The following is a 62720-nucleotide window of genomic DNA, read 5'->3' as shown; positions in this document are numbered from 1 at the left end:
GTGAGCCAGAAGTAGGAAAAAAAATGAGAAAGGGTTGCTTTCACTTCTATGTTTGAAGTAAATGAAACTGTACAATGATGCACAGAAAAAAATATATAATTTTTATTAAAAATTATATAATTAAATATATTTATCTGTTAAAGATTATAAATTTTAATAAAAATTATTATATATCTATGTATTTTATCTTGTATGATATTATATAAATTTAAAAATTATAAAAAATTTATATTTTTATTATTATATTTGGTGCAATTGATGACTGCGGATTATTGTTTTTGATATTTGGCGTAAGAGTTAGTATTGTCATGTGTGGTGATATTTATTCTTTTAATATTATAAAAATAATTATTGCATTTGCATGCATGTGAGATATTCTTTGCTGCTGCAGTAAAAAGAATGCAAAAAAAAATTAATTTTAAAAATATATTATTTTATTATTAGTTGTTGAATTATTTAATAAATATAAAATGATAGATAAAAATATTTTTAATTTTTAATTTAATAATTCTATATATTTTTAATAATAATAGCATTTAATTTTTTTATTATTTTAAAATATATTTATTAAATAAAAATACTATTAATTTATTATTATTTTGATAATTATATATTATAAAGTAATAGAATTTAGTAATTTAGTTATACATTAATAAAATTTAATGACGAAGTGGTTTTAAAAAATGTAAGAAAGATAAATGTAGTAAATTTTAAATGTTAAAAAGGTAAAAGAATAAATTACTGAAAATAATAGAAAATAAATAAAAATTTACTTTCAGTCAGAACTAAAAAGTATTGTTTTTAGGGAAAAAAAATATGTATCAGTATAACGTTAAAAATATATTAATAATAACCTTCTTTAACTATTTTATCAAAAAAAATATTTGTATTAAATAAAATAAAAAATTATAACAAATACAATGTTGATCAAACTTATCCTTTGTATTTATTGTGAGGTCTGAATTGGTGGGCAGCACACACCAATTGTGGAATATTAAATTAATTTTGAATGAGAAGTTAATATTATGTATTTTATTTGTCCAAGTTGCACCCACCAATTTAGAATGCTTCCATCACTTCTCAGTATTTACTTATTTATTTGTATTCACAACATTGTGTGTATGGTATAATTTTTTATTTTGCATCATCTTATTTTCTTTGCTGTCTCAATTGGTCAATTATTTATACTCCTGTCTCTTTCAATTTCCTCATTTTTCTTCATTTTTACCCCTTTTTTCAACAAATGAAATGGAAAAGTCTGCATGCATTGTTAATCTAATTCAATGGATTGCCCCAAGAAGACGCACCTTAACGAAGAAGCTACATGTAGAACCACTCACATCTGCAATCACAGTTCTGCAATCTTTTGGATATTCACACATGATTTATTGTTTCTTAATTTCTACTTTATTGCTTTTTATTTGTTGGAATAACAATTTATTCTTTTCAACAATTTAAAAATTTGAGTGAAATTTCTGAAAATATCATACACAGTGTAAAAAATATTTCTATTAATTGACGCGTATAATCTTTAAAATACTTTTTAATTTTAAAGATTTGTTATTGCATTTTTTTAGAAACCAAAGAGTGAAATTATAAAATTGGCGAGATTTTGTATACTGCTTAAGTTTTATTAAATTAAAATAAATTATAAATTTAAAAAGAATGAATATTTTTATGATCAATAATAAAATTTTATTATGATAAATATAATTAAACTACTGAGATAAAAATTTTAATTTTAGTTTCAGTGCAAAGTTTTAGTTCCTCGGTCAATACATTCAATTGAGTATAATTTGTGTCAATGAAAAAAAACTATATTATTAATTATTAATACTAATATATTGTAAATATAATTTTATAATAATTATTATATAAATCAATTATTCTTAATCATGTGGCATTTTATAATTAGATAACAGTGTAAAATATTAGTATTAATTTTGTTATTCAAAAATCTTTCTTAATGTTGAATTAATTATTAATATTAGTATTGATTTTGTTAATTTCAGTTTTTAAGATTGTGTTTAATCATTTGTAAACAATAATTTTTTTATATAGAATATGATATTTATTATAGTTTTAAAATTTTAAAATAATATCTTTTTAATAAAAATCATCATATTTAATTTTTTATTTTTAATTATAAGAATTAAAATTAATATAAGGTATACCAATCATTGTAATGTAAGTAATAAAAAGAAAGACACCTTGATTCCACTCTGCCAAGACGATGGCAAGAACCGGATACCAAAAAAATATATGAAAACATGGGATTAGGCTAAAATGAAAGCCAAGTAGAAAATGAGCATAATAACTATGTGTATGGTGAGTGAAATGTGCAGTTGTGCACCAACAGAAAACTTTAGCAACAGAAGCAGAAACAAGCGAAATTAGATTCAACATTGCTGCGATGGAAAGCCACAGTGGAAGGCTACATTCTTGGTGAAGTGGTTTGATGAGTGTTAGTGAAAATATGCACAAAGAAAATGCCAAAGTGACCAACCATGATGCAACTCTTCCCATGGTTTCTTGTGCTCTTGACTGTTTCATTGATATTGTGCTATCCTCCTCCATCTACACTACAACACCCCACATTAGTTAGTGTTTGTTGTGTGTATTAAAGAGCACTTTTATGTGAATTGTTATGTGTTTCTGGATTTATACTAGAAAGAAAAAGTTAATGGTTCTCCTGATTCCCTATCATACAATCCGGCATTGTGACTGACACATGCCTCTAGATGACATACAATTTTGAAACATCTTTCTTTTGCATTTGTAATTCTCCTCCATTTTATAAAACTTTTTTAAAAGATTTGAAGTTATATTTGGGCCAATAATTTTAAAATTTTGAAGAATATAAAATTGTGTGAGATGATTAAAAAAAGAATTAAGTATAAAATAAATTATGAATAACAATTAAAAAATTAAATATAATAGATGAAATTTTAAATTCTTTATAAAAATGTCATTTAATTTATAAAATTTATTTATTTAAAATTATAAAATATTTTTAAAATAGTTTTTTACTATTCAAATTCACATAATCTAATAATTAAAATTATTCTACTCAAATATATTTTTAATAATAGTTTTTATAAAACATTTATTAAATTTTGTTCACCAGTCTTTAATAAATAGAAGTAAAAATTTAATAAAATTAACAAAAGTAAATATTGGTAATCAAATTATGTATAAAATAATTAAATAAAATTAACTTGTTATATTATAATATTATGTAATTTAAAAAAATAATTAAATAAGAGTACGTGATGATAAAAAATCAGCATCAGCTGTGTTTTTTTTTTCCTGGAGTTAGAAGTCAACAACTTAGCCACTTCATTTGATTTAATGATTCTCGAACTTCAAGGTTCTCCTTCTCTGGATCTGCAGGCTCCTCCCTGTCATGGATATTCTGCTTTTGATTATGGTTTTTACTGCCATTGAATTTCCCATATTAACTGGGAAATATAATACATCCACACATAAAATGCTGATTTAGGCTTAACAAGATTCCACAAAATTTACAGAAAATAACAACAAATGTATGACTTTGTCAATAATAATCAATCATTGTGAACAAATGAGTTGAGTGTGTGTCGAATTGAACTTAATCTTAATGATGTTAAAAGAAAGAAAAGCATGATAACTTACAGAGATGATTATTCGCGATTTCGTCGTCCCCAACACTATAATGCTAACATAGTTCATAGCACATTAACACACCTTTTGTAGGATTAATATATTCCAAAAGGCAACTTCTCTTACTATATATATTATGTAAGATAAAGTTTTGAATGATAATAGTATGACAGGTATAAATCTATTAGTTATGAATGATAATCAATAATTGTTTGATTATATTTTCCTGAGGATAATATTTGACTGATTAATCATTTAATTAATTTATTGAAATATTCACATTAAGATAGCTCAAACAAATTTATAAAAGCAAATCCGGTAAGAGAATCATTTATAGTAATATTTAGTGGCATAATTCATGCTATCAAAATCTTATTGTTTTTACATTATTTTATTTTAAAGTTTTAATTTATCCAATATTTTGTGTCGAAGACAGTTTTCAGGGCGGATAACAGTGGTTTACAGTGATTCTCATGATTTATTTATTTTTATTTCCCTGAAAATGGATCATCTGCAATAACATTTTTACTGCATTTAATCTCATTCATTTAAATTATATGAATATAATATTAAACTGAATTTATATGTTTTAATGATTAGATTTAAAATCATACACCTCTGCAGTAAACATACACTTGACAGGATCTTAATTCCTGTTCCCTTCGCCCCTTTTCTTTCATGTTTTTTAACTTCATTTTGATCGAATACTCTTATTATTTTTGTCTCTTTGAATTGATTGGTGTTTGTGATTATGATGTGCAGGTTTGTGTTTTGTTTGTATGTGCGCATTAGTAGATATATGAAGTATACAATATTTTCAAGCACAAGTTTATCACAAAAGTTAAAACTAATACAAGCCAGCCAGTTAAAAATAAATGAGAAAAGAAATATTACATTATTGTGTTCTCCACCCTCTTCTTCTTTATCAGTTTTCTGCTCTGCTTCTGAACTCAATTATCTGTTTCTTAGGGTTTCTATGTGAAGGGTGTGTTCTCCTTTGCTCTCCTTTTTATTTAAATTTTACACACCTATCTGATTTTATTTTCAGATTTTTTAGATTTGTTATTATATATTTTACTGAAATAAAATTAAAATAAACATGTCGAATAAATTATATACTTATGCAGCATAAGTATATAATCAATCAATTAATTCTTAACCTAATTATTGTATAAATCTTAATCGATCAAAAGTAACACAAATGAAATTACAAAAAAATTCTCAATTGGAAATGGAGATTTCAAAGAATTTCTTGTATTTATAGTTGCTTAAATCTAAAATTTAGATTATTGGATTTGAATTTGAATTAACAATTAAATCTGATGGGTATCCTATCATGCTTCGTGTTTGTAACGGGCTCTTGGGTTGACACGAGTAGTGTAATTTCAAGTTAAAATTAGCAGCCATTGCAAGTTTTGAATTATTAACATGAATTGAGTAAGTCACATTACTTATTTTGCAATCATAACTTACATTTTTAAAAAATTTAAAAATATAAGCCTACGTAATATATACAATATATATTATATTAAAAACAACCCACACACACACTTGCAAGTGCTGATATTGTGTTCACTCTGACTTATATTTAAAAAAAAATATTAAAAACGTAATATACTTACTGGTTTTTTGTTAAAAAAAAAAAAGACTAATCACGTAACTAATTAAAAACTTACGCTGAATGGGTAATAATTTTCTGAAATTACTCTATCCGTGTAAAAAGCGAGCATATCCATAGAAATTAAACCTATCGTGTCCCCTGAAATTCATAAATCATCCTTAAAAATTTGCACAAATAGATTGACAAGATAGAAACACCTCCGGTAATTGGTAAGTACTAAGTAGTGTATGATGGCAGATTTATACAAATCATTAGAAGAGATGGAAAAGTTGCACATCTATTGTGTAAGTGTGGCATTGGGGAGTATGCAAGAGTTCTTCCCTCATCATGAAGAAGCTTTGTTCCCAAGTAACAGGCCTGATGGCTTAAAGCTACCATAATCAACATGTTCTTACAAGCTTTGGTCTCCACATCCTAACAAACCAATTACCTTCTCCAGCCTTCAAATCCATGGTACGTTTCTTGTTTTTCATTTCAGGATCATGGGAAATTTGCACTGTTGCCACACTCTTCAAGGGCAATTGTGGACTCGCACTGGATGAAGATTCTACTATTCCATTCACCATTTCCAAGACTTCACTCATCTTTGGGCGATTCTTTGGGTTCTTGACCAAGCATCTATTGGCTATCACAGCAAGTCTCTGAGCTGATTTGATGACTTGTTTCTTTTCAAGTCTTGGATCCAATATTAGTTGAAATTTCTTTCCGTCTGATAAGTATGGCCTAATCCACTCCAACAACTTCTGCTCACCCCTCGGGCGATTTCGATCTAAAGGGCGCCTACCAGTAATGAGTTCATAAAGGAAGACACCATAGCTCCATACATCATTCTTTGATGTGAGGCGTCCAGTTTGAATATATTCAGGAGCTGCATATCCCAGTGTTCCAACAACCTGACAAACATAATAGCCATATGAACACTATGTAATATATTGAATCATTGGATTCCCCTTATTAATGGTTAGCTGTTTATGTTTGAACGATACAAAGAGTACCAAAGAGAGGGGGTGATTTAACCATCTGTATAGCCATGTTGACATAATATTGATAAAATGAAAGGTGGGATTCGGATTGAGTAAATTTTCATGTTCAAGATATCCAACTTTTGACATCCATTTAACTTTCAAGATTGTTATCAAAGGACACCAAGTGAGCTTCTTATGATTTCCTTTACTAAATCATGATTCAATTTATTATATTACATAGTTGACATCGGCCTAATTTGTATAAGCTTCTAAACCCAGTCTTTATAGAAAAAGAAAATCAGTATAGAAAATGAATAAAAATTTCTCTCATGAGCTAAAATTAACTTGTACTCTTTTTTGAGAAATTAAATGAGAGAGCTTCTGATAAATAGAAAAACACGAGTTGATTTTAATTTATGGGAAGAATTTGATTTATTTTACTACTTAATTTTTTACTCCTGCACGTACTTATTAATATAAGTTTATCTAAAGTGAGTCATGATCATTTATTCAGTCCTATTAGATTATCAGAAGTTTTACAGACAACTAAAGATTCAGGTCCCTATTCTTATGTTGAATTTCTTCCCTTCCTCGCACAAGGAATCACTTGAAAAGATTGAAGGTGTCAAGAGTGTTTTGGACTTTGACAAAAGGTTACCTCTCTGCGTATGTTTAAGAATATCTATTTACAAAATTGTGGATTAATAAACATAATCGTACCGCTGTTGAGACATGAGTCAGTCCATCTGATGGTCCCAACCTTGCCAACCCAAAGTCTGATAGCTTTGCATTCCACTGTTCATCCAAAAGGATATTTGAAGACTTGAAATCTCTGAAAATTATCTGTATGGTACACACAGTTAGTAAGACATTAATCAACTGCACCGCAACCAGAATATTAATTATTGTTAAAAGTATTCAAATTTAGCTCCTCCAGGTTTCTTTTTTTGGGTAAATTACTTCGTCCTCTCCGTTATTTTAAAACAAAACTACTCCTTTTCGCCAAAGAGATTAGGAAGTGTTACAATTTACTCTAATTAGCCTCTTAAGAATACTTTTCCTCTTTTTGTGGCTCTTAGCATAATCATAAGCTAGTTTTGAACCGTCTCTATTGAATTTGGGATTCAGAAGATGAAATAAAGATTTTTTAGTGAAGTTCCAAAGCCATTAAGAGGGGTGTTCAAAACATCATTTTGCCTTTTAAGTCCTAAAATCAATGATAGGATGCTCAAAGTAATTGTCAGCTAAACTGAAAGTTGCATGGAGAGGAAAAATGTCATAGGAGGCTTAGTCATAGTTGTTCACCATTGCTAAGAGGTTCATTTACATTACACTAGATCAAGTTTAACACATTTTCATCTATTAGCAGGGGAAGTGTAATTTTCAAAATTAAAGATGAGATTATAATGTCGGTAAGGATAGTGCACCCTTTTCCTTTTGGGATGTGGATGTATCAATGTGCAGAAAACAAGTTTCAAGACAAGACTTAATAAATTGAATAGGAATCTATCAAAGTAATGATACACAATTATACCTGAAAATCCATTTCCTCATGCAGGTATGTTAACCCACGAGCCGCATCTTGGGCTATTTTTAATCTCCTACTCCATGGGAGAGGAGTCTCTGATCGATGCGACAAATGGTGCTCCACGCTTCTGTTTGCCATGTATTCATAGATCAGAAGCCTCTGAATTCCTCTTTCATCATCATCAGCACAGTATCCCACTAGTTTCACAAGATTGGGATGCTCAACAATGCCCAGTACATTCACTTCTGTCACCCATTCCCTATGCCCCTGCAAGCCAAAAGTAAAGCAACCAAAAATTAATATCACATAACTCCTACCTTGCGTAGAAATCAAATCATCGCACTTGACAACAAATAACTTTTAAGCCTCAAGTAAGGTTCACAAAATGTAACCATTTGAAAGTTTTAAACCCAGAGGTATATTATTCTAACTTTTGACCATGTCTACATGAAGCAATTAATTCAAAATGTTTAGTTTTATAATATACGCATCGCAAGTTTAATAATGGTATTACTAAAACACACAACATATATTCTTTCACTAAGATAACTCCTGATTTTTCAGAAGCAAGTTTGTAAAACTTTGAAGAGGAAAAACAGAAATAAAACCTTACCTGCATTCCTTTTTTATTAAGCTGTTTAACTGCAACTTCAATTCTTCTGGAGGGTTCCTCCACACTTCTAATGGATCCCAGGTAGACACACCCAAACCCACCCTCTCCAATCATAACAGAGCGACTGAAATTTTTTGTCGCTGTTTTCAATTCAGGTACAGTAAAGACTCTAAGGTTACTGGGTCTTTGGGACAAACTTGGAATTGCACTTCTCCTAAGGGATTCAGTGCTGCCACTGTCAGAGATATCCAGAGAATTAAAGTCAGAACCAGATCCTCTAACCTCAGCCTCGACATGTCGGGAATTGTCTGATCGACCCGATGTTGACTGCAAGCCTTTTGGCTCATCTTTCTTCTCTCCATAGTAGAATGAAAAACACATCATTGCTGCTGACTGAACTTCATTTTCAGAAGGGATAAGGAAAGTTAAGAAATGTGTAGAACCATTGAAAAGCAACACTATCTAAAGTGAAAGTCATACATGATGAACACTTCTCTAATTAAATTCAGAAAGAAAAGGGCACCCGCTTGCATCACTTAACCATATCATCAAACAACTTCAGAAGCAGCCTAGGACTGGATCCCCATGTTGAAATTTTACATGACAACATCATTTTGTATCTCTCTCTTGATAGACATTGAGTTCACTTCTGAATATACAGATTATTTAATCACTTATTTCATAAGTTCTTTTTAAAGGATGAGTTATACCATAATTTTGACTATAAAGTTTATTAGAATAAACTGGGAAAAAACTTATTATGATAAGTTACACAAAAATAAACTTATTGAAATAAAGTGAAAGTCATAAGCTGTTTCTATAGATTGTCTATGAGTTCTTCCAAACAAGTCTTAAATAAATGAAACCCTCTAAAAATTATAAAGAGATAAATACAAAACTTTAACATGACCTTTTATGTCATATGAGAGAATCCTCTGCCCCTAATTCCCTGTCAACAACTCCAGTTTCAGACAATCCAACTATAAATGTTTCAATTAATTTTTTTCTTTAGCAACAACAGCTAAAGAAGTCAACCACATTCAGACAACGAATCCTGACCTAGGAAGTCGATTTTAAGCAACAAAAAGCTAAAAAATGCCAACAGAAACAAAGTTTTGCATTTTGGGAAATAAGAGCAGGAAGTGTCCAAATTGGCCACTCATGCTGCAATCAGAAAGAGGAAAAGCCCAGAAACATTTACACATCTTCAGGGACATCTGGGATCAATTGCACCCTTTATTTATATAAAAAGAAAAATGAAAAAAGGAGAGTTTTGAGGTTGAAACTCACCTCCAGTGATGATCTAACAAGATTCAGATGCTGCAAATCACTATTAGGACAATATTATGAACAAAACCACCCCTTAACCCATTGCCTCCAAAAGTGGAGACTTTTGAGAATGAAGAGAAAGGCTCAAGTGAGGAAGAAGAAAGAGAAGTCCCCACACGGCAGCTGCTAGCGTGGTCACATTAGTTTACCAACCAATGTAAAGTACTAAAAGAGTAGCAAGAGCCAAAAAATCAACCTTCATTGATTTCATTAAGATATTAAAAAAAAGTGCAATGTTAGTAGTGTGTTAGTAGTGTGAAAAGGGTACTCTGGATTTGTCCAAATAAGCATTACTGCCGTAAGAGACGGAAGACACAGCTTGTGTTAAGGTTAATGTTGAGGGGCCAATGTTCATCAAAGTCAAGGTCGCACCATCGGTTTATTGGTAGTTAATATATGTATATAGTAATTTTATAAGAAATAACAATATATTAATAATTGATTATTCAATTTATGAAAGCAAATCTTTCTTTAATTAATTGAAGGATTGTGAAGTGCAAAACTATATACAAATTTTGGACATAATCAAATCACTTATATATTTCGTCACACGTACATTTTTAATGCTTGTTTGGAGCGACGGGGAAGAAGTTTTGGCTGTTTTCCGTCCATTGGCTAAAAAGGTAAAAGGATTGAAAAGTAACAAATGCATTGCATCTTAGAAACTGAAACTTCCTCCACGTTTCCGACACTGACCCAACCTCCTCCGTTAGTGCTCGAGTCTTGAGTGCTTGGCTTAATTACAAGGTAAAATCGATCAGGGTTTTGCACCATTCTGATAAAATACTACATGGGGTAGCTTTAAAGAAAATCTTGTGGCAAGCTCATAGTTCAATTAATTGCTTTTGTGTTAAAGCCCACCTACCTTTGAAGATTTGACACTTTCAAAATTATAATATGGTAAAAAAATGTAATACTTCATTTTTTAACAAATAATTATAATTATATTTTCTTTTATAAAATATATAACCCTTTACCTAAGTCAATCAACTAGAGCGTAAGAATGAAGCTGAATTGATATTCCTTAAATGCAGAGGTCATCATTAATGTCAAAGTGACAATTCAAAGTATTTGGGGAATGAATTTATGAGGTGTTAATGTGTAGACGGAGAATCAATAGCCTTGGCGTTACTAATTTAATCTTGTTATTGCGTAAGGCGGCCAAGAGGTCTAGCTAAATGGTGCTGATTACCTGTAATTTATTTAGATAGGGATAATATTTAAGATAATTTTTATAAAATTAATTTAAATTTATTATTCATATAAATTGTTAATTTATGTAAAATAAAATAGAATCTATTATATAAATGGTCATATAAAATTTATTAAATCGATATTTAATTAAATTATTTATCTAAACATATTCTAAGATGTAATTAAGTTAGGCTTGGACTACTATTCACAGTGGACGCATGTGTAGTCAAATTGGAAGGTATAGTACTCAATCAAAACATTTTTATTTGACCTAGGAATATAATAATTTGGGGCCAATGGTTCGCAGATTTTAAAAGGAAGAATGTTTTTAAATTAAAGATGTGGTCACAAAAATATATATTAATTTGTCTAAAATTTTAAATAAAACAATAATAAAATGTTATTGCAGTGTTTTTTAGAAGCTAAAAATATAATTTCTAAACAAATTTAATTATAAATTTAACATTTTAAAGCTTAAATAAATGAATCCTTTATTTATTTGTTAGTCAAATAACTGACTTGCACATTTTGAACAAATATAATAGAATAATTATAACATAAGCGATAATTCACTTATTCCAAAATGTAAAGTCTTAAACTATAGTCACCAATACTCCAAGCCATCCATTTTAAACATATGACTATGAATCAAACCCCAACCCAACCCAAGCCCACCACAAAAAAAATATATCGATTTTCTATACCACATTTTTTCTCCAAGACAGAGTGAAAAAAGTCCTTTCTATTTTATCTTTACATAAATATCTGTTCTTTATTTAACATAATATACAATTAAAATTCAATTTAAATACATCTAATCACGTATTATTATATAAGTAAAAAATATTAATTTTTATAACAATTATTATCAAATTTATTTTTACGGTATATCTTAATTAATTAAGTGCAAATATTTGTATGTTAACAGTGCATTAAACTTAAGCTTGTATAACTATTACCACGAGTTCGAAATTTAAAATGTAGTTGAATTAAAAATGAGTAAAAATAACTTAAGTTACAATGATCATATTTAATTTAAATCGGATTTAAAAAAAAATACATACATATGGACAAAGGATATTTGCGGAAAACCGAGCAAGGATAAGGATACAGAGTGTAACAAAAAATAAAAAAAGAATCGTGGTTCGTTGATAGTAACACTTGTAATGTAAACCTTACCAATTAGAATAGTAGCACAGTACACATAACACAGTTTGCACCGCAACAAGTAAAAAAAAAAAAGAAAAAAAGCAATGCAATATGAAACCGGCGTTTCGAAACGCGGTCTGCTACTGCTACGCATTCTCTCGCTCTTTGACCTTAAACCCTAACCCTCTCATCATCGTTTCGGCATTTCGGAGACTCGAAACGTTTCGCGTTTCGTGCTTCTCTTCGTCAATGGCGGTGCCTCCGTCGTCGCTGGAGAAGCAGTTCGACGCGTTTAGGACTCAGCTGGAAGAATCTGGAACATTGCGCGACCGAATTCGAAGTGTTGTTTCGGAGATCGAATCCACCACAAGACTCATGTACGCTAGCCTTCTTCTCGTTCACCAGTCTCGCCCCACTCCCGGTGCTCTTCCTCTTCCTTTGACCTTAACCACACTAATTTTCCTTTTTCTTAATGCTTCAGTTTATTGTAGCAAGGTGCAAAGTTTTTTTTTCCCCTAGTTATCTCATGTGTATATGGTTTTTCAAATTTGAATAGAGATTTTGGAGAAGGCAAAGTCTCAGATTAATGTGTTAAAGGAACAGTATAAGCAACTTGCTGAAATTCTTGGAGGATGCCCTGGGCAATACTATAGGTAATTCAAGTTCAGCGGAGTTTCTGTGCTGTTTACTGTACTATTTCGGTGGTGTTTTAGTGTTTGTAACTTGTCCACATAATGTTCTGGTAGGTTTCATGGTGATTGGAAGAGTGAGACACAGTCTGTAGTTTCGATGCTTACTTTTATGCATTGGCTTGAAACAGGAAGCCTTCTTGAGCACAAAGAAGCTGAGGAGAAACTCGGGTGTATGTCTCTATGTACTTCTTGTGTTATTGACATGTTGATAAATGTTTTTATTCTTTTGTTCTTTAGGGCATGTATGCATGCATATGTTGAATTTAAGTCTTTAGTCATTGCTAATTTGAATACATTATGAAGTCCCAACCTTCTAATCTGGGCTTCAAACTGCTGTCTTTTGTAAAATAAGCTTCTGCATGCAATGCCGATAGAGTCTTGTTGATAGGAGAAGTATTGAAGGACCTTGCCATGCACCACATTGTGATCTAAGACTATGTCTTAGCAGGCTTAAGGGGAAATAAAAGGAACCTCATGCACAAGGGCAGAACATGGCAGTCAATAGCTGTACAGCTTTCACATGGTTGTTCTGAAGAACACCATATGATGTGTGGATGAATGTTGCTTTATAGAAGAAACAGCCATTGTTATTTTTGGCATAACAGATGTCCTGCAGAAATTTTCAATTGTTAGTTGCTACAATTCTAGCATTTGGTGTTGAGATATTCTTAATCTAAATGAAGGATGCACTACATATATAATTTATTATATTGGTACTTGTAAGTTATAAAAATATGAACCTTGATTTTTCCATTGGTAGTTATCAACTCCATATTTTAAAGTTTATCCTACATGTTAGAAGATCCAAATGCTAGCATTCAATTAAAGATCATATAAATGAAATATCTACGAATTCATGCATTCTTTTACATTTAAGAGTCTGGCCTCATGTTCCATTGGCATGGAGTTTTACCTTCTAAATTGGAGAACTATGGTTTGGAACATCTTTTGGATGGTTAGATTTTCTCACCTTTTTCAATGTCTTTTTACATTATAAGAGGAGTGGGTTCAGGCTTATGATTGTAAAAAATAGTTTATGTCTATCTTCTATATGCATCATACTCATTCATGTCTTTTGTGACTCAAAATAAGTGGCAACGAAATGAACTCTTTTTTTATTCCCTTTTTTTCCCCCCATAATGTCAACTTCTACTTCCTGCTCATTCCGTGTTATTATGAGATGTATAAGTTTATGCTTATTGTTAACAACTTCGCAGTGAATAGGTCAGAGTTTGGTCTAGATGTTGAAGACTACCTAATAGGTGAGTCTTCTAATTATATACTTGCATTGTTTCTGTGTAATGATCATTTCTTGAGATGAATATGATCCTCTTGGGCTTTAATTCCCCTTCCCCCCCTCTTTTGAGGCTAGCTTCTTTCAAGGAGTAGTGACCAATTTACATATAATTATTATCATTGAAGAACATGGATGTAGCAGTTTTTGTTATAGGTCTAGTTTTTGTCAACCACAGATGATTGCCCAGCCTATTAAGATTTCACAGTTTTGCTGTATATTGTGGATCATTGATATTGCTACATTGTCGTGCAGGTGTTTGTTTTATGTCTAATGAATTGGTAAGAACGCTTCCTGTTAACTGTTGCATATCAACTTGTGCAAAACAGATTATCAAACTTTTGTTATTCTTTAAGGAAAAGACATCATGACAGTTTTACGGTATTTTGCAATACATTTTGACTTTGCAGCCAAGGTATGTGGTGAATCAAGTGACAGCTGGGGACTATGATTGTCCAAGGAAAGTCTTGAAGTTCTTAACAGATCTCCATGCTGCATTCCGCATGCTTAATCTTCGCAATGATTTTTTGCGAAAGAAGTTTGATGGTATATTATTACTTGCACCTTGTAGTGTACATTATTTCTTTTCTTTCCTATTGCCGCTGCATTGCCGTCATTAAATAATGGGTTACTGGCATTGCAGTCTCAATGTCGTGACAAATTTTTATCATTTTAAAGAAAGATTGGTCTAATAACTATAACGAGTAACAGTATTAACATCACAGACTTGTCTTCCTTCAATAGCATCTAACATCCACCCACTTACCCAGAAAAGAGTGCTAATAAGCATGTATAGCAGCTGAGGATTCCTTTCGTGACCCCCCAACCCAATATACGAAAGGCATTTGCTCAGTTTGCATATATATTCTGTTTTCGTAAAGGAGTTGTATTAATTCATATCACCTGTTTGGATGGTATCTTTTCACCATGGGCAGGCATGAAGTATGATCTACGAAAAGTAGAAGAAGTTTACTATGATGTTAAGATTCGAGGTTTGACACCCAATGGTGAGTCAGTTGGAGATAAAGAAATCGAAGGACAATCTTAAGTTGTGATAGCCGTAGACCCAAAGCGAGAATTTCAGTACATGGAGCTTTTTTGACTTCTCAACAACTATTCCCCTAAAAAATTCGGTAGACTTGGCTTTCCGTTTGCTGGTAACTAGAATTATGTTTCCAATGGTTGATGAAAGGAAATTAAGATACATGAGTACGGTATACAACTGTTAATGTGGTACTGACTCTTTCGAAGACATTGTGAGAACTGAAAACACTGTATTTCCTATGTTCTAAATGTAAAATATACGTTGAAGTTTATTAATGCTTGTGATTGGTTGAACAGGGGTTTTCAGTTCCATCCACAACAGACTAGTTGATTCTTTTTTGGCTAACTTTGAACTGAATGAAGTGGTAATTTCCTTGTAATGAAATGATGGTAAAGAGTAGTGATAAAGGGGTATCTATACACTGAGGTATTCAACATTTAACAAATATTTGTTTTTATTAGATACAAGTTGCTTACAATCTTATCCAAATTAAAATGATTAGTTTAAACCTGACATGATGAATCCGCCTTCTATTACTCTTTTTATGTTACCTCGTTTTTATTAATCAGGGTTGTTTTTAACAATTTTGAGGAATTTAAGTGTACATCTGGGAGTGTCCTAGAGGGAAAGAAAAGTGTGGATACATTTGTATTCTTAAATTAAGAGTACTATGTGATATTTACAAAATAAGTAAAAGGTTAAAACATCGAGTTTATATTGATCTATCACTAATTTTTTTACTTTGAAAATATTAAATTTTAAAATATTAGAAATGAAATACTTATCCTATTCATTTCTCTTTAAGACTCAACTCTCAAATAGTTCCAAAAAGGTCGAATTCCAAGTCTAAACACTAACGATTCCAATGACAACTGGCAGGACAAGTATTCTTAAAATCATTGAGAATACCTGTGAGGAGGTTATTTTTCACATACGATCTTACATGTACATTATTTTATCATGGAAACATCATAGAAAACAAGCTGCTACTTTTTTTAAGGCATTGATAATGCAAACATTGAATGAAACAGGAAACAATGTCAATTTCTTTCTCTCTGCAAGCAAACGAAACTGTTACTACAATCAACAAAGTCACAAACGACCTGTACAAGCACATAAAAATAACACACCACTAGAATTTATAACTTGGCAACGCAAACAAAGAGCCCTGTTATCCGCCAGCAATTCGTCTTAACCATATGCAACATAACCTTGAGCTATATTATAATAAGTGATTAAGCTTAATTACTAGCCAGCACGAACATAGAGCCCTATTATTTAGAGCAACCCATAGATAACATCATCATGCGCAACCTATGCATGCTATCCACAGCATGTTGCTCTCATGCATGGACTATTACATGTTTGAACTTGCCATCTTCGTTTCTATTCTCATCTTCTTGAGTAGTTCCATCCCCGCTGTTGTAGTTTTCTTTAGGCTTGGCATGGTGGCTTACCCTTTCAACATTGCTTTTTGGAAAATTGGTATTGATTTTTCCATTTTCAATGCTTTCTATCACTTTTCCCCTTCCAACGCGGTTTCTCTGCTCTTCGCCATATATCCCGCCTACCCCTGAGGCCCTTAACCCCCCAAAGAGAAAAGTCACCACTATAGTTGCCAGAAAAAGTGTTGAGTTTCATCCTCAAGCACTTTAGCTTCTGTGTGGCATACACTAATAGAGAGAAGTGACTTTATACACTATGGTGTCAATTATATTAAATGTTTGTGGGTTTGTTAAGATGTGAAAAGGGAAGGTGGGTTTTCACATAATTTCACTATGATTTTATTTTTCAAACTCATGCAATGACAATCGAGGCAAATCTTGTTAAACGATAAGCATGCAGTAAGATAATGGTATTATACTAACTTTTAATAAACGGAAATTTTTTATACAAGGTCTCCTGATTGATTTGAATTTTCCCTATGAGGATCAAATAAGATAATGGAAACCTACTTCTTAAAAAAAAATTATGTTTTTCTCTGTTTAGTGTTCTAAAATGGCTGTGGTATGCATAAGATTTTTTTTTAATTTTTTTTTATAATATGCTCTTAAAGTAGCAATGCAATTGCAAGAGTTGGATAATGCTTTCATTTTAAAAGACAAAGCTGTAACATGAAAGAGTATTCAAATTCATTATTAAATTATAGATGGAAATGGTTTAAATATCAATAATAATATTTTTACACTCACTTTCATTTATATTTTATTTATACTTTACTATTTCATCTTTATTTTCTCTTTCTTCCTGTTTTTTCTTTGCTCTTTTTCTCTCTCTTTTTTACTTTCATTTCACACCCCCATGAAGAGTTGTGAAAATATCATTGATCATCTTTAACGATCATTTTTCTTTCTTTAAACAGAGATATTGTAAAGGGTGAGGAAAAGACTGAATCACCGATGACCAAAACACATCACATCACATCACATTTTAACAACAAAGTAACCATTTCTTGTACCATACATTTTCATACAACACAAATTATTAGACGAGAGGATTCGGAAAGGGGGAGACACCTGTCTGGCAGTTTTACTTTGTCAATAAAACGAGGGTAAAACAACGTGCATGTGGATAGACCAAGCATAAATTCTTATGAACACCGTAGTTTAAGTATGAATAATGTTGATAAAGCAGCACATCTTATTTACCAAAATACTATGAAATCTGAATTCCAAAATGATATACTATCTTTTATTGCCTACAATTCTGTCCTCCGTTAGGACATTCAGGACAACTTAGATCACACTCTGAAACATTATTTAAACTATTAGAATTTAGAGGTGGAATAAGATTTAAAAACCTACGAATATATGATTTTTTTTTTTCGAGAGCGGTTATTATTATTTAGCCCAAGAAGATTTGGTTCAGTCACTAAAGTGTATAAAACCAAGGTTCCCGTAGACTCAACCGACACTAAACTAAATTTTAAATTTTACACACGGTTCTGACCTAATCAAATTCCCACAGAAGAGTACAGAGGGGCATTGCTTCCCAAGAGGAAGCATGGAGAGGAATTAATAGAGGGATGTGTGTGGGGCACTTAGGAAGATGTGGGAACAAAATGATAAAGTGGGTTGGAGCACCACCTCATGTGAACAGAGAAATGCACGTGGAAGGGGAACAACGCAAGTCAAATCAAATGATTTTTACGGAAAAAATGAATGGTAAATTGCAAGCATCTCAGTGCCTTGAGGTCTCTGTCACCGAGCAGTTCCTTATGGTTATTACTTTTCACTCTTTATACACACACACTTCATAACAATAAGATACACCAAGCCATAGCCCAAACCTCTTGTGCACCATCAACCTTATTATTAGCGCGTTTGAATTCACGTTTAAATGTGCCTGAACGTTAACCATTAACGTTACTAGTTGTAACTTTTGTGTTGGATCCAAGTTTACTTCAACACACAATATGTCTCAATTTAAATAACAGCCTCATCTAGCCTCGAAGACTCTCTCTTATCACTCTAGTTATGTTAACTGTCATATCACCACATGCACAGATATGATCTAATAGCTAGCTATTTATGCAGCGAATAACAAGAATGTTCTCCAGGACTCAATATAAGAAAGAAACGAAGACCCTCTTTTCAAGTTAAAAAATATAGCAGTTGCTAGAAGAGAAGAGTAAATTAGTGTGAAATCAGAGATCAAGAAGCACTAATTTAGTTATAACCTGATCAAATGTTCTGAAAATTGAAGTTGACTTTCATTTGTGACAGTTTGTTATTCTTCATTTTTTCATGGTTTGGTTATTTTGGTTAAATAACATTAAAAAGAACTAATTTTTATGGGGAAAAAAAGCGCAATTGTCCATGTATGAGAATCTGAGAAAATGGTCACGAGGTAGGACTATACCAAATTGAATAAATTCCATTTCTATTACAAATTAATTTCACCTGATCCACCGAAGGGCTTTTCGAAAACAGACACTTTACATGGTCCCTCTAATATCTGGAAAACTGTCGCAGTTTATTGCAAAAGATGTCTTAAACTAGACATGCTATTCCTTTCAAACAACCAAGCACGACCCACATTTGTCTTTAAAATGGACATAACCCTGCTCTCTGTGGTATCTCTGAGCATTTGTCTAAAGAAGAACAGACCAGGAAAAAGGGGACCTCAAGCCGCTCCACAACTATTTCAGTAGAAGTGCTGAAATTTGTCTTCAAAGAAAATTAAATTTCCATCTCCCTTTTAATTTTATAATTATACAATGAAAACTAAGATATTAAAGTTGTTACTACTGCTATGGTTTTTCCATTTTTTTTCTTATTTTATACTTTGGCTACACTTGGTTGTATTATGTCAACCTTCATCTCAAGCAAAATTCATGGTGCTACAATGTGATAAGATCCATAAAGGGTTGAAACTAGAAAATGAAACCACTAAAAATCAATATCCTGGTTAAGATTTCCAAAGATCAGTGAATTTTTTTTATGATGAGAAACCGAATGAAAGGAATCAAGTCAAAGGTCACATCTATCGAGAGCCAAAGATTCCAGCGTAAAGAACTGACAGGGTGACTCCCACTCTCTGGTCTGCACGGTACGTGTTTTCTTGCACCCCTTGCATAATACATAGTTCATTTTGCTTGAGTTATATTATTTTTACAAGTATTTTATAACTTCTGTACTTCAAGTTTTATTACATTGTTTTCTTTTCTTATCGTATCTTTTTTAATTGTTAGAGAAAGTTATATATTTAATGTGTGTTTAGTTAGTTTAATTATTTTTAAAAAAATAATCATTTACTTCTTATCAACTTCTTAAAAAAAACTTTTTTAAAAAATGACTAACTATACTAAAATAATCATTACCAAATATAACATGAAGTTTTTTATTTATTTACTTTCTTGAGAATTTTTTAAGGAACTGTAAGTGATTATTTTTCTCTGTGTATAGATATGCTAGAGGGCTGAATAAGTAACTTTTTTGTAAGGATAGTACCCTCCTTCTTCCATGCAAAATAATGTAAGGCATGCACAAATTCAAGATTAATATTATTTAACACATCAATACAGGCTTAGAAAAGCATAGACAGACACCAACATTTTATGTAGAAAGTTACTGGTTAACAGTTCATCCCCCATGGCTCATAAAAACATGACAAATTAAGTAATTCCACTTCCCTGACAAACCTTAAACCTCATAGTTGCAGTATCCAAGGTACAATGAGATCGATCTTCTATCTGACCATTTCTCTCATTCTCTGCCATTAAAGCAAGAACGGTTCAATAGCTTTAACATTAACAGTACAAAACTTTCAACAATTACTGCTCAATATCAGAAACCTCTCAGAATAAAGTGTTAGTAATGTAAATATGATTTTTCTAATATAGGTCTTTAGACATATGATAAGAAATTTATTAATAAATAATTTTTTATTAAAAAGTATTGTGTTTAATATTATTAATTCATTAAATTTATAATTTTTAATAAAAAATATTATATATGTGTTTTCATTATATATTATTAGACACAGGTTATAAAAACTATATAAATATTGATATCATTAAATAATATTAGTAACACACTCAAATATATATATTTTTAGCTAGAAATATGTTAGAGGCTTCTCATGTTTATTTTTCCATGATTAAAGGTAAAAGACATGAGAATAACTACATTAGAATTTATAGTTATTTACATAAATTTATTTTGTGTATTTATCTCTTCTCTTGTAACATAAAAATGAAAAAGAAAAAAGAAATTCAATAGAAATAAATGGGTTTGCACTTCACCCAAGAAACTTATCCCACCCCTCATTCATATCTTATCTTTTCCTCCTTAAGTTGTGGGGTCTGAACTTTAACTTCGAAAGGTCATTCATCAAGCACCGGCCTTCAAGATTTACAGAGAAAGACACCGCCCTTACATCATGGAAAAAGATAATAATTTACAAAATCATTGAATTACAGTCTTGACTTGTATTTTACATAACCTTTAAAAATCTGTTTAAGCTCTACACTCTAATATTGTGGCTGGATATAGGTTTCTGAAGTGCAATTGTGAGTTGGAGGCTCTAAATGTTAAAGTTGGAATAATGTTGCATGTGCTGCAAACAACTTTGGAGGGATTAGCAGTTTAATAAAAAAAATCAAAAGAAATTTGATGATAAATAATATATCAGAATTTTTTTTAAATTAAATTTAACAGTGCTATATGACCTATATAACCAACCTTATTTATTATTGCAATAAATAACTCTAGTTATGCTTTTCAAAATGAAATTTACGATGAATATTTTCTTTTATTTTTATCAAACAACTTTGAGATATTTTTAATTACTCATATACCTGACTATTTTTTAAGAATATATATATATATATATATATATATATATATATATATATATATATTCACGAGGTAGCTACTCATTTAAAAGTAATTTTGAATAATATAATTGTAATAATATTTATTTTATCAAGATAATTTTTTATATATATAATTTTAAACATAATTACTTTATTTCAAATTCACTTTTGACTCAATTTAATTTTATAAAATATTTTTAAAATTTAATTTATAGACTCTAAAGCAAACTCATATTAATAAGAAACTCTCCTTATAAACACATGTATCAAACGTGAATGGCAAAAAAATGAATAAAAAAAATTCTAATTAATCATAGATAAATATTAATTAATAGACACTAGTTGATGAATTAAAAAAATTTATTTAAACATATTTTATGCATTTTTATTGTATTTTAATATATTTTTAATATAAATTTTATTTAATGATTCATTAATTAATGTTTTACAGCATAGTTATCATAACCCTTAATTATATATACAACTCCAACTATATTATTTTCTAATCCCACTTGCTTGTCGGTAGAATTGTGCATGAAGGTGCATTGTGCTAAAGAAGCTGACGAGTAAGGTCAACTAAGTACTTTTGTTTTGTTCAGAACTATATAAATATATTTTATAATAGATAATTTTATTTAAGTCAAGAAATTTATAATATGGTCAAACTAATCACGAATATACATATAATATAATATAAAAATCAAACTAAAAATATTATTAAAGGAGAATTAAGCATCTTCTAGTTAGGTAAGTATTGATACATTTAAAATTATATTATTCATCCAATAGTGTTTTGTTTCTCTGCATGACATTAACCATTTTATCATATACTATTCTTCTCTTTTTACAACTTTTTTTTTATTGTATGAAAATTTGTACAAAGTAAACAAATACTAATATATATAAGACATTGATGTATCCGCGATAATTGTATGGGCAAAATCTTCGACGTATCGTGTGTTCATTGAATGCTCCACAGCATTGGTACTTCCCATGCCGCAATTATATAAACCTTTTCATTTTCCGTGTACATGTACTTTTTCTCCCTTTTCCTCTCTCTCTATTTCAGCTGTGTTATCCAAAAAATATGAAGGGTAAGTTTCTAAGGGCATGTCTTAACAAGTGGAAGAAAATGGGTAGTGGAGTAATCCATTGTGGTGGCTACGGTTCCTGTCATTGCTGTGAAATGTGGTCTTGCATGCATGAGAGGGACTCAATTCCCAATGATGTCCCAAAGGGTCACTTGGTTGTATACGTAGGAGAAAACCATAAGAGATATGTCATCAACATCGCATTACTCAATCACCCACTTTTCAAGGCCTTGCTGGATCAAGCTCAAGATGAATACGATTTCATTGCACATTCAAAACTCTATATTCCTTGCAATGAACATCTTTTCCTCACTGTCCTTCGCTCTGCAACCTCTCCATACAAGGAACGTGTGTTTTTGCGCCTATGAAAAGTCGTCTTTGGGTCATACTGTTAAAAGTATATGGGGTTATATTAATTAGTATGATGTAGCTCACTAATGTAAATCAATTCAGGAACTGGTTTCCTGTTTTGTTTTGTTTTTTTTTTGCCTTATGAGGGAACATGAAGAGTTTGTAGATTGAGCAAAGGGAATTCAGTTTTCCAATAAGAAGGTACTCACCTTAGTGTAGACACACGATTAGTGGATTAGCGACTAAATGCTTGGTATGAACGACACAAGAGAAATGATATTCCTACAACAAAATTATGTAATTTTATTTTCAAATCAGAGAGTTAAAAAGAGAAGAAAAAGAAAGCAACCATTAGATGAGTGATGTGATGGAAAGAAATGAAGATAAATTTGTTATTATAAAAGTTTGTTGTGAGAATAATATATCTCAATATACAAATGCCAACTAAAATATAGTTAAAACAATGTTTTAATGTTCCGGGCGGGGGTAGAAAATATTGTAGCAATGGATTCTGGATCTACTAGAAGAACTTTATTGCGTGATATTGCATAACGTTCATGTCAACATATAATTGAGATATGAAGGGTAAAACGAGTTAATTTTGATTATTCAATTATAAATAATGGTTGAGATTGGTTTTTATTAAAAATAATTTTAACTATCTATACAAAATCAAATGGTCAATTATCATTAGCAATTTTATCGAAGTAGAATATCAAGTAGTGTGAGAATGACAGTATGCCTAACAGTTTGATATTTGTAATTTCAAAGTGAATAAACCCTCGTCTCTTTTTTGGTCTGAATAAACTCTCGTCTTAATCTCCAAGGAAATGTATTGATTATTTTAGTCTCTTAACTTTTTTAACACCAAATAATAATTCATCGCTTACGCAGATTCACTTGCTGCCTAACTGTATTCATTGCAAAAATCTGTTTGGCTCAAAGCAGGAAAATGTTGCTTTAAGAAAGAATCTCGCAATGTTTATTGTTCTATTGAAACGTCCTTTGGTGGGAAAGAAAATAGACCCTTAACACTTGATGCTAGTGGACCATAGTTATCTGGAGTTGCTTGTGGTGTTAAGTGACATCCACGGACAAGAATTTTGTCTTCTTGCACAACAAAACCTGTAGTTCTACAGATGATAGCTCACGTGAAGAGTTTGGAGCAGAACCATTGGGCCTGAAGATATTTGCATGATTGACCAACAGATTTTCTACTGGGAGTCATCTAAGTCCATGTCAGGAAAACTGTGTTTTACTAATCCGGTTCTGCTTCAAACACTTTCGGACATTAACTATAGCATATAGCGACTCCTACGCAGGCTGTTCTGCCTCAAGGCATTGGGAGTTCAGGACTTTGTTGGGTGATCCATGCTGCATGGATTAGACTGGCCTTCATTAAGGCATATTATCAAGGAAGTAGACTTCCAATTCCTTACCGTTAAGATACTATAACAAAATGTTAAAATATTATATTAAATAACATGTTTTACTCCTTAAAATTGTTAGCATTAAATATTTTAATTCTTGAAATTTTAGTTTTGATATTTTAAATCATTCATCGATTCATCATTTTTTTTATTCTTTTTTAACATCATCTTTAAAACTCATTATAAAAAATCACAATAACACTTCATTTTTTTCTCAAATCTTCTACAGCTTTTTTTGTCTTTACTATCAAATTTATTTTTACAATTTATTTGAAATAGTCACACAAATTTTAACTTTATAATTTCAATAACAAAATATAAAAATAAAAAATGCCAAAAAAAAAAAGAATGAAGACAGAACATGTTTTGTCGACAATAGAATTAAGATTGAGAGGAATGAAAATAATTAAAAAAGTCATGAAAAAAAGCCTTCCTAATTACATAAGAATTTTTAGCATTGTATTGACCAAAAGAAGAAAATAGAGATTAACAATGAAAAATGATGTTATAATAATTTTCAAAAATAATAATTTCTAACATTGATAATTTTATGCACTAAAATACTCGACACAAACAATTTTTAAGACTAAAATAAATAAAAAAAACATATTCCACATCATATATAATATTATTTTTTCTATAGAATGAATTATATATGTTACTTAACATCACATTTCAAGATCCTATTATTATATTTTAACAATGTATGATTTTAAGAACTAAATTGATTGATAAAAAAATATTAAAAATATTTTAAAATCTCAAAGAATAAATTGCCTAACATTAACAATATTAAGAACTAAATTAGGAATTTACTCATTATTAAGGTGTACGGATTATTCAAAACCTCCATTTTAGTCGTGTTTTGGAAACCTTCTCCTAACGATCTTAGAGACTAAATTAGGAATTCACTTATGCATTCAACATTTCTCAATTCCTTGTGTAGGCTAGCTGGCCTCATTAAATGATGCAGTTCCCTTTAACTTTGGAATAGGAGAAGTAATCAGCTAGAAGAATAACACGCTGGATCACCTGATGTAGCATTGGAATGCTCATGAATAGGTTGCATTACCATAATATTAGTTTCTATGAAGAATAATGGTCATATGACTGAAAGACAAATCCAGCTTTGTATTTTATGCTTGTATCTAATTTAATGAGTGAGGCTTTGAGGTGATGATTGTTCAGGTGTGCATAGTCTGAAAGAATCAAGCGATAGAAAAGATGGCACGTGAAATACATTGAAGCAACAATGAGATACCACAAGATCTCTTCTAATAATTTCTATGAGAATTCTCATAGAGCATATAACCCTTTCAATACAATCAAACACATGACATTTGGGATTTTTTTTTCTCTCTTAGTTTTTTTGAGACTAAAAAGAAAGAAAAATGGCAAGTTAACAATAATAACTGTCAGAAAGCATGCGGAATAAAGGAGTATCCTAAAGTTTTGTAATGAGGGACTGATGTTGGAGGTTTATTGATAAGTCATTCACAGAACTAACAAACTCACAAGCTAAATGGAGGTTTATTGATTTCTCATCCACAGAAATACCATCAATGCAACCAAAAATATTTATAAACAAGTAAGAGGCAGTGCAGTCCACAATGCTCACCAACTTCCTAGAAATCCACTGCAACTAAACATGGCCCTACCAGCTGCTTGTCAGAAGTAGAAGTGTTTTTTTATACCCAACAGTTGAGATTAATATCAATATGCAAGGGATGAAAAATCCATTTGCAGGTGCAACTCAAACAGATAACACATGATACCCCGTCGCAAACAGTTATGGAAGATAGACCATTCTTGGCAAGGGATCTAGTAAGTGCATTTGTATAACCACCAAAAACTGACTAACATGCAAAGGATTAAGAATTAGTCACTTCCCCTCCCTCACAATGGTCCTCTTGAAAGTCGGTCCTAAAGCTACCAGGTTCTCTAGGAACCTAGCTGATCCCTTTGCTACATGAAATAGACTACCTGCCCTAGTTTCTGACTCTATTCCTAACCAATGTAGGATATATTAACACATCTTCCTCACCTTAAGGACTGGACATCTGGACTAGACATCTGCATGAGTGGACCCAATAGGATTGGACTGGACATTTGTAGGTAGTCCAATGTTCAAATTGAATAGGCTCTGATACCATATTAAGAAACTTGAGCTCAATTCACTTCTAAAAACTAACTCATAAGAGGAGGACTGCCCTAACCTTTACAAGGAGTATTCTATCTCTGTTCCGAACCAATGTGGGACATCTTAACATTTATAAACCATGTAAAACTAGAATACTGCTTTCACTTATTTTTCATGCAGAATGGCATGAAAAATAACCTAAATTGATATTGATGGGATTGTTATCAGAAATAGCAGAGAAGAGGAACCTTCCAGAGAATTTTTGTTTTATAAGGATAGCCATAACCTCAATTTATGCTGCCCTAGGGAAACCACCCTCAAAAGACAGTTTACGTTAATCCTTGAAACTTGTACATCTCCAATATGATTTTGCATTTTATTGATTTCAAGCCCAACAACAGTCGAAAAATGTTATACTCAGTTATCTCTTCCAGAAATAAGAATAGTTTTACCATTCATTATATTTCAATCAAGATGCATTTGCACACTGTACATCAGTAACCTGCTTCAGTTGATCGCTATTCAGCTAACAAAACATCTATACATAAAAAACAGAATTTCTCAATGCTAGTTAAAGAGAGAAAAATATCATCATCATCAAACATAAAACGTCAGGTATTTACTCTGACTACTTAACATCAATCTTGCAGCAACGCTCTTCAACAATTAATTTCAACACTTGGAATGCCCCTCAGAAACAGAGCCCTAATTTTGTTATCAGCTTAAATTTTCCTCCCATTCAAACCTTGTCAAAATTTTATGACCTACATGGTGCAAAACTAGTTTTATGAACTTCCTACAAGATGATTTTATACACACAGCAAATATAAAGCCTTGTCTAGCAAAAGATGTCAGTAATCATACAAAACAAACAAAAAGTTAATATTGCCTGAATGACCTTCTCAGGGACTCTCTAAAAGGAAAAACAATGCATAATTGACACTAATAAATTTCCCCGTTCTTGCAGATTAAAGTGCTTTTCCTTGATTTTGTAGATCGTGTCCAAGTCATGCCACCAATTGTCCATAAAGAATAGAGTATAACGCCAAACAAACAGAAGTGCTATGAGGTTACCTTTATCATCACAACATAACTCCATGTTTGCATGGAGAAAAATCATTACCATTCTTCATTTCTCAAACCTTGTAATCTGTGACTATCATCACCAAAACATTGTGCGCACTAATTAAATGATTCCATGAATAATATACATATGAACTATCCTCATTTAGAATATACACAAGAAGTATATCGGCCTTCTGGTGAAGTACATTTGACACTTTGTTGGCGACAAAAACTATAGAATAGCAGTGATGGTCAACAGGGACTGCAAAAGTGGGAGACATCATAAACCCGTGAAACATTGCTGCTACTTGTGCATCACAATAAAAAAACCCGCACGACAAACAGTCATCCATCCAATCCAATCACCACCAAATATCATCTGTGACCTTCAATCAACCCCTCCAACTCTCTCTGCCCAAACCTCCGACCCTGTAGATTGGCATCCCTACACCTGGCCGCAAAGTAAAACACCAGCCAAGTAACCATGAAGTAAACCTCCATGGTCGACTGAAACATCTTCGCAAACGACCTCCCGCAAACCTGACCCAAACCCCACCTCACAAACGACCCGCAAAGAATAGCCTCCAAGCACTTTATCTGTATAGCCTGGTTCAACATGGTAGATATCAAGTAACAACCTTCCTTCACAATCTCCCTACCACTCCTCCTGGAATCCACAATGGCAACCCAAGCATCAACAGAAAATATGAAAGCCACAAAAGTATCCACCAGAAACCAAGTAAACAAGAACCCAGAAATCTCCTTCTCAAACCCTCTAACCCAAGGCGACATAACCGAAAAGGGCATCAATTTCAACCTAACAAAAAGCTTGAAGAACGAATACTGATCCTCAATTTCACCAAAATACCACAATCCCAGAAGCTGAGTCAATGCATCCCTCACAGCCCATCTCATCAGAATAAACCCCGAAAGCCTCTTCAGACCTAATCTCGATCCATCCCAAAACAAACCCGTAATCGAACTAAATCTTCCTACCAGATCATTAACAACAGCAACGAAAACAACACCTAGTACCCACGAATACGTTACCAGAAAAACAAGAATCACCCATCCATAAGCCGCGGATAAGAAACTCACCAGAAAGAACAACGCCGCCGCATCACGACGACCCACCTCAAACCCCTTCACGAAGAATTGCAAATCCACGCCTTTCTCCATCTCTTGCCTGTTCCCCAAATCACCCTTCTCGTTTTTCTCCTCTTCTTCGTTATCCTCATCTCTATCGTCATCCACCGACGACGATAACCCCTTCGCCTTGAACGTCGTGCCGGAACGAACCACCTCAGAAACCCTAATTCCGTCGTCGGCAACGAGATCGGAGAATCCGGAGTCCGCAGTGAAGGGTCCGAACGCGAGGAAGCTTCCGTTGACGGGAGGTTTGGGATTGGACCCGAGCAGGGCGCGGCCATCGTCATCGTCGCCGGAGAAAAAGTCGTCATCTAGGGTTCCGACGCGGGTTAGGTGGAGAAAAGGGCGACGGCGGCGGAGCGCGGTGGCGGGGGAGGGGTGGTCGTGACGGTGGTGGTTGGCGTTTCCGGCAAGGTCGAGACGTGAGAGGAGTGCCCGGAGAGATGGATCGCGGTCGATGAAGGAGGTGACATGAGCGGTGCCGTTTTCAACGACGGTGCGGAAAGAGAGGATGAGAAGAGAAAGGAAGAGGAATGTGACGAGGTTTGAGGAGAAGGAAGACGTTGCTTCTCTCAGAAGTTGTGCCGTTGAACGCAGGTTCTGCAACCGAGGATGGTCGCTCATGGCGATTTTGGGTTCTCTTTTTTTTTTTTTTCTTCTTTCTTCTTTTGCGATTCCTTCTTCAATGGAGAAGAGGAGGTGGCTATCACTCACACACTTTCACGCGCTTTCGTAAATCCGTGGATTCGACGCTCTAGGTAAGACAATCAGATCAGAATACAGATAGATTGAGATACCTTTGTGTAATGAAATAATATGTCTGTGGATAAAGTTGAGAGGGCTTTACCATTAAAAATTAAATTAATAATAGTGAGAGTGAAATAGTGACTCACGCTCTGAAATTTAAATTTGTTGTCAATAATTTGGTTAGTTATGGTGTTATTTTGTTTGGAAGGTTTGTGGCTATTGATGCAACGACCCTTTTACAAGGAAAACTAAAAAAGGTAACGACAAAAGCATTGCTACCAAAAGAAAAGAACACGAATTATGAAAGCTTGTATGGTGTCTATAATAGTTTAAATAATCTGTCCCATTCTTGCATAATGGTTTCAAAATTTAAAATTTTCTGTATTTTGATGATACTTAAATTTTAAAACTAGTATATTGAAAATAATAAATAAATATTTTATTTTTAAAAAATCAACTAAATATTTATTTATTTATAAGCAAAAATTTTACTGGTTGAATACTTATTTATAGTTGGAGAGAGAAAAATGTATAAATATAGCAACAATAAATTAAAATGTGACAGTATTGAGTTCAGCTTACGTTAAAAAAAAATTGAGATAACATTTTAAAGTTAAAATAAGCAGGTTGAAAATTAACACGGTATACTACTTGAAAATACCGTTAAACGACTGATTAAATAATGAGGAGTGCTAAATGATTAAAAAAAAATTGTACGAATTTAACTAATATAACGTGTTTCAATATAACTGATTTAAAAAATAAAATAAAATAAAAAATAGAAGAGGATTTGACGGAAATCAAATCTGACAGCAATGTATAACTGTTTCGTCAATTTTCGTGTTTTGCTTTTCGTAATTTGCAGCAATTTTCTTAAATAATTTCGATATTAAACTTGGCCGGCGAAAAGAGGAAGGTTAGCATTGAAATAATGACATTTTTCTTTCCAAACCAACCAAAGGGAAATTCACGTTGAAACCGGATGAAGAATGTTAAAGCGATCCAGCAGGCAGATTTCAAGTAGGTAAATGTTTTATTGAACCTTAAATTAAGAAAATAAACAATTAGACTTTTGATTTTAAATTATATATATATATATATATATATATATATATATATATACATATGAATGAAAAATAAAGATTTGTTGAGGTAATTAAAGTTTTTCAAGCATGTTAGCTGATCCAAGAGAACCAATCAATCGGTGATTTGGTCTTGGGCCTCCAGGCAAAGGCATAATATCTCTTGTTACCCCTTAATCAAGTGCTTAGTGACCTTTTGTCTGAACCTTGCCCTATTTATGAGGGCCATACTGAAAGCATGAGATCAACTGAAAAGATAAAATTCAATTTAAAAAGAGATGTTTACCCTTTTCTATTTACGTTTCACTTTCTTTTTTTTTATCTTCACGTGTTTTCTATAAGAAACAATGGATTGTACAGTCATATTTACACATTTATAAATAATTTTGTTTACAAAGTTAATAAATTAAAATACACTGCATATAAAATTTTCAATTTAATTATTATAAAAATAATAAATTTTATTAATATAATAATTTATGATTAAACCATGGTATAATTTCTTTTCAATCAAAAATCACTTTTCACTTTTTATCAAAACAAGTTTTCACCAATTAATTTGAATTGTAAATTTGAAAGTGTTTTCAATTGTTAAAAAAGCTTGAATGGGAATTATTAAGTAAATTTAAATTGAATGAAAAGGGTGAGAATACAACGCTAATAATGTGGCATCGCTTGCATACTCGAGCATATGAAAGATATGATAACAATTTAATAACTTTTTGAAGGCAGCAATCAACAAATTAATAACAAACAGACCAGCCGAAGCAAATCGAAAAATTATATGATAATACAAAAACACAAACGTTATTCTAATGGTGCATATTAATCAAATTCTAAAAACATTAACCAGTAAATTGAGTTTTAGAAAGCTGTCAAACTCAAGCACTTAAAAATGTCCCAAGGACATGGGCTTGCATTAAAAGGAAATTATAATAATTATGTAATTTTATCGACAAAAAGCAACCCTAAACTTTTTTTTCATATAAATTAAAAGAGAATATCTTATGAAAAAAATTAAATCATAAAATTTTATTTTTTAAGCTTAATCAATCGGCCGTTAACTCACACTCGAAGTGGCAACAGTTTAGAATATGAGTCTAAGCACAACAACATAATATATATTTTGAATAAAAAGGACTCGACAACAAACTCGGCAAATGTAAGAAACGATGCCCTGATAGAACTACAGGATAACAGTTCAATTGTTCGTTTCTCTTCCACGGAAACTTTTTCTCATTTTCCCCAATCGGGGGATTGAAAAATCCAAAAGCACAGTCATATTGCAACTATCAGAGTACAACAAAAACTTCCTGCCAATCAAAACCTCATAAAAGCAACAGAACCGAGAGAAATCACTCAATGAAAATCAGGTTTCTCTGGGTACGTGCAGCCAGACCTTTGGATGATAACGTTTGCTGCGTAACAGCCAGCTCTCACACATTCTTCAATGGGCTTCTCCTTAACCAATTGAGAAAGAAACCCTCCAACAAATGCGTCTCCTACAAACACAATAAAATAAAATAAAGTAAAAAAAAAAAACGAGGGGAAGAAGAAAACTATATAACCATGTTTCCACAAACATTTTAGAATGAAGAAAATCAGCATCTTGCTTGTCACTACCAACATCTATTCCTGATATCCTCGGCAGTGCCTCGGTAATCATAAATAACATCAAACTTTCCATGTTGATTGCAATGTTGTGTGACAAAAATATACAATGCATTTAAAGGAGATGCAAAGAGGTATCGTGTGTTTGTGCATGAGAGATCTATAACTAGCATGGATTCTAGATTATATATCATCATCGAAGACAAACAACAACCAAAGCCCTTTTGCATTACATAAATTCCATTTAGATCCAAGTTCTTTCTAATGATTCTGCAACTCTAACAGGGGCTTATCGTCCAACTAATCCACCTATCCCCATCAAATATCCCCATATCATCATGGTAGACCAGGATGAGAAAATTGATATGTATGCAAGAAAGTTTAACATTTGAAGTTTTGAACAACTCCAAAAAGAAATAGCAAGTACCTGCTCCATTCGTGTCAACAAGTTTCTCTTTAGGCAAAAGTTCCACAGGGAACTTTTTCACCTTCCCATCCTCAGCAACACAAACAGGATCTGCACCCTGTGTGATAACCGTTATCCTTTTGTGTGTTCCTGATGCCTTTGGCCACTGGGAAATCTTTAGAGCTATCTCCTCAACATTATCAGTCTAAAAAAGAGGGAGGGGGAATCAAAAGATGTAGGTGGTTAACAATTTAACATTCACAACAAACAAGCGCAAGCCTAAAGATTAGCTATACAACGCTTACCTCCCAGCCATGAACCTTAGAAAATGTTCTCGCTTCAGTCTCATTCCCGAAAACAAAGTCCGTGTACCTGAATCCCAGAATGGACATCCTTAAGAACTAATATGAAAAATTTCATTCATTCTAATTGATAAGAGATGGATCCTTACTGCAGAGCTTTTTCCTGTACATCCTTGAAAAACTCACAGATAAAAGGAGCAGAAAGGTTCATCGCAAAGATCTGCATACGGAATAACATAAAAAAAATCACAAACTGCTGTTAAAAAGAAATTTTTCAACCACATTTTACCTTGTTATTTGCAGCAGCATGTTCAGCAACTAATTGGATGGAATCTGGTGATACAGTGAGAAAAAAGCCAGCAATATAGATATACTTGGCCTTTTCAACTGTGTGACGAAGAATTGTACAATAAAAAATGTTAGTCCTCTGTAATTACTCAGATATGAAGACAAGACACAAATAAAAGAGAGCCTGCATTGACCATCAACACTACAGCAGGGTACCTAATGCCCAATTTTCTGGTCTCTTCAAATGCTCAGACTTATAGCAATTTGCAGCCGCTAAGTTGGCCACAAGTGACCTGGAATCAGATGCATTCAAATGCAAGGCTTCAAAAATTTGTTTTGCAATCAAGTAAATATCAATTTAAAGGTATATACTTCCTTTAGAAAAAGCATAAGAAATCATTTCAATTATTTAAAAAAAAAAAAAGACAAACAAAAAACACACAAATTTTGATCAACTGACCTTTCACCACCAAGTACACAAACAGCACAAGTTCCAGTAGGCACTGTTTCATCCTCGTAATAGTGCACCTGATGAATGAATAACTAAGTTAATTCCTAAAACAGCTAGTACAGAGAAGCATGTGACAATGAGAGTAAAGGATGAAATTCATGATTAAACCTACATTTACACCAGCAAGCTTTGAGTTCTTCTTCATCTCTTCCCCAAACTTATCTTTTCCTATGCCACCCATGTAACTTGTTGCACCAGGCACTTGAAGCATCCACTACAACAGGCAAAAGCAAAGGGTAAGTTACTTTGATCAAAGCTACTACGTATTCAGATTTCAGAGTACTACCCACAAGTATGGTACATACCTGAGCAACCTTGATTGAATTCTGAGTGGCACCTGCCAAAACAAAAAAAAAAAGTAGAAATTGTCATTATGAACATGCACTCCAACTGCCGATTTCTTTTTTTCTTTTTTTGGTTTAGTTTGCAAATAATATTAAATAATAAAGCAATTAACTAAAACCCAATACTCCAGATCCAGGGCAATACCTCCAGCAATATACTCCACATTATATTTTTCAGCCATTTCTTCATACCTGAGATGATTGTGCCAATCATATCAATTAAACTCACAAAGGATATATTCTCCAACCATAAATAAACCCGTAACTAATACAGTAAAACAGTGAGGAGAGGGACCTAAAATCTTATCAAATAGGAAGTTGAATATCCTTTCACTGTAGTTTCAAGTCATACTTAACAATAATGCAAAATTACACCAATACAGTAATAAAAGAGTGCAGAGCATGACAGTAATTAAATGAGTATAAAAATAAGCCTATAAAACCCAGGAACCACAACAAACTAGCATGTTTATGACATTCAATACACTTCCCAAACAAACACAGTAGAGAACCGTAATACATATCGCTCCAAAGTGCAAGAGAATTCAAATAACAGAGGCTAAAGTGAAACGATACCTAACCCATTATCAAAACCTCAGTTACCAGATCAAAATCAACAAATCATAAGTATCAAAACAGCAAAAAGTATATCAAAATAGTGTAGGAGTAAAAGGAGATATCATACATAGGTTTGTGCTTGTCCTCTGCAAGAATTGCATTGTTCAAGGTGATGTCATATCTGTCACAAGTCACAGAGAAAAGAAAAGTCAAACATCATTCAAAAGCAGAAGCACGAGATCTGATCGGTACCAACGCGAAACACGATTTCATTTAGCCACACAATAAATCCATCAAACGCCGTTCTCTAAGTTCGCATCGCAATCAAAAACAAGTAAACGACAGCGAAGCGAAACAAAACGACGAAGAAAATGAAGGAAACGGCATGGAATGGAAGAAAAATGAAAGGTGATGAGTGAGGTACTTTTTCAAGAAGTCTTCGTCGACGACGGCGGAGATGTCGAGAAGAGGGTTACCCATGCCGAGGAGAATGCCTTCTGAAGTCATTGAAGATGAAATGAAAATGCAAATGAATTGCAGAGTTGAGTGAAGCGAAGAGTGAAGAAGGAGTGGAAGGTGCAGATCTACCTACTACAGGACGAGTGGCTCCTTATAAGTGCTTCAACTTTTTATTTATTTATTATCGTTTTTTTTTTATTATCTTTATTTATTATCGCTTCAACGACGCATTTTACCAACGTTAATTCCTCGAGTTAATTATTTTAAAGTTGGTCGAATTCATTTTAAGTTATGAAATATAAAATATGTTAATAAAAAAATTTATTCATAGTTTATTTTTAAAAAATGTTTATTTATAGTATAATAGTTTTTAAAATTAAAATCAGCAGTTTAAAATGTCAACATTCTTTAGTAAGGTGTATGGTTAAAAATAAAACATAGTAACTATGATTACATAAAAGTGTTTATATATTTTATTGTAAATCGTGGTTTTAATATAGTCTAGATATTTTTCACTGTGATTTATAATAAAAATACTTGATTGTTTTGATAATGTCACACTTAATAACCCAAATTATAATTAATTGTAGGCCAAGATATAAGTAATATTATAAGTTGTTTTTACTAACATTATTTGATTATCTTATTATTTTATTAATCATTCAATAACGACAACAGTATAATTATTAATCTCATTAATAGTCTGGCATAAATTGCTATTTCTTATATTTTTTTAACTTTTATTTGTGGATACAAAATTACATGTGTATTATTATTATTATTATTTTGTTTGACTAATTCATTCATTCGTTTCTTTTAGTTTAATATTCCTATCCATGCTATAATATTCTGTTTCTTTTATTGTTACTATTTTTCAATCACCAAACACGTAAAAGCTCTCTCTTTTAAAAATAAAATATTTGTTTAGATATCTATAATTAATTTTTTTTTCTACAACTAATAAGCCTGTAGTTGACCTACTAAAGATTTAAAATTTTGTTTATTTATTATTTGACCAAATTTAGTCCATCCTTATTTGACATTAAATTAAAAAAATAATTTATTTAAAAAAACTGATTATTTTTCTCAAAATAACTTAAACTACACATACATATGTTTTATTCATGTACCTGTTATCTTAATATATCAGATGACAATTAAAAATGACTATAAATAATTTTAGCTTCTGAAAACAATAATAATGCAATAATTATAATTGTAAACAAATTTATGCATGAAAAAGCATTTATAAAAAAAATAATGTTATATTGTTCCGTTAAAAGATAAAATAACACTTGTATTTCTATTTTTGGTTTTAAAAAAATAGAGTTTTATAATGTAAAAAAAAACGAATCTTTTATTTATTATTCTTTTCAATACAGTGTATAAGATTTGTAAATTAAGCTTTTCCAATTTTATAGTTGTATTTATTGTAAAAGAAATATTTATTATTTGAAACTATAACCCTCTACAATAACATTCGACAATTTATTTATAGTGCTATTTTTCACATTTGAGTTTATTATTAACACTGAATATAATGTTTTTATGAAATTCACATAATAAAAAAATTATTAAATGTGTATATTCAGTCAATTTTAAATATGTAATAAAATAAATTACAGTGCATCTAAATTTTTGTTACCTTCAAATGTTCAATGAGCTTTAATAGTTTAAAAAAATGATTATTATATTTTGACAAAACTTACAAATAGTGTTTTTGTGAGAATATAAGGGTAGAGTATTTTGTTACACGAGAGAAAAGAAAATAATATACTCTTATTTTCATTTACCCCTCTCTCTCTCTCTCTATATATATACTATAGAAGTTTTTTTTTATCGCATATTTAGAGTTTGTTTAACCAAAATTTTCTTATGAGTTTTTTTATTCAATTTTCAGTGTAGAATTTACCACAAGAGAGATTTATTTAAATATACATTTAATAAATTTTTTTATAAACAATATGACATAAATTTAACGATAATTTTTTGAAATAATTATTTAAATAAGTAGAGTCGTAAGTCTTTCATACATGATTTCAAGCAAGTTTTTATTCAGTTTTATTTTTACATAACACTCGTATTTTATAATTTTTATCCTGCCAAATAATCTCATAGAAATCTGGGTTAAAAAACACATTCTTCAACAAATTTTTGTCTGTTATTGATAGTTTTTTAAAGTGCACTTATTTTATAATTTGATTTATTTTGAAAAATTGCTCAGAAATAATTACAAAACATGTATTGCTAATATTTGTTTAATAATAAATAATATAATAATTTATAATTTATTATTTTAATACACGTCAAATATATGATAAAATAAAAATTTATCTTATTATTATTTAGTTTTTATATCATATATATTTTTTATTCTATTATGCTTGTTAAATAGTCCTTCATTTAGTAGGGCGTGCTAAATTTTTTAGATAAAATTCATGTTAATAAAGTACAAGATTTGAATATCGAATCTAGCAAGTTTTCACACTTCTTCTTACGAAAAAAAAATATATGTTCATTTTGTTCAGGTTCTTAAATACTTTCAGCACTATTTTTTAATTAAAGTTACACTTTCATAGCTCACTACAACATTAAATACTACAGTTTCGTCGATAGTTTGAATTTTAAAATACTGCAAAAAATACTTAAAAGATTATATCTATTTAAAAAAAAAACTCGTGTAATTTTTCTGGTTTTGGTTTGAGGGCGAATAAAAAGGCAAGGTAACTTTTTCGCGTTGAAGCTTTTCCATCCTGTTTTGCGAACGAAAAGTGGAAGCTAGGGGAACTGAGTGATTTAACGGTGAGAGCGATGTACATGCTATGGGCCATGGTTCCTCCTCGATTATGCACTGTTGTTCCTCTGCATGCTATTTTCATCCTTAACATCTTCTCAACTCTCACCACATAGGGTTTTCATTTTTCTATCTGGTTAATGTTGAATGTTGATAAATCACTCTCTGCTAGGACCTACCTGAACAGACTTGTAGTGTATACTAAGCTCTCGTAAAAGACTTTTTCATTTCTTTTGATCTTTGTCACCTTTCGCAGTTTCAAGCAGAATATCTATACATCATTTATTTATTATGCTTTAAATGTCTATTTTATGTTCAACTCGTGCATAAGAAAACTTGTATGGTAAACTATTTTAAACTTTCAAATTTCTTTCATATTGATAAGTTGTTTTCATGAACTTACCAAATCGACAAAATGATTGTTGAAGTTAGAAAAACATGGTTCGAGCTTGGAATTAATTTTTTAAAGGTTATAACTTATATTCTTACAATAGACTTTTCCTTTATTCCCCTTTTATGTTTCAGGTAGTCTCGATCAAAGCGTCTATTATATTATAACAATTCCTTCTTCAGAGAACCAGAGTCCGTGACATGAATGCCGAGGAGAATCTTGTTACGGATGAAGTAGGTTTTGTAATTCCAGAGTTGACACGTTAAAGATTCTTGTCTTCTCATGCTGCATAGAATCTTAATTTGCCATTGTTTCTTTTAATTATATTTAAATTTAAATTTACCTTAGGATGATGTTACAATGAATTAATTTGTCCATCTCTGTTTTGGGATCACCAATAGCAGTCTATGTTGACATTTATTGTAAGTGGCTGTATTGATTTGTACTCATACATCTTGCTAGGATGGAGGGGATGACTATTACAAGCGCAGCAAGGGATTGAATAAAGAATATAAAGATAATGCATGGGCAGATCATCGAGTGGAAGTTAAAAAAGGTGGCGGGGAAGTTGTATGTTATAAATGCTTCCATGGAGGAACACTGCTGTGAGTTTGTTGATTTCAGTTTTGTCTGTAGATTAGGCCTTTTACACCTATTTATAGTCTTATGATCGACTCCTCCTTTACAAATGTTTTGTTACATAGAAATTCATTTCCTTTCTTTTCCTCTGTAACTTCTAATGTCCGGCTGTACATTATTTTTTGCAAGCAATTCATGGTTATAAATTGGTCAACCTGAGAGACTTCAGGAGCACTTGGGAGCACAAACTTTATCCATGTCTCATACAAAATTGTTTCCTCCCTCAAGTTGCTTTTGTGCTGGGGTCTTAATTATATGTATCTAATTTTATTGTTTATTAGATAAAGACCTTTTACATTTTCTGTTCCCTTTCTTTACATGATGACAGCATGCTTCTACATGCTCTGAACTGCTTGTGGATATTCTAACAGTAGTAATTCCATGTGTTTCCTGTAATGTTATCGAACATTTGGTGTAATATGAAGTGCTATCTTATAAACTTTGACAGAGTCAACGTTGAATCTCTGTTTCATGATATTTCAGTTAGGTTTTGGTTTTGACGATATATTTGACAATTCTGCTCTACATGAAGCACTTGCTAAATGCAACTATTGATGTTCACGTAATATACTTAGATTTAATATTATTTGATAGTTGGAAAAGGAGGGCTGCTATTCAAGAAATTAATCATTGAACAATTCAAGTGAAGGAGAATTAACCAAATTCTGTTTGACCAAATCTGACAACCCTGCATTGCTGCTTCTTTCCTTTACCTGCCTCACTTTTCTATTGCGATAAACGACTTGTGTGGTAAAGATTTTCAGATATCAGACATGTTGGCTACTTCCAGTTTGTAGTAACGGAAATCTTTTGCAATGATTATTTCAAGTTTCTAACATTTTGGCATCAGATATGTTCTTTTACCTCAGAGTAGTCTCTTATGATAAACCTTTAAAGTTGTTATTGGAATTTTGAATGTGAGCTCAATCTAAGATTAGGAAAAGGTTGGGCTTATATCTCTGTCATACTCATAACCCTCTCAAGTAATTTTAGATTCACAAGTCTCTTGCTTATATGTCTATAATTTGATGCTAACCCATTAATATGAGACTTTTATTGTCTAACACTCTTCCTCAAGTCCAACTATCTTAGGTCTAGTTGTGACTTGCATTTTACATTTTTTTTAGCCTAAACTTGTACTTCAAGTTTAAGCCTTTACTTCAGTTTTTTTCCCCCCATTAATTGTTTGAGCTTGTGCTCCTTTTTCTTTTATTTTTTTAATGTCATAGGTCATTTTTTGCTTGAGCCCCTTTTTTTGAAGTTTGGGTCTTTCATTTTTATTTTTTCTAGATCTGGATTCTGATATTATATTATGATGATTTTGAATGTGAGTCTAATCTAAGATTAGGGAGAGATTAAGCTTTAAGTTTCAGTCACCTGTCTTTTTAAAATACCTTAGGAAGAAAACTTAGAGTTTTGGTTCTCTTACTTATATATCCCCTTTGATTTGTTTCTAATATACTAATGTGAAACTTTTTTTATCTTAACAGTTTTGGAAAGAGTAGGATGTTAAGATTTTGCATCCTTGGATTTAACTTTTGTGGTTATGTGATCAATTTGATTGGTCAGAAATATTCATAATTACAATTCTCTCTCCTCTCTTACATTTGTTATGGGTTATAGTTGTGTTTTTGGCTTCACCTTGGTGTTCTCCTCATTGTGATTTAAGAGGAATTCTGTTACTATTATGTGAAGAGATTGGACAAACCGACAAAGAGGATGCAAATTTGGCTTCTGACTTTCTATTTTCTTTTTCTTTCCATGATTAAGAAGATATCTTGGTATTTATATAAAAAGGGTGATAAGGTGAAACATGTTTTTAGTTCTTATTAATATGACTAAATTTGGTTTTAGTCCTTCAAATATTTTTTGGTTTGTTTTAGTTCTCAGAAATTTTAAAACTTTTGAAAATAGTTCTTTTTACCACTTTCATTGACACGCATTTAAATATGCAATGTCACTTGTCACCTCAAAATGGTCATTTGACATGACATTGCTACATGCATGTCACTTCATCACAAAGTAGTAATAGGGGGTTTTTTAAAAATAAATTATAATTTATGATGACTATAATCTACAAAATTATATTTTGAGGACTAAAACCAAATTTAGTAATATTTGTATGGAATAAAAATATATTTAAGCCTTTAAAAAAAATTTTCAGCACTATAGCAAACATTTTCTGACATAATTCCATATTTAACTTCCACTTTTATGTGTAATAAATAATGGAAACTGTTTTTATTTGTATCTGTATTTGTTGAAAATTTACATAGGCATTAAGTCTTAAGACATATTTTGTTTTTACTTGATTCTGTTTGTTGATGTGGAACTATATTTTAGATGTTGCTGTGGAAAAGGATGTGAAAGGAGGTACCATCCCTCTTGTGTGGATCCTCCTCTCAATTACATTCCTCCAGGGTTTTGGCATTGTATCTGGTGCGTTAAGAAAAAGATTGAGCTTGGCATGCATTCTGTTTCTAAAGGAATGGAATCCATATTGGATTCTAGAGAAGTGGTTTCAAACAATAAAGGTATGGTCCATAAAAGTTCCTCCCCCGACCCAAATTATGTTAATGATTAAACCCCTGTTTTAATACTTAAGATTGCAAGTGTTGGTTAATTTAATTTAGTCTGTGACTTTACAAAATTCGTTCATTTTAGTCCTTTTTCACCTTTTCATTTTGCACTAAAAAGAACTAAGATGAAATGGTGTTTAGCAAAGTTAGGGACTAAAGTGATTGATGCTTGCAATTTCTAGGACTAACTTGAGGGGTTTTGTCATGCTATGTTTCACCTCTATTTCTTGTTCATGAAATATATAATAGATCTGGTTATTGGTGATAATAACTGATAACTTAATACCTTGTTGCTAGTGATGCATATGGAGTACTTTGTCAAGTATAAGGGCCTTGCTCATGCACACAACCGCTGGATTCCAGAAACACTATTGCTTCTTGAGGCTCCTAAGCTTTTGGCAAAGTTTAAGAAGAAAATGAAGGTGTGTTTACCCTTCATAGTCTTAGAAAGGACAAGCAATATATTTCTGGTTTGTAATCTGTACTTTCTTCAGAAATATCTATGAAAAAAAAAACTTCTTTGAATGCCAAATTATCAGGTTATCAGGTGGAAAAGAGATTGGAGTATACCCCACCGCTTGCTACTAAAAAGGGAAATTGTATTATCAAAACAAAATGACCAACATTATGATGGGCATGATAACAATGATTCAATTTGCCATTATGAGTGGCTTGTAAAATGGACTGGTCTTGGTTATGATGATGTTACATGGGAATTAGATGGTGCTGCATTTTTGACATCACCTGAGGGCAGGAAACTCATAGATGATTATGAAAGTCGTCGGAAGAGAGCAGATAGACGGTCAAAATATCATTTTGAAGCTAATGAGGTGCTTCTTTTGATTTAACTAAATTTAAAAATTATTATTTTTTATCATAATATCTTATTTTCAAAAGTTTTAACTCTTTTAAGTTTACTCGGAGTCTCAAACCATTCTGGGATTCTAAGTAACTACGATTTTTATACTCCTATAAAAATAGAAAGAAAACAGACGTTGGTTTAGGAAAGCATAATGTCGTTTACTTGTTGACTTGACTACTTGATTTTAATCTGAATTGGTTTTCCTGTATGCATTCAACTGAATGATTTATAACACTTCATAGATGCAATTGTAGGCAAAATTAAATGGGATCACATAATTTTATGACCTGTGAAATGTGGAAGTGTCATTAGTTTGGTGTAATAATATTTTATGATATTAAGAAAATTCATTGGTTATGATGTGAAAAAAGAAATACGGGGTTCTTAGGCAGGACAACTATGTCCATAGTCAATGGTAGGGGTGGCAGTGTGAGTTATTATACAAAGATAATTATCACTATCCTGAAATTGTTGCTTCCTGATGCCAGATTTTTTCTCCCCTCTCTTCAGATTAATGATTAGTCATTGATAACAAGTCAAGTTGGAAAAATCCTGTGATTGGGGATTTGAATCACTTATTAGAATTACACTCATGAACAGAATGATACTTTAATACACCAAAGCAAAATATCTTGTCTTTTGTTTAGCTAAAAATGTTTCTTAATAGCCTGTATGAAACATGTCCTGGATTTATAGTACGAGTAGGCTTCTCTAATGAGCAGTTTGTTTGACACTGCAGGAGAGCGAAACCTCCTTTGCAGAATTATCAAGGTTGCCATTCAGTGATTCACCTGGTTTTTATTATAACCAGCATTTGGGTTATGTGAACAAGCTTCGCATGTATTGGCACAAATGTCGAAGTGCTGTCACTGTAGATGATCAAATTGACCAGGTCATTTTTTCGCATATACCCTAGTTTTGTTCTTTTTATTATTATTTCATTTCTTAAGTGTTGTTCATCCTTGTTTTCTGTATATATACTATGAAATTTGTCACATCTTTAGCTATTGTGTAGTGAAATAGCACTTTTGATGTTTGAAGTACTTCATTTTAATAAATGAATCCAAAAAGGCTACATGACGCAATCTTTAGGCTCTATTCAATTTGAGAATTGTTTTCATAAATAATTACAAAAATGTTATTGTTAAGAAACTTAGGCTAAACTTACTCCTAAAAGCTAGTTCATAGGAGGAAGACTATCTTAGTCCTTATAAAAAATATTTTAACTCTATTTTTAGCCAATGTAGGATATCTTAACACATTTCTCTCGATCTAAGATTGGACATTTAGTGTGTGAAGTTTACACTTGCAGGATTGAACATTTGCATGGGTAGCCAACAGGATTGGACATTTGTGGGTAGTCTAACATTTAAATTGGAAAAACTCTAATACTATGTTAAGAAACTTAGGCTTAACTCCCAAAAGCTAGCTTATAAGAGGAAAACTACCGTAGCTCTTATAAAGAATATTTTGACTCTATTTTTAATCAATCTGAGATATTTTAATGTTACCTTGTTTTTACATTGTTCCTATTTTCACAAATTTGTATAAGAAAACTTGAAAACAACTTTTTTGTGCATGGTCATGAAAACTGAAACACAAGAAACAAACATCTGTGAAAGAGCTGTGTAAGGACATGTAATCTGTAGTTTGCATAAAGCATAGTATACTTTCTAGGGTTTAAGGTATTCTATATGTGTGAATAGTATATTAAAGTTCTTACATGTATACATGCACATGGAGAGGGAAGAAATAGATGCATTGTCACTAATCAACCAAATACTGTAGCTACTTCTTGCTTCGGTGCATGCTTATAGTAAAAAAGGAACTTTGACATATTGGAATATCAAAGTAAAGACATGCTACTGTGCTTATTAGATTGCTTGGTTTATTGTTAAACTACATTTGCAGGAGCGGGTTATGAAGGTGATTTTGTATATATTATCTTTGAATTGTAATGTGAAGAGGCCTTTTCTCATCATCTCAACTTTTAATGCCCTCTCTGTATGGGAAACAGAGTTCTTACATTTGGCACCATCTGCCAATCTTGTAGTTTACAAGGGAAACAAAGATGTACGGAGTAGCATCAGGGCATTAGAGTTTTTTAGTGAAGATCATGACATCTTATTTCAAATATTGTTGACATCTTCTGATATCGTTGTTGAGGTATATTCTTTTATTTAATATGACAAATAAGTGGCTTTTCAGAAACAATTTAACTTTTTACATATTCTACAATATCATGCTCGTCATGTTTAAATATGATACACAGGATTTACATGCACTAAGATGCATTCAATGGGAAGCAATAATAATTGATGAATGCCAGCGATCTAGAATTTTAGGACATTTTGACCATATCAAGATTCTAAAAGCTGAAATGAGGCTCCTTCTTGTTAGTGGACAAATCAAGGTAAACTACTTGTGTTTGACATTCATATTATCCATCGTATTGACTTTTTCCTTGTGGATTTTCAGGAAGATCGAGCTGATTATGTCAAACTGCTTTCATTCCTTAAGTCTGGACATCATGGGTCAAATATTGCTCAAATGGAAAATTACTCTGATAGCATTTCCAATTTGAAGAACCAATTGGAACAATATGTTTTATTTAAGTGCAATACAGGCTACACTAGGTTTGTAGAGTATTGGGTTCCTGCCCACCTTTCTAGTTTGCAGCTTGAGCAGTATTGTTCAATGCTGCTTTCAAACTTAATGTTGTTATGCTCAGGCCAAAAATCCGACTCTGTTGATGCTCTCCATGACCTTATTATCTCAACAAAGAAGGTAGACTTGATAAAAAAAAAACAGGACTTTTAAGCTGAAATCTCATATATCACATTTTTTGTCATCAACTTTCTGTTCAAAGTTCCTTTCTTGATAATACTTTAATTCTTATAAAAGCTATAGCTCTAAATACATTGTGAATAGGACAGGATGATGATAGTTTCATATGTGGTTAATGTTTACAGTGCTGTGACCACCCTTTTCTCCTGGACCAGTCACTGCATAATTTTGTTACTGAAGGTCTACCAGTTCAAGAGCATTTAAATATTGGAATAAAAGCAAGTGGAAAATTACAACTTCTTGAAAAAATCCTTTTGGAAGCAAGAAGTCATGGGTTAAGAGTATTAATATTATTTCAGGTAATCAACCATAGAAGCTCCTTGCCTTTTTTTCTGTCCGTCTTATTTCTTGTATCTTTGCAAATTTACTCACTCCCTGTTATATTGAGAAAGAGCTTTAATGATGATTGCTTTATTGTGCTATCATGCCACGTTTCCTCATTAATGTAATACTATACTTACCTAATATGTTGTTTATACTGCAGAATTATAGGATAATTTGATAATATTGATATTGCTGATTTGCTATCTTGTTGTTTATAAAGCCAAAATTACCTGTTGTTTGTCATTTTAATTTAGAGAACCTATCAGGTCATTATCAGTCTTGTAATATACTTATTCTATAGATTTTAACTTATACAGTACCTTTTTAAATGAGTTATTTATCATTATTTTTGTCTTTCCACTAAAAGTAGGGAATGAGGTCAAAATCCCCTCCTTTTAGATGGGGTCTAAAGGGAAAAAAAGAGAGGTGTTTTTGGTCTTTGACTATGATGCTCCAGTGCCACATGTATTGTGGAGGCTAACACCTTGGGTATTGAGGCTTGGAGGTCCTCCCAGCCATTTCCTTCTCTTGGGTACAGACCTTAGCCCTTCCCTTGTGAGTGTGACTTTCCTGCTACCATATTGAAACCTTGTTGGGGAAAAAGGGGAGGTTTGATTACACTTAGGAATAATCTTGTTGCCTAGTAAATTTCCCATAATACTAGTGTCTCTTCCTATATATTCACCATGTGAATATACAAAATTTCTGGTTTCTTCTAATTACTATTTATACTGCCTGTCAAGGGTGTAGAAATATGAGAATGGCTCTTCTCATACAAGCTATGTATCATATTGTGATTGTTTAACTTCATGTTTAAAAACTGGTGTATTTTTGGATTCCCAAGGATTCAGTTTTCTTTCTTTCATTTTATAAAACTACAGTCAACTGGTGGTCATAGAACGATTGGGGATATTTTGGATGATGTTCTCTGTCAGAGATTTGGTAAAGATTGCTATGTACGGTATGGTAGAGGTTATATCCCATTAAAGAAGCAAGCTGCTTTAGACACATTTAATGATAGAGAAAGTGGAAAATTTGTCTTCTTGATGGAAAGCCGTGCTTGTCTCCCTAGTGTTAAACTTTCCTCCGTGGATACTGTTATTTTTTTTGACAGTGATTGGGACCCACAGAATGACTTAAGAGGCCTACAAAGGATGTCTATCAGCTCACAGTTCAAACAGTTAACCGTTTTAAGATTGTACTCATATTTCACTGTTGAAGAAAAGGTTTTAATGCTTGCAAAAGATGGCATAGCTTTGGAAAGCAATATGCAGTTGATTAACCAGAGTACTTGTCATGCCCTGTTAAAATGGGGTACTTCCTATCTGTTCAATAAGCTTGATGACTTACATGCCAGTGTTACCTCAATCTCTACTACAGACATCTCTGATCATTCAATTCTAGGTGATGTAATCTGTGAATTATCATCTGAATTGATTAGTGGTGGTGGTGGTGATGATTCCTGTTGTCATGAATGGTCATTCATATCGAGAGTACAGCAGAATGGAGGGGAATATGCAAGGAACATTTTATTACTAGGAGAGAGATTAATTAAGAAATTGGGCTGTGAGCCATGTGCCTTTTCCTGGAGTGATCTCCTTGAAGGAAGGCATCCTCGATGGAAATTTGTGTCTGTTTCATCTCAGAGGATCAGGAAAACAGTCACACATTTTGATCAAATACTTAAATATTCTGAAAGTGAAAATGATGCCATTATAGGAAAGAGGACAGTGTCCAAGGATAATGTTGATCCCAATAGGAGGAAATTGTCCAAGGATAATGTTGATCCCATCAGGAGGAAAGTGTACAAGGTTAGTCTTGATATCCAGAGGAGAAAAGTGTCCAAGGATAATGTTGGTCCTAAAGGGAGGAAAATGACCAAGGTTAAAGTTGACCCCAAGAGGAGGAAGATGTTCACTGATACTGTTGATACAGAGGGGAGGAAAGTGTCAAATCATGTCATTGGTCCTAAGGCTAAGAAGGTATTCAAGGATATTGTCAATTCCAAAGGCAGGAAAGTGCCCAAGAATGCTTTTGACTCCAAATATATGAAAACAAGGTGGAAGAGCAAGAAGAGTCTAAGTGTTGTCAATAGGGCAATTAAATCAAATGGTACCGCTGGTTTTTTTCCTGCCACTTTTTATAGTCCTTTGCTTATTTCCTCACAAGTTTTTTCTTGCAAACCACTAGTTTTATTCATGGCAAAAGTATTTTTTTGGTGGATGGGGATGATTCTAAAAGGTACATGCTGGTACTGATTCATTTTCACACCCACAGGTAATGCCAATGGCTTGTCTAACGTACCTGATTCCATGGTGCATCCTTTGACCGATGAAATTAAAGGAGCAAGCACTATAAACATGCTATTTTCAGAGAAAAAGAAATTGCTTGACATGCGGAAGGGCATCACATTCTTGTCAAAGCCAGATATATCAGGTCTTTGTGATGTTCTACAATTTTCGGTAAGGTCTCAATACATATTCCAATAACCTTTGCTAAATATGCATGTTTTCTGTTAAAATTTTCATAGGAGACCTTGAAGCAGAGGTCATGATTCCCCAAGTCTGTACAAATGCAACTTCTTTAACTTACTGAGTCAAACTTCCAACAGTGATATTACATTAAATCACAGCCCAAACTAGTCTTCATTTTATCTCCTTTTAAAACCGTTAGAAAAGAACTAGGCATAACTTTACCCCAAAGGCTAGCTCATTGGGGTGGAAAGGAGGGGAGGGGCTTGTCCTATCTTATAAGAAGTGCTTTAGCCATTTTTAAAACTTAGTACACCCTTCTGCTTAAACTAGACATTTCGAGCATGAAATTTGTAGGATTGAATATTTGTGGGTGGCTTAAGATTAGGATCAGATGGACTCTAATAGACTAATAGTATATTAAAAATGAAATAGGTCTATCTTAAACTCAAAATAGCTAAGGGGGGACGATCACCTTAGTCTTATAAGGAGCATTTTGGTTATTTTCCTATTCAGTGTGAGTCATCTTAATTAAAATTAGTTACAAAGCAATTTCAACTGAAACTTAAAACTTCAACTCCATACCATAAAACTTCCGAACATTTTTTTTTGTTGAAACCCAGAATCTACTCCAAAATCAACCAATTCTCACAGGTAAGCTAAACCCACTATTTGGATGTTAACAGTTGTTTTATTTATACCAATGTCTGTCCTTGAATATGGCTTGCTTTGCATTCTTTGCTGTTGGAATGATTTTCTGGTGAGGGCCTCATAGGTACAAAAAATATAGCTGAAAAGAGATGAACAATCACTGTATTATTGCTGAAATCAAATCTTTGTCAGGGTGATACAGTGCCTGAATGTAGAAGACTGACAAAAGGTAAATATAATGGAAAAAAATTGTCTTTGGCAGTTAGGGAGTGCCTAGCTTCTCCCCAAAGTCTTGGACTAGTCAATCCCAACCTAACCCCCCACATTGCTCACTGCCAGTGCTTCGCCTTATATCTCATACAACCAAATCACATTTCCACTATACTCCCTATTACCCACTCAGCAGTTAGTTACACAGCAGAGATCCTCTACATTGCACTTGTTTTTATATGTTTTTGGAAGATTTTTAATGTATACCTCAGTTATTTGGGCACTAGTTATTTTGAGGGTCTTATCAGGGTCAATCAGATTTTGTTGATTGGCTGAGCATGAAATTCTTTTCATGGTGAAGAGATCACTAGAGCAACAAACGCATGTTTCCAAATAAGTTGGAGCTTATTGGAAACAAGCAACCACTAATGTTGCCAACAAATTCGGTAGATCATTATTGATAGAGCAAGAAAAATAAAAGATTTGTCATAAAAATTAAAAACTAATCTAGTTGGAGAGTTATTTGGTGGTGAGCAAGAAAACAAAGGATAGGGAGAACCATAAACAACACAAAACAAGGGGGCCCTTGTTTTGGGGAGCTATACAGTGATGGGGTATAAAAGTCATGTGAGGTGGTACTATTTTGATACCATGTTGAATATCAAGAGAGATTGAAGGAGAGAAAGAAAGGAAAAACATCAAGATGGAAGGTAGAAAGATTATATTAATAATTAGTTAAAATACTTCAATTCCAAACATTGATGTTATACTATACCTCATACATCATATATTAATAGCCTACGTCAAGTACTAGTCTAGTGCAACTTGTATAGGGCCAGTTGAATGACACTCAAGGCCTACTTGGTGGACAAGAGAATATGATAAGATCACTTTTTCTACCATATCTTACTTATAGTGTTTGGTTAATCAACAAGATTTGATGAGTATATATAGGTTTATCTTATCTTACTCTTAGTATTGTTAAGAAACTTAAGTCTACCTCTCTCTCAAAAGTTAACGCATAGGAGGAAGACTACTTAAGTCCTTATAAGGAGTGTTATGGCTTTATTCTTAACTAATATAGGACATCTTAACACATTCTCTCACGTCCAAGACTAGACATCTGGTGCATGAAGTTTACAAGACTAGACATTTGCAGGTGGCCCAACAAATCTGAATATTTGTGGGCAGTCTAACATTCAAACTTAATAACCTTTGATACCATGTTAAGAAACTTGGGTCCAAAGGAAGATTATTCAAATCCTTATGTGGAGTATTACGGCTTTATTCGTAGCCAATGTAAAACATTTTAACAAGTGTAAATTTATCCAATTAGGGGTATGGGTTAGAAATAGATAGGGTAGGATAACATAATGTATCTAGTTTTATATTTTGATGATATGTATTATATATAAAATAAGATAAGAATTTATCTTACACCTATTCTATTCTGTTTTCATCGAATCCTCATATATATATATATTTTTTTATACTATCATATCCACCAAAGGGGTCATCAATGTATTAACACCATATAACTTCACATGTTTTTGCTAGTAATTAAAACTGGACTTGTCTAGAGAAGTTTTCACTGCAGTGGAGCAGACATACTTATGTGTTCAATTTGAGTAGTTTTATTAGTGAAAGAAGGGATGCTATTAAAAGGAAAGAATTTGAAAGTAGGTTAATTTGTAATATTATTGATCTTCCACTGCTTGCTTGGAAGCAGTTAGTACCACACTAGCATTTGTTATGTTGATAGCATTTTCTATGCAACAACCATGTTGCAATGGTTGGATTATAATGATTTTATATTAGTAAGACAAGTATTTTTTGAAAAAGAAAGACAGCTTTGATGATCCTTTAATTTCATATGCAGAAAAATGTCAAGGTTGTTGCCATGAGGATTCTTGAGCACTTATTCAAATATTACAACATTAATTGTGAAGAAGTTTCTACGGTGCAGGCTTTTGAAATATCTGTGGTTTGTATTTGCTCTGACTTTTTTATATCAAATGACATAGGTATCTTGTCAAATGTTTGTTTGAATTCTGGATGAATCCTTGTGCATCCTTTGAGAAAGAATGGAGCCATTTGAAGTAATTTTTGTGCTAGTTTGTCTCTCTTCTATTGATTCAAACTTGTCTGTTGTTCTTAAAGCACGTCTGACTCTACAAAGAGTTGGCTAGCAACATTGAGTCTTTTAGCAAATGTTTTCTAGTTTCTACGTTATTTTGGTCAAACTTTCTACCTGTTAAGAACATTGAAAGCTGTTGAGGGAAGTTGTGAATTATGAAAATGTTGACTGCCCAATTAAGGCCATTGATTGAGTGATCCAAATGTTGACCATTCATTGGGTGGCCTACTGAAAGTTGATTGATTGACAAATTATGATGGCAATACCCCTCCAACCAATAATCTGCTATAAATTGTGTAAGTTGGGATCAATTGCTGTAATGCATCATCTAAAGCCTTTTTACTGTGTCTCATTTCTTACACACTTTCAAACCCTTGGGAGCTGTTTGGTTTTAGAAAAAAATATATTTTTACCGTTTCCTATACAAATATTTGAAAACAAGAAACAATATGAAAATAAGGTGACATTTTTGTTATCAAAAGTAACAATAATGGTCCTTATTTTCTCCGTAGTTTCTTCAACGTGGATTCCAACTGCTACCATCCACCTTTGAACCTAGAACATAGCTTCCTTAAAAGAAAAAACAAAATCCAGCAGTTTTTGTCAACATGCATTCTCTTTTTTTTCGGATCGTGGTGTATGGTGGGTCAAAAATCACATTGGAGTTCAAATCACCTGCTTTGCCATATCTGTTGCAAAAGATGTTTTGAGCTGCACTTTTTTTGCACACTCTTGTTTATGCAAGTAATTTTTGTCATCATTGTGTCATAGTTTTCTAATGAAACGTGTCTACAGTGTTGGCTAGCAGCTTATTTTTCAAAACACAAGATTGATAGGAAATATTCACTTTTCCTGGCGAAACTGTACTTGAATTTTGATTGCAAGGAAGAGGAAGCAGCCAATGTTTACTCTGAACTGTGGAAGCATATGAAGGATTTTTCAAGTTGTTTACAAAATGGGTTTTTTGAGAAATGTAATATAAATGGCGCTTCAGACTCCAAGACACCTGAGCTGAAAGATTTGACACCGGAGAAGCAGAAGGATTTTCAAAGTTCTCATGATTTAAAACTTGTGACATCTGCCACAAATGAACATGATCATCAAAGGAAATCTCCCACACAAGACCAGACTTATCCTCATGAAATTTGGTTATATCAGAAGACACCTCATAGTATGCCTGTGGAAACAGATGCTATCTCCATGGAATGTGACTCAGAAGATGACAGAATTCATGCTATGACCTCAATAACAGCAGAAGTTTCATCCCTTGAGCACTGGAGTAATGATGTCAAACCTGTTACAGATTCTTTGGGGAGACAAAGTCTTGTTAGAAGTACACAGATTACAGATGGAAAAGTTTCTGAAGAGCTTCAAAGTTCAGTGAATGAAGTGGTTACTATTGACAAAGTTATGAATATGTCTACTCATCCTGTGCAACCTGACAGTGCTAAGACAGATGCTGTAACTAGCTTTAGTACTGTTGTGCCTGGGGTCAGAAAGTGCTACACTGTAACGAGTCCTGTATGTGGTGAGTCAATTACTTTGGAATTTGCTGAGACTGACTTACCCATGCAACCATCACATGCAAATTTATGCCCATTGCCTCAGGTTAGTAATTTTTGTATAAGAAGACTTTTGGTGCTATTCTCTAGTGTTTATTGATCTGTGTTGTTGCAACAAAGCTACTTAGAGACAAACTCTGGTCAACTTTCTTTTGTTTTGTTGGTACTGCAACTGATATAAAAGCCTTTCTATATTTACTTGGGAGGTTAAGTTTTTAGATTGGTTCTTCCACATGATACTAGTTTGTGGCCAAACATTTTTGAAGTGCAATTCAGGGTATCCTTTTTCTTCCATTTCTGCTTATTAGATGATAATTGTGGCTTACGCTAGCTACATGTTTACTTGTTTATCCTAGTGGCCTTCACACATGGAAATGTGATATGAATTTTTAAGTTATTATTTAGGCATGTAAAAGCATCTCCTATTATTAGGTCAAGTGGTTCTTCAACATGTTGAAAGAAAGGATGTATCTCAAAATTTATAATTGTGATGGATCCTTTTCTACTTACAACCACTGCATTAACTCTCTATGACCATACTTTTAAACTAGATTCATATTGAGCTCTTATGTTTCTCTATATGAAAAGCTTTATAGAAGCAGTAGATTCATTATCTGACAATGCAGAAAAATACTATTTAATTTCGTTTACCAAAAAGTTTAGGGAATTTTTACATTTTTACGCAATGGCATCAAAGGTATGGTGTATGACACTTGAGAAAAAGGGCCAAGGATAGAAATATGATGAAAGAAGGGAGTGGTGTGGAGAAATTGGTTGGAAAAAGGGGGGAGGGGGTGTGTAACTGGACAGATGAAAGAGGAGATTGGGAAAAGAGAATTGGAGAATCATATTCACGAGTGTAATGATGAGGGAAATCGTGCTGGCATGTGAGGGGGTTATGAGAGAATTTAAGACACTGGAGATGATGACTTTGGTAAGGGGAGGAGTGTACGTTACCCTACAGTGTTTCTTCCTATTTAAGGATCTTAGCTCCATTTTTCAGTTGAATATCAGTATAGTATAGAATTTCTCAATTCCTATCATATATTATGTTGAATTTGACTTAACGTAACTTAACCCTGAAAGCTAACTCAAAAGAAGATGATTGTTTTAGCCTTTATAAATTCTTATTTAGTCATATCTATTCTATAATCGATGTGGAACTTCAACACCCTTTTCATGCTCAAGATTAAACATCTAGAGCATGGAAATTGTAGAAGTGTGTTTTTTTTTAATATAGCACTTGACAAGCTATAGGACTAGGTAGGTAGCACTGGGAAAGCTGTATAACCAAGTTGTACTGGGAAATTCATGGGACCGGGTTAATTGCACTGAAAAATTTCATGAGATTAGATTTTTTTTTCCCCCCAGTTAAGGGTAGTCCAATATTTTGGGCTTTTAAGTCTAACTCAATCGCAAAAGTTGGCTCGTAAGGTGAGAATTGTTTTAGCCTTATAAGCTCTTATTTAGCCATCTATAGTCAATGTGAAACTGCAACATATTATATAGCATGTGGCGGGAAACTAATAATCATGGGATTTTAATTTGGAGTGCTTTGAAACTATTCTTGTTGTATGAGTTCATACATGCTACTTGTATATTACAGATTACAGTTTCTCCTAGTACAGTCATGCCTCTAGATAATGTTTCTTACCATACTAGTGAAGATCATTGCAATGGCCTTGTTGAACTAGTTAACTCTTCCTATGTTTCACCTGTGATACTTCAACCCTCTACCAGTGTGCCCATGGATGAAAATACCATGCATGTACCACACAGCATTACTAATCCTGGATATATGAACACTGATTATTTTCAAGCTCTCTCTGTGACATCTGAAATGTCCCATGTTGCCTACCCAGACCCACTACTAATTGAAATGGAGAAAATAGAAAAGGTGAAGGAAGAAGCCTTCAAGATACATGAGCAAAAAGTATGCGCAGAAATCCTTCTCTTTCCCATCTCACCCTTTTTCTAATATTACCATTTGGTTTCTGGTTTATGCAGCTTTCAGCTTTCGTTTTGTTTGTTTATCAAACAGATATTGCAGCTCAAATCTGACTTTGAAAAGGAGCTTGAAAAGTTGGGTGAAAAGTACAGGATGTTGCTTCAGAATGTCAATACTGATGTAGAACTAAAGAAAATGGAACTTGAGACAGAGTGTAAATTAGTTTTAATGAACAAGGTATTAGCTGAAGTTTGGATGCAGAAGTTTGATAGTTGCAAAAGAGCTGTGGAACCGTGCACAGAACAAGGTATGGATCATGCTTAAGGTTCATTTGTTTGTTGGGTCTGTTCATTATGCACTTATTACTTGACATCAATGGTTGTTAGGAACAATAGGACAGAAACCGAATAGGAAGATGAATCAACATTTAAGTTCTTGTCTCATCTATTTCTTTTCTTAGATATTTGTAATCTGGACTTATTTAAGATGGGTAATCACCAAACTCACTATTAGAATCCAAAGTCTGAATTCACCAATCCAGATTTAAAGGAAGTTGTCTACTCTTGACCCATTTACTAGCTTATGGACATTGTTTGCCTGAAAATATTTCTTTCGGCTGTCTCAATTAGGCCTTCTTCCAAAATAAATGAGGGATTGGTATGCAATCTGGAAAAGCACTTATGAACGCAATAAACTGCTTGACTGCTTCATTGATGGTTGTAACTAATCACTGATTATGTAAAAATAGCTGACAGAATTTGTAAGAGGGGTTTATTGGCACTACTTTTGGATATTTACACAGTCTAATTTATTACAATGCTAATTTTCAATAAATTCCCTTGAATGATATCATGATTATTTTTTTTTTATCACTTATCTGTTTACATTAACAATCAATTAACGATTCATTTAACTAAAATGAAAATAACATATCACATTTTAACTTTCCACCTCACCGTGAATTATAGAACAGAAAAAAGTTTTCTTCATTTTGCCGACATTTTGTGTTTTACTGTATGCTCTATAAGATAATTCATGTCACTTTCTATGAGGGATTGATTAATGTCAAAATTCTTTGGTGGGCCAAATTTTTGTTATCTTGCATCTTTGGGAAACTAAATTTGGGTCTTTACTCAATTTTTTTACTATCACTATTATTATTCAATAAATGTTTCATATTTGTGTTTGCTTTCACTTATTTCATATTTTTAAAAGGTTTACCCCTTGTGTGTATGTCTTAGTTGACAATCACACACCTTGGAAATAAAATATCAATATATTCTCTGATTTATATTTTAATTAAACAATTCATAAATAAGTATCAAAGTGAGAAAAGTTTTAAAATATAACTAAGTTGGAATAAGAAAAAATTTGATTCACAAAATAGGCCACTTAATTACAGATGTTTTTTAGGTTATTGGGATTGGGAGTTAACTAAGGGAGTACTGGTATGCAACTGAGAGTGCCATCTGTTCCTGCCAAATAAATGTGTATCAAGTTGAAGTGATGAAACGTACAGGAGATGTGAAGTGCCTAATACTCTATGGAAGAGAGGAAAATGGGAAATGGACATGTGGAAAAGTGGGAATAGGGGACTGAGTTGGAGATCTTAATATCAAGACTAAACATCTAAGATGCGTAAGTGGCGTATTGTAACATATTTCACACTGAAATATCTTTTGGTAATAACCATATAACCAAGCCTTCAGCTTGGTGAAATTTAATTCAATTTCAAAATATTAGATTAACATTTATATTGGGTATTCTATTTTATTTATTTGGGCACGGTAAATTAAAATTTGTAATCGGTCTAGGGTCTCTGCTTATCCTATTTTCTCATAATTTTGTAGCCTACTTTGGCTAAATCTACATTTATTACTGCTTTCTCCCTCGATATACTCATTTATTGATCTGGAGGTTACAATATGATGAAGACATTCTCGATTATTGTTTGTAGATGTTATATGTTGATTAGCAATGCCAATAACGCTGCCTTTAGTATTTTAAATTTTTTTATACCTAAACCGCATTATTGAAGTGATGAATGTGCCTTCGCATGCCTTCCATAATTGCTGTTTCATGCGCTTGCAACTCCTAAATCTTATTAGCTCTTCCCTTCTGCAGTGGCAATGCCTAGTTCTCCTTTGACTGCTCAAAGTCTTGAACAATTTATAGAACGTCCACCCATACTTCTCCCGTCCTTGTCCACTTCGACGTCGGTGCCGGATCCACCAACAACCGTTCCAGAAATCAACCCAGTTGGAGCATGCTTTGATTCCATTGTTCAGTTGTGCAGCGATATTCATGATAGCTGTGATTTACAATCCCTGTCCCCACCTCATAGAGACTCTGCAGCTGCCTCATATTATCCAGTACCTCTCATGTCAAATCAATGGAGTGGAATATCAGACCAGCCATTGCCACACAGTTGATTTAATTGCAACATCACTGATACTAACGAAAACCCTGTAAAACATGCTGGCAGGACGTACAATTAACTTTCCTTCCCTTGATGACTTAGCTTTTCAAATCTTTAGCTGTCTCACTTGGCTGGTGTACGTAGTACCAAATTCTGAACTAGTGTACTCATCTGGTGCAATGAATGTAAATTTGTTTGCCTTCAAGATAACCTTGTAAATATATATGTACTTGCCTGAAACAATATCGTAAACACCACAATTTCTTGCTGCCTCAGAAGAGAATTAAGAGATGATCACATTTCTTTTTTAAAACCCAGCTGTCTTCGATCCGTCACCACGGTCTGCATTTCTGCACTTCCTTTCTGCAGTTGAGTTGAGGATTGGGTTTTGAGTTTGGTCTGCAGCGTAAATCCACAGGAACATATGATGGTTAAACTTCATATATTTCCGAAAGTGTTTATATATATATGTCTGTGTGTGTGTGTGTGTCAACTTCTATGAACCTGCATAGCAAGAGATGCGAATGGATGAAAGCAAAACCTGGATTTGGCGCCCCTTGCAATCCCAACTCCTGAAACTTCTCTACCACCTCTATACCACCCAAATTATTTTTTGTACAATTACTGCTGTATATTGATTTATAGGAAAAATGACATGTAGCTTCAATTTTGAAAAATAAAAAACAATTATACTAAATATATTTTCCATATTGATGTGATGCAACAAAATAATTTATCTCAACTTTTAAAAAGTCAATTTATATAATACAGTCATTCTGACATTCATATTATAAAAATTAATTAATCCTTTTTTTAACTAAAACTAACTTAAGTATGTTTAAGAGTAGAGATGATAAAGTGGGCTTAGTTCAATAGGTTGACTTGTTTAACTTGTCTAAAATAAGAGGTTAAGTTAGAGATTTTACTTCTGAAAGTTTGCATAGTCTGCAAAATGTAGGTCAATGATGAGTCAGCTCATTGAGCTTATTTTTTTTATTAAAAATAAAATTTAGTTATTTATCAGTGAATGTTAGTATAGAATATTTTTCTATAATCTTTATAAAATTATTATTTTTAAACATATCATATAAATTTAGTTGACTTGCTAGCCCATAAAAAACTAGAATATCTAGTGAATTAACTTCAACTGACTTTTGATAAAGTGAGCTAAATTGCTTTATCGTCCCTAGCTAAGGGGTATATACAAACATATATAAAGCAATTATGAACATATAAGAGGTAGCGTTGATATTATATTGGAAATGATTGTGTATGTACACATAAATTTGAGGGCCTTTCCGTATAAAAAAATTAAAATAAAAGTCCTGTATAAATAATATATATATATATTTTGATCATTATAAATGAACTTTTTGTTTTATGAAAAAGATTTAATTTTTATATAGTTATAAGTGTAATTTTTTATAATATAATCTATCAATAATGTCTTATTACATTATTAAAAAAAGCTCTCATAACATGCATTTCAAAAGTAAGATTTAATTTGAAAATGCAAATAAAAAAACTTAGCTTTTAAAGAAAATAATATCTTTTAGAGTTTTTTTTTTTTTTTTACTTATTACTTTATTCATTATTTGACCTCTCTTTTCATCTTTCACATCCCATGACTTATACTTACGTGCATCATATGATTTATTTATTTATTTTCTTAAAAACTAAGTTAGTACATATAGAGAGAGTTAGATGGATATTTAATTCAAGATTTTTGTGATTCCACTAATGCAAGTCAATATATTAGAAACTTGAAGAAAAGAGAGAGAGAGAAGAAAAAAGAAAGTAATACAAACAACTGAAATCCCATTACAATATTAAATTACAAGTTCCTATTCGATATTTAGGGAACTTTGAAGCTGCGCTTCTATTGTTGATTTGCTAAAGGCTTGATAAACTGAATGAGAATCGTTGCACTTGCATAGATACAAAGAAAATATTTCTAAAAGTGACTGTAAAATTAACAAATTGGAAGAGGAGCACCATTCCACTCCCCAAGGCATTCTAGAAGTGGATCAATAATTTTACCCTGGCATATTGCTGTGAATAGTTTGTCACACTCTTCACCTGGTGACCTAACCTTTTCTCCAGTTAACAACCCAGTTCCCAAATCCTCTCTCACAAACTTGTATAGTGGGTAAGATCTGCATTCTTTGATCTTGTTTGGAACTGCTGGATTGCCACTCTCATAAGCAGCTCTTGCACTTTCAACCTCCTTTGGCAAGAGAATCTTCAACTCATCCTCAAAAGTAGCAATCTTTTGAAAGATTGATGTGTTCAAGTTCTTTTCAGTGTCAGCATTTACCAAGGCATGGTCCACAAGCACTTGCCTAAGTTTTTGCATCAATGGGTATGTAGCACTGCATGGATCGTCTATGTAAGCAAATACATATTCCCTATCAACCACTTTTAGTAAATCTTTTTCACAAAATCTAGAAGGATGAAGTTCTCCATTGACACCTGTGGTGAGAATCTTCTTGGAAACTTGACTCACAATGTTCTTGACTGAGTTTTTCAAATTCTCCTCCAAATGCCTTAAGTCAATTGCTTGGCAAAGTGCAATCAAGAATGTGGAAGACATGAGCTTAAGGATCTCAATAGCTTCATTTGTCTTTCTAGATGAGATCAAACCCAAAGAGTTCACATCCTGGTTGTGTTGCTCAGCACTTTGGACATGGCTTGTAACTGGATTTGCAAGATATTGGAGTTCAGAGCAATAAGAAGCCATGGCAATTTCAGCTCCCTTGAAACCATAATCCAAGCTAGGATTTCTACCAGCAGAGAGATTTGAAGGCAACCCATTGTTGTAAAAATCATTGACAAGTTCAGAGAACTGAGCAAACATGAGTTTACCAATAGATGCAAGCGCCAAACGTGTGTTGTCCATAGAGACTCCAATAGGGGTTCCTTGGAAATTACCACCATGCAAAGCCTTATTCCTTGACACATCAATCAAAGGGTTGTCATTCACAGAGTTAATCTCTCTTTCAATTGACTTGGTTGAGAAACGAATCACTTCAATGAGAGGACCAAGCCACTGTGGGGAAGTTCTAAGTGCATATCTATCTTGTTTTGGTTTTTGCAAAGGGTCTATCTCATGCAACTTCTTGGCTGCTTTCATGTAAGAACTTCCATCCAAAATGTGCTCCATAATAGCTGCGGCCTCAATTTGACCAGGATGGTGCTTCAACTTATGTGTCAAATGATCAGTAAATTCAGGTTTCCCTTGCATCACTTCAGCAAAAATAGCTGAAAGAACTTCAGACAACACAGCTAGTATGTTAGCCTCAAAGAGAACCATAGAAGCCAAGGCAGAACCAACTGCAGTGCCATTAACAAGGGCAAGACCTTCCTTGGGTTGCAATTCAAAGAACTCAGAATTGATGCCAGCCAATTGAAAAGCTTCCTTGGCATTAAGCACTTCTCCAGAGGGTCCAACAGCTTTTGAGTTGGGTCTTCCAGTAAGCAAACCAGCAATGTAAGAAAGAGGAACAAGATCTCCAGAAGCTGTGATTGTACCACGAAGTGGCAAACATGGAGTAATGTTCTTGTTAAGGAGCTTGGTGATGGCTTCCAAGATTTCAAATCTGATGCCTGAGTACCCTTGAAGAAGGGTGTTGATTCTCACTAACATAGCTGCTCTTGTTGCTGTGTATGGCAGTGTGTGGCATGATTCAGTTCCATTGCCAAATATTCCAGCATTTAAGAACCTGAAGAAAAAAAAATGAATTAGAATCAAAAGCTTTGATTTAACATTATTAATGATAAACTAAAATTCATTTTGAAGAAAGCATGTTGCATATACTTGTAATAATTATTATAAAACACTAGGATATAAATGAATTCAGATCATGGGAATTTAATGTGACAATTAATAGTAAAAATTTACACTAACACCGCTGATATAAAAATTATCTCTTTTTTAACTTTCCTAATATAAATGAATACCCCGTTTGACAATCACTTTCCAATTTTAGTTAGATAGGTAAGGAATTTTGTAAAATCCGTCGAACTTAAAATAAAATAAAATAAAATAAAAATAAAAATTAGAGAAGTTAGGTTAGGAATTTTGAAAAAGTCGTCGGAGTTAAAATAAAAGTAAAGCAACTAGAAAGAAAAAACAAAGTCAAACATGGTTTTTTTTTTAGTTGTTAGCAGTCACACCAACTCCTCGTCATTCGTCAAGTTCAAATTACTATTTTGTCCCCAGTTGTTCTAAGTACCAAACCCCGTAAGATGCTATAAAAAATTAGTGGCTGTTTTGACATCAAAATCATGTTTCCGGAAAATATAATTATTTCTGGGAGAACTACTCTCGACGGTTTCGACTTAGTACCCTGCCAGAGGGGATTAAACTTACGTTTTATTCTTAAATTACTATTTTATTTTAAGTTTTATCAGTTATTAATAGATCATTACACCACATATTTATTTATTTATTTATTGTTATAACACTTGTGTGTGATTATTATTATTTCAAGAAACCAACACTTGATGTTTGGATTTGTTTACTTACTTAAAAAGATAAAACACCCTTTAAACAAATTTCTGATTATAAATCAATTCAAATGCAAAATGAATTATAATTATAATATTGACAAATATTCAAAAGGAGCGGGTTGTATCTTATCTTAATCATGAAAACACGGAACGCCATCAATCGTAAAAATAAACTATAATTCTATAAACAAATTTTATTTATAATATCAAATGTTCAAATCTTGAAGTCACTTTAAGAAAAACTTATCCTAATCGAACAATCAAACTCGGTTTTACAAGCGAAAATTTGCGATAAAAGAGCAAAAAGATCACGAAAATCTTTGAATAAACATACATAAGTTCTCTAAAACATCATTAGATGGGGTAATATTTTACGATGCAGTTAACTCAGGTAACGTAGCAAGCAGCACTCAACGCATGAAAATATGGACAGACGTGTACGTAGCAAATATACAAAACAACGCAACGTAGACAAATCACGCATGCGGAGAGTGAGCATAATAGTGTCAAAGCTCATCAGTTTAAATTATATTTAACAAAATATATAATTTAGATTTTTAATTACATTTTGTAATTTATTAACTTAAAAGAAACGAAGAGTTAATTACCTGATGAGCTCTTTTTGCAAAGCACCACCTTGTTTGGTTCGGCGGTGTGACGTGGCACCGAAGCCAGTGGTGACGCCGTAGCTATCAGTGCCGTTGTTCATACTATTCATCACCCAATCACTACTCGCCTTAACGCCATCCCTCGCCGACTCCGACAACTCCACCGTCACGCCGTGGCCGGCGACGGCAGCCACCTGAGCAATCGTCAGTGTCTCGCCGCCGAGCCGCACCGCCGGCTTTCGGTATTCCGCCACCATGCGCTTCACCTCATCCAAGTGGCTTCCCTTTAGTGACTCAGCCGCCACTCCCCAATTCAAAGGGTCACTGCTCTTGCGAGTAGTAGAAGTGCAAAAGGAACCGTTTTGGCTTTGGTGGTTGCCATTGGTCATGGTGGTTGCTTCCATGTTGATTAACAATTAAAAACTATATATTATACGAGGGGATTAAAAGGGAGCTAAGTTTTGAGAGAGAATAATATAGCAAATGAAACCTTAAGGTTATGGATTTGCTGAGAGGGAAAGGAAGATTTGTGGGCTTTATATAGCAGTGAGAGGGGAATTTTCAAATGTAATGTTACGCCATCGTGTTTGGTAGGTGGGTGTGTGCGGCAGCACAAGGGAAATGGGGGTTGGTTGAAAATGAATCAAGACCGTTTGATTGGCAATTCAATCATGACATTGGAGTTCTTTGGTCCAAGTGAGTGGACCGAACAACTCAACGTGAGTGAGTATGGTCAAGCCTAGCCTGCTGCATGTCCATACCATTAACATGTAATTATCTTAATCATTTACTTTAAATGGGCCTGCTTATTTTAATGTTTATTTTTTTGTCTTCAATCTAA

General features: G+C 32.7%; 7 protein-coding genes across 8 annotated transcripts; 3 read left to right on the top strand and 4 right to left on the bottom strand.

The window, feature by feature from the left end:
- Window positions 1-5360: 5360 nt before the first annotated feature.
- LOC113860953 (serine/threonine-protein kinase PCRK1-like) lies at window positions 5361-9954 on the bottom strand. Its single transcript, XM_027493534.1, has 5 exons — window positions 9660-9954; window positions 8370-8767; window positions 7763-8023; window positions 6949-7071; window positions 5361-6156 (listed from the first exon to the last, which is right to left on the bottom strand). The coding sequence occupies exons 2-5, from the start codon at window positions 8751-8753 to the stop codon at window positions 5644-5646; spliced, it is 1281 nt and encodes a 426-aa protein (XP_027349335.1). The 5' UTR covers window positions 8754-8767; window positions 9660-9954; the 3' UTR covers window positions 5361-5643.
- Window positions 9955-12095: 2141 nt separating this feature from the next.
- On the top strand, window positions 12096-15473 carry LOC113860955 (translin). 2 transcript variants are annotated; one of them, XR_003504083.1, is made up of 8 exons: window positions 12118-12462; window positions 12598-12694; window positions 12788-12903; window positions 13951-13995; window positions 14283-14308; window positions 14438-14573; window positions 14963-15283; window positions 15369-15384. XR_003504083.1 is itself a non-coding variant. In XM_027493535.1 (7 exons), the coding sequence occupies exons 1-7, from the start codon at window positions 12153-12155 to the stop codon at window positions 15073-15075; spliced, it is 843 nt and encodes a 280-aa protein (XP_027349336.1). In that variant the 5' UTR covers window positions 12096-12152; the 3' UTR covers window positions 15076-15473. The 2 variants fall into 2 exon arrangements, 1 of the variants encoding a protein (XP_027349336.1); XM_027493535.1 differs by having other exon boundaries at window positions 12096-12462; window positions 14963-15473.
- A 7005-nt stretch (window positions 15474-22478) lies between these two features.
- Window positions 22479-22850, top strand: LOC113863871 (auxin-responsive protein SAUR50-like). The gene has a single exon (XM_027497630.1). It carries the CDS (start codon window positions 22479-22481, stop codon window positions 22848-22850), a length of 372 nt encoding a protein of 123 aa, XP_027353431.1.
- Window positions 22851-27222: 4372 nt separating this feature from the next.
- On the bottom strand, window positions 27223-29422 carry LOC113862639. The gene is made up of 2 exons (XM_027495734.1): window positions 28085-29422; window positions 27223-27997 (listed from the first exon to the last, which is right to left on the bottom strand). Exons 1-2 carry the CDS (start codon window positions 29239-29241, stop codon window positions 27844-27846), a joined length of 1311 nt encoding a protein of 436 aa, XP_027351535.1. The 5' UTR covers window positions 29242-29422; the 3' UTR covers window positions 27223-27843.
- A 2044-nt stretch (window positions 29423-31466) lies between these two features.
- LOC113861543 (adenosine kinase 2-like) lies at window positions 31467-35072 on the bottom strand. The gene is made up of 12 exons (XM_027494427.1): window positions 34891-35072; window positions 34594-34647; window positions 34054-34100; window positions 33870-33901; window positions 33677-33778; window positions 33514-33581; window positions 33270-33346; window positions 33055-33152; window positions 32915-32985; window positions 32769-32835; window positions 32485-32668; window positions 31467-31948 (listed from the first exon to the last, which is right to left on the bottom strand). Exons 1-12 carry the CDS (start codon window positions 34971-34973, stop codon window positions 31806-31808), a joined length of 1026 nt encoding a protein of 341 aa, XP_027350228.1. The 5' UTR covers window positions 34974-35072; the 3' UTR covers window positions 31467-31805.
- A 2608-nt stretch (window positions 35073-37680) lies between these two features.
- On the top strand, window positions 37681-56772 carry LOC113860822. The gene is made up of 18 exons (XM_027493338.1): window positions 37681-37727; window positions 38245-38343; window positions 38573-38715; window positions 41093-41283; window positions 41626-41750; window positions 41868-42158; window positions 42930-43082; window positions 44102-44356; window positions 44463-44603; window positions 44669-44977; window positions 45163-45336; window positions 46243-47473; window positions 47639-47823; window positions 50573-50677; window positions 51626-52438; window positions 53999-54325; window positions 54434-54647; window positions 56465-56772. Exons 2-18 carry the CDS (start codon window positions 38311-38313, stop codon window positions 56770-56772), a joined length of 4998 nt encoding a protein of 1665 aa, XP_027349139.1. The 5' UTR covers window positions 37681-37727; window positions 38245-38310.
- Window positions 56773-58546: 1774 nt separating this feature from the next.
- Window positions 58547-62390, bottom strand: LOC113860764 (phenylalanine ammonia-lyase 1). Its single transcript, XM_027493270.1, has 2 exons — window positions 61880-62390; window positions 58547-60481 (listed from the first exon to the last, which is right to left on the bottom strand). Exons 1-2 carry the CDS (start codon window positions 62281-62283, stop codon window positions 58732-58734), a joined length of 2154 nt encoding a protein of 717 aa, XP_027349071.1. The 5' UTR covers window positions 62284-62390; the 3' UTR covers window positions 58547-58731.
- Between the last annotated feature and the right edge of the window lie 330 nt (window positions 62391-62720).

The sequence above is a fragment of the Abrus precatorius genome, unplaced genomic scaffold (genome assembly GCF_003935025.1).
Source record: "Abrus precatorius isolate BTA unplaced genomic scaffold, Abrus_2018 Scaffold3, whole genome shotgun sequence".
NCBI lineage: Eukaryota > Viridiplantae > Streptophyta > Magnoliopsida > Fabales > Fabaceae > Abrus > Abrus precatorius.
The sequence above is the reverse complement of the archived record's forward strand: the minus strand, read 5'-3'. Positions and strand labels throughout refer to the sequence as shown.

Bases quoted from the DNA above. Each gene is read 5' to 3' on its own strand.
- LOC113860822 (XM_027493338.1), top strand. From the start codon at position 38,311: ATGAATGCCGAGGAGAATCTTGTTACGGATGAA. The intron at 38,716-41,092 runs GTGAGTTTGTTG...ACTATATTTTAG, and splicing joins TTCCATGGAGGAACACTGCT to ATGTTGCTGTGGAAAAGGAT. The intron at 41,751-41,867 runs GTGTGTTTACCC...CCAAATTATCAG, and splicing joins AGTTTAAGAAGAAAATGAAG to GTTATCAGGTGGAAAAGAGA.
- LOC113861543 (XM_027494427.1), bottom strand. From the start codon at position 34,973: ATGACTTCAGAAGGCATTCTCCTCGGCATGGGTAACCCTCTTCTCGAC. The intron at 33,779-33,869 runs GTATGTACCATA...TGCCTGTTGTAG, and splicing joins ATTCAATCAAGGTTGCTCAG to TGGATGCTTCAAGTGCCTGG. The intron at 32,986-33,054 runs GTAAAATGTGGT...TTCCGTATGCAG, and splicing joins ATGCTGCTGCAAATAACAAG to ATCTTTGCGATGAACCTTTC.
- LOC113863871 (XM_027497630.1), top strand. From the start codon at position 22,479: ATGAAGGGTAAGTTTCTAAGGGCATGTCTTAACAAGTGGAAGAAAATG.
- LOC113860764 (XM_027493270.1), bottom strand. From the start codon at position 62,283: ATGGAAGCAACCACCATGACCAATGGCAACCACCAAAGCCAAAACGGT. The intron at 60,482-61,879 runs GTAATTAACTCT...TTTTTTCTTCAG, and splicing joins TTGCAAAAAGAGCTCATCAG to GTTCTTAAATGCTGGAATAT.
- LOC113862639 (XM_027495734.1), bottom strand. From the start codon at position 29,241: ATGAGCGACCATCCTCGGTTGCAGAACCTGCGTTCAACGGCACAACTT. The intron at 27,998-28,084 runs GTTGAACCAGGC...GGTTTGCGGGAG, and splicing joins TGTTACTTGATATCTACCAT to GTCGTTTGCGAAGATGTTTC.
- LOC113860955 (XM_027493535.1), top strand. From the start codon at position 12,153: ATGAAACCGGCGTTTCGAAACGCGGTCTGCTACTGCTACGCATTCTCT. The intron at 12,695-12,787 runs GTAATTCAAGTT...ATGTTCTGGTAG, and splicing joins TGCCCTGGGCAATACTATAG to GTTTCATGGTGATTGGAAGA. The intron at 12,904-13,950 runs GTATGTCTCTAT...ACAACTTCGCAG, and splicing joins AGCTGAGGAGAAACTCGGGT to TGAATAGGTCAGAGTTTGGT.
- LOC113860953 (XM_027493534.1), bottom strand. From the start codon at position 8,753: ATGATGTGTTTTTCATTCTACTATGGAGAGAAGAAAGATGAGCCAAAA. The intron at 8,024-8,369 runs GTAAGGTTTTAT...TTTGGCTTGCAG, and splicing joins TTAATAAAAAAGGAATGCAG to GGGCATAGGGAATGGGTGAC. The intron at 6,157-6,948 runs GTACGATTATGT...TATGTTTGTCAG, and splicing joins TGACTCATGTCTCAACAGCG to GTTGTTGGAACACTGGGATA.